The 72,089-nt window shown below is 37.5% G+C and overlaps 5 protein-coding genes across 5 annotated transcripts in view; all 5 read right to left on the bottom strand.

The window, feature by feature from the left end:
* LOC110907119 (glutamate receptor 1.2) overlaps positions 1 to 351 on the bottom strand; it is a 5,995-nt gene extending 5,644 nt beyond the window's left edge. Inside the window, exon 1 of the mRNA XM_035986729.1 lies at positions 50 to 351. Coding sequence (XP_035842622.1) covers positions 50 to 347 — 298 coding nt within the window. The 5' untranslated portion in view covers positions 348 to 351. The remainder of the gene's footprint in view (positions 1 to 49) is intronic.
* A 27,300-nt stretch (positions 352 to 27,651) lies between these two features.
* Positions 27,652 to 28,855, bottom strand: LOC110870644 (glutamate receptor 1.4). The gene is made up of 3 exons (XM_035986565.1): positions 28,757 to 28,855; positions 28,263 to 28,661; positions 27,652 to 28,065 (listed from the first exon to the last, which is right to left on the bottom strand). The coding sequence occupies exons 1-3, from the start codon at positions 28,832 to 28,834 to the stop codon at positions 27,730 to 27,732; spliced, it is 813 nt and encodes a 270-aa protein (XP_035842458.1). The 5' UTR covers positions 28,835 to 28,855; the 3' UTR covers positions 27,652 to 27,729.
* Positions 28,856 to 35,953: 7,098 nt separating this feature from the next.
* On the bottom strand, positions 35,954 to 41,327 carry LOC118490522. Its single transcript, XM_035988209.1, has 6 exons — positions 41,142 to 41,327; positions 40,642 to 40,942; positions 40,475 to 40,530; positions 40,145 to 40,414; positions 39,767 to 40,015; positions 35,954 to 38,677 (listed from the first exon to the last, which is right to left on the bottom strand). Exons 1-6 carry the CDS (start codon positions 41,325 to 41,327, stop codon positions 35,954 to 35,956), a joined length of 3,786 nt encoding a protein of 1,261 aa, XP_035844102.1.
* A 2,719-nt stretch (positions 41,328 to 44,046) lies between these two features.
* LOC110921358 (glutamate receptor 1.3) lies at positions 44,047 to 45,422 on the bottom strand. The gene is made up of 2 exons (XM_022165702.1): positions 45,220 to 45,422; positions 44,047 to 44,893 (listed from the first exon to the last, which is right to left on the bottom strand). The coding sequence occupies exons 1-2, from the start codon at positions 45,420 to 45,422 to the stop codon at positions 44,047 to 44,049; spliced, it is 1,050 nt and encodes a 349-aa protein (XP_022021394.1).
* A 22,059-nt stretch (positions 45,423 to 67,481) lies between these two features.
* Positions 67,482 to 71,623, bottom strand: LOC110870650 (FRIGIDA-like protein 3). The gene is made up of 4 exons (XM_022119832.2): positions 71,468 to 71,623; positions 69,363 to 70,430; positions 68,218 to 68,390; positions 67,482 to 68,117 (listed from the first exon to the last, which is right to left on the bottom strand). The coding sequence occupies exons 2-4, from the start codon at positions 70,408 to 70,410 to the stop codon at positions 67,704 to 67,706; spliced, it is 1,635 nt and encodes a 544-aa protein (XP_021975524.1). The 5' UTR covers positions 70,411 to 70,430; positions 71,468 to 71,623; the 3' UTR covers positions 67,482 to 67,703.
* Between the last annotated feature and the right edge of the window lie 466 nt (positions 71,624 to 72,089).

The raw sequence follows: 72,089 nt of genomic DNA, 5'->3' as shown, positions 1-72,089 counted from the left end.
ATGCTCACTCTAACATAAGAAAACACAGGACAATAAAAAGAGATCATACCAGCTGACAATGCTTGTAAAGGGTCACCTTTGGAGTCCCTTATGTGGAGAACGATCCTTGTTCTGTAATTACTATTACGTGTATAAAAATCAGAGATTGCAAAGTTTATGAAACTGTGAATTGACTTCCCAGTCCATGCCTCCATGTCAAGAATGATTCCAACTCGTATTATAACTTTGTCAAACAAAAAGGTGCTACTGTTTTGGGGTAAAAGTGAGTGTGTACATAATCCATGATATAAAAGACTTACGAATATTAAAACCAAACTGATTATTTTGCTAAGATTCTGAAGCTTCATCTTTGCAAGAACTCAAAAGCTGTTCTTAAGGCTCAAATAAACTCTTTTGTAGCTAACACTTCCTTCTTCCACCTAGAAAACTTCAACATTTACTTCTTTGGGAAGCAAGTAAACTTAGAAAATGTCAACCATTCTAGTTTTTACCGAAGAAACAAGCAATCCTAAGACTTTATACTTTTCAATCCACAAAGTACAAAAGAACGGGACTAAATGATGTGAGGTTCGTTAATTAATAGAAAGTTTTACAATAGTATAAAATTAATTAGTATGACCTGTCAATAAAAGATTCCAAATTGTATGACTTGGTCAGTTGTCCATATACTCGTATCCATAAAACTTATCCTTTGGAGAAGTATCCCAAACTAGCAATCTTGAGTAGAAACTAAGACATACTTGAAAACATGCATTCAAATTGATGTTCTTGATCGTAGTCATGGATGTATCACTAAGCTCTTGCGAGTTCAAAAATTGTTTCCACTAGAACTAGCTAGCTATCTTCACTGCAACTTAAAACGATCTCAGCATCCAAGAGTCCTATTTGGATGATTAACAAAGTTTTGGGCTATTGTAAGGACCCAAACCAGAAAGCCTCACTATTGAATTCAAGCATTAAAACATTGCTTTTAAACTCATAAATGTTATGAGTAGAAACATCAAATGTCAAGTAGACATCAAGTTTAAACAAAACATGTCATCTAGGGTCGATAGGATGCCAGTCTTTTGAGTAGGGTACATTTCAATCCATGTTATGGATCTCCAATCAAGCATCAACACCTGTTTAAAGACACAAGCATGCTAAAAAGTCAGCTATGTTGAGTGAGTCCAATTTTAAGTTAAAAAAAGACTTAACATTTTGAGCAAAACATTTTAGCAATCCTCATCAAGTTACACTTTTAACATCAATCATGCACGTCAACTTCAAACGTAAGTAAATGCTAATTAGTGAAGTGAGCATCACCATGTCATTTAGCCAAGCAGGATTAAATACCGGCATAAGACTCCATCAATCATCCTTAATTGTTGCGTCGTAGCATAAACAGAGTTCCATCAATAATCACTAGCAACAAATGCTAACCATCAATCATCTAACACCAATCATAAAAAAAATTAATGTCAATTATCAATATAATTAAACTACATTAAATATATAACATCATTCGATTCGATCGATGACACATCCTAGCTAGCAACAGTCACTTTAGAAAGTATTGTTGGTGCAGTTTTTGTGTCCGATGTTGTTCGAATAGATTAGATTAGTTTTATACTAATTATGTAATAGTTAGTGAAACGGTCAAACGAACGTGTATAGACTCACTTGTTTGAAGTGGTCAAACGAAAGGGTTATTCTTTTGACCGTGTGTGTTTGCAAGTGACTGTGGGGTGGCTATAAATACCACCACTTGGTCATTTGCAACACTTGAAGGTTTTAGACTTTGGGGGAGAGATCACCACTTGGTCTCTCCCCGGATGTATACTCTGGTATGGTTCGGCTAGCTTGTAATCGGGCCGGTTTGTAATGTTATGCTACCGAATTTATACAAGAAAGTTGTTTTATCCGTCTCTAATCTTTACGTCTTTGAACATAATCACACATTAATCACGGGTCACGGTCCGAATCATGAACTTACAAGTATAAATGTTTATAAAGGTAACATGCACATAGGCCCAAAATAGTAAAAAGAAGGGCATCTAAAACCCACCTAAAAGTGTAACAACATTTACCATAAGCTTGTTGTGTTAACTTTCCTTGGACCTCGGACAATCAAGTCAAACTAGGTTATGGTTCACATGAGAAAAAGCGAAACATACATTTATGAATACTAGCCAGGTGAGGTGACTTTGAGAGATTCAGACATTCTATAAAAACTACTAGTATTCGCGAATACTTAGCCTTTTTGTGAGTACTACAGGTACTAGCATCATAGAGGATTTACGAGTCCTCAGTCCGCGCATACATAGCCATAAGCGAGTACTCAATTAAAAGCAAGTATTGTACCATGAGTGTGTAATGTGTCCATATATTAATGCATATTCAGTGTACCATGTGATATGTCCCTTGCAAGTACTCCTGATACTCATAGACTAAGGGTAGTAGATACTTCGATGATTACCTTAAGGGAGTGCGCGTACTCGTAGAATCTAGTTTTTGAGTTTTTATCTTAAAATCCTAACAATGGTGGTTCCTTCGCGTTTGAGTTTGTTTCACGTGAAGAACTAAACTTTATCATAAAAATTGTGTTAGAATTAGTCGGTAACATCATTCCGTTCATCAATTATAAATAACTTACAACTTTTTACGTAAAACACGCGCCTTAATCCTAAATACCCTAATACGACTTCAAGAGTCCTTGAATCCAACTCTAAACAGGCTCCACACGCCTTCAATGTTTGTGAGTGATGTTGATTTGAGCTCGTGAATACTTGTTACCTCAAAACTGTGAGCTTGGCTTTCTTTTCAATTCCTTCAGTCTGTTACCACTCCTAAGGATTTTGGAGATGTTTGAGAATACAAATGGAAAGAAGGCCCCCATGAACTTTTTCGTATTAGGATTTCTCGTGTAATTACCCATTTGCCCTTTATGGGGTTTTCACGCCTCTTTCCCAAAGTTAGGCTTTTAAGTCCCTAACCTTGTTCTTTTTAAAGTTTTAAGTATACCCCCAACATTTGTTTTATCCCCGAAGCCTACCATACATTAAATGATTATGGGTAAAACTCTTTTCATTTCACTCTCGGGTTCCCAAGTGTTCATCGAGCCTTAGCCTTTCTGGTGCTTCCACTAAAGTTTACCTGTGGTATAACTGTATTTCTCAATAGTTTTTCTTGCATGTCCAATATTGCTACTGATTCGTCAACATAATTAAGCTTTCAATCAACATTAATATCATTAAGCGGTACATGTGCTTTGTCATTAGCTTAACACTTCTTCAAATGCGATACATGGAAAGTTGGGTGGATTCCACTCAACTAATCAGGAAATTTCAATCTATAAGCTACCGCTCCTACACGTGCCACAATACTGAATGTTCAAGTTGTGGTTTGCTCTCTTGCAGAATCTAATGATTCCCTTCGATGGTGAAACCTTCAACATCACTTTATCCCCAACCATAAACTCGATAGATCTTCGTCTTTTGTCTGCATAGGACTTACCTCAAGTCTATGTTTTTCATATGCATTCTAATGTTCCCAACTTTTCAGTCGTAGCTATAATGACTTCCAAACTTCTCAATACTGTTTGTCCTTCTTGACTTTTTCTGGCGTGATCCGTTGCAATTTTGTAATAAGCATGGGCATGCTTAGGGAGGCACGATCGTGCTTAAACAGGTGTCTCGACAAGGCTTGAAAAGGTGGCATTCTGGTTGGTTCTTCAAGCTTTCGGCTTTTGTCTCTTCCTGAGCACGAGCGTGCCTATGTAGGCACGAGCATGCTTGCCTTTTGGTGGACTTCTGTTCACCATTTATTGGGATGATTTGTTGTCACACCCCCAAAAATCCACCTGCGGAGTACCACCGCTTGGGAGCGTGACATGACCAGGATCAAGCCACCAATCATATTGAACATGTAATCAAATAGTAAAAGTTATCCATGAATACGAAAGGTGTTTATCAAAACCAACATAAGTAAATGTAGCGGAAGCATTAATGTAGAAAACCCAAAAAAAGTATTAACGTTTGAAATGTCAATAGTGTTTAATAATTAACCACGATCCTTTGCCCACAACGACTCGCCCCTCCTTGTGCAAGCTCCAAAAGTACCTAAGGTCCTGCAAGGCATGTAGCAGAGAGTCAACAACTAGTTGAGCGAGTTCACAGGAAGTAAGAGCGTAATAGTAAGTTCATGAGTATCAGGTGGCTCTACTGGGCCGATATAGGTCTCTATTGGTGGGGGCTTCCCATGTCATTAATCCACTAGACTATGCGTTACCATAAGTGTTCTACATATCCCGAGAACAGTAATACGTACAAGTTTACGTAGGTTTTACGTAAGTATCCTTCACAACCGAGGATAGGGTACGCGGGGGTTTACGTAGGTTTTACGTAAGTGCCTGACACAACCGAGGCAGTAGTGAGTATCCGTTCACGTAGGTTTTACGTGAGTGTCCTTCGCAACTTGAGGACAGTGAGTAACTTAGGTATACGTAGGTTTTACGTATGTATCCTGCACAACCGAGGACGATGGTATGGTAGTCTAGTAATGGTACCCGTATGAATCTATGCAACCTTATCCTTTTCATCCCATTCCCAACACCTCGGGAATCCCATGCCTTGGTAAGAGTGTGAACTCACCTTGGGTTTGCTCGGCAGATACACAAAGTTCGGTTAAGCTATATAGTGATCAACCACGTCCTAGCATGGTTATCATACAAGTCAGGTTCGTATTCGAATATAGCACATAGGTTCTACACGTATTGTGGCAAATGTAATCATGGCATGCACAAGTATTCATAGCAGTCCAATAGCAGACACGTAAACAAGTTCAAGTATTCGGCCCAATCAATTGGGCTCGTGACAGTGCAAGTCCAAACAGTGTACATGTGTAGCTGGTCTCGAGTCGAGACTAGGAATCTCGAGTCGCAACAAAAGGAGGTCTCGACTTGTGTCTAAATCACTCGAGACTAGTAGGTCACGAGTCAGGTCTCGAGTCGCAACGGGACTCGCAAATGCAGGTCTCGGGTTGTCATGATCAGGTCGAGATCACACGGTCTCGAGTCGCAACCGGACCCGCAACCGTGGTCTCGGTTTGTGTTGTTTGTGTTGATAAGGTGGTCTCGAGTCGAGACTGAGGGTTCTCGACTCGCAACCCTGGTCGAGACAACGTGTAACAGATTTCCATCTTTTGCAGCTCAATCAATTCCTAAATATCAGCAACATCTTGGCAATTTCGAAAAACAGATCAATCAACACAATATCCAAACATACGGTTAACCTAATATCGATCAAACAGGCCATCACATCATGAACTCGTATGAACCCTAATCAAATCAACATGAACAATATTCACATGAACAATGATCTATCCATTTATATGAACATGCAACCGAGAAATCAACATAACCCGATGCACATATTTGAGCCGACTATCATGAACATCATCATTAACAATTAGAATTAGATAACATCACAGCAGTTTAACAAGCATCACCAAATTGGTTCTTGGTTATTCTCATGCAAATCCAATCTTACAAGATTATCAAAATTAGTTTACAACATCAATAATCGTATATCATCTAAGACATGTGAAATCACATAGCATAACCACTAATGACTAAAACACTAACCGGATGTAAGGGATTGGAACCAGTAGGGTCTCGGGTGAACAAGGGGGTTTTCCGCCGGCTTCAAGACTTCGAGAGAGAGGGAGAGAGATATTAGGGTTGATGTGTGTTTGTGGTTTTACCAATTATGAGAGTCAAAACCCACCTAATGGGTATGTGTATTCGCAAAAGGGTAAGTGGGCCGAACCCTTCACCCGGGTTGCCTTGGTCTCGAGTCATGCATAGTGGGCCGAATGGGTTTGTGAAATCGAGCAAATGTTGTGCGGTTCGAGTTCAAGTAACATACATACAATCATTTAATTCGTAACATACAAAAGAAACACATATCACGTAAACATGCATTTATTCAATTAGGGTAGCTCACACAAATACGTAACGTTACAAGATAGGTCTAAAGTACGAGCTGTCACATTATCCCCAACTTAAAAGAAATTTCGTCCCGAAATTTCGCATGCGTTTACTGAGGAAGCTAGGTAAGTTGTGTCGTTGACTGGTTTTCCTGGGGTGTCACATCCTCCCCCCGTTGATCTGGAATTTCGTCCCGAAATTCCGCAGTAGTAGCTTCAGCCTCAGTAGTGGTTGCATTGGTTCCGAATAACTGGGGGTACTTTTCTGTCATCTGGTCTTCGCGTTCCCAGGTGTACTCTGGGCCACGTTTGGAGTTCCAACGAACTCGAACAAGAGGGATTCTCTTGTTTTTGAGGACCTTCACATCCCGGTCCGTGATTTCAACTGGTTCCTCGACGAACTGCAACCGCTCGTCGATAGTGAGTTCCTTAAAAGGAATTATGAGGGTCTCATCTGACAGGCACTTCTTCAGATTCGACACGTGAAATACATTGTGAACTGCGCCGAGTTCAGCTGGTAAGTTTAGCTTGTAGGCCACCTTGCCTATTTTCTCAATGATCTCGAACGGTCCGACATACCGCGGATTTAGTTTGCCCCGTTTGCCAAAACGAACCACACCCTTCCAGGGTGAGACTTTAAGTAGAACCCGGTCCCCGACCTGAAATTCCAAAGGCTTTCTATGCTTGTCCGCGTAGGCTTTCTGACGGTCGCGTACTGCCGCCATGCGTTGTCGTATCTGCGCAATCTTTTTTCTGGCGTCCACTACAATCTCTGGACCCGTGATCTGACTATCCCCCACCTCTGCCCAACAGAGAGGTGACCGGCATGTACGCCCGTACAATGTCTCGAATGGAGCGGCTTGTATGCTGGTGTGATAACTATTATTGTACGAGAACTCCACCAAAGGAAGGTGCTTTTCCCAGCCGTTGCCGAAATCAATAACACATGCCCGAAGCATGTCTTCAAGAGTTTGGATCGTTCGCTCAGACTGCCCATCCTTCTGAGGGTGATAAGCTGTGCTCATGTCTAATCGTGAGCCGAAAGATTTGTGCATCGCTTGCCATAGCTCTGACGTGAATCGTGCATCCCGATCCGAAATGATGGAGGTGGGCACCCCGTGCCTTCAAACAACTTCTTTAAGATAAACGTCTGCGAGAGTGGAGAACTTATCCGTTTCCTTAATAGCCAGGAAGTGTGCAGACTTGGTGAGTCGATCCACGATCACCCATATGGTATCATTCCCATGCTGGGATCTAGGTAGGCCTGTAACAAAATCCATGGAAATTTCTTCCCATTTCCATTGCGGTATCTTGGGTTGCTGAAGTAGGCCCGCTGGTTTCTGATACTCCACTTTGACTCTTGCACATGTCAAACACTTTCCGACGTAAGTAGCGATGTGGGCCTTCATGCTAGGCCACCAATACGTGGTTCTGATGTCATGGTACATTTTATCCGAACCTGGATGTACCGAGTAGCGAGACTTGTGTGCTTCATCCATCACAAGTTCTCGTAAGCCGCCATAAAGTGGGACCCAAATACGCCCTGTTACATAGTAGGCGCCGTCTTCCTTTTGTTCCATTCGTTGCCTTGAGCCGCGTAAGGCTTCAGCCCTTACGTTTTCTGGTTTCAATGCTTCTACCTGAGCATCTCGTATCTGTGCAGGAGGACTAGACTGAATCGTAAGCTGTAGCGCTCGCACTCGCTTAGGTAGGGTGTCCTTTCGACTGAGGGCATCAGCCACAACATTGGCTTTGCCTGTATGGTACTTGATGGCGCATTCGTAATCGTTCAGTAGTTCAACCCATCGACGTTGACGCATGTTCAGTTCCTTCTGCTTGAAGATATGCTCGAGACTCCTGTGATCGGTGTAAATTGTGCACTTGGTACCGTACAGGTAGTGTCGCCATATCTTGAGCGCGAAAACAACAGCTCCCAGCTCTAAATCGTGCGTCGTATAATTTTGTTCATGTATCTTAAGTTGGCGCGAAGCGTAAGCAATGACCTTGTCGTGCTGCATCAACACACATCCAAGACCCTGGATGGATGCATCACAATAGACCACAAAATCGTCCGTGCCCTCTAGCAATGAGAGGATAGGTGCACTGCAAAGCCTATCCTTTAGGTGCTGAAAAGCAGTTTCCTGCGTGTTGCCCCAATGGTAGGTGACACCCTTCTGTGTCAGTAGTGTAAGCGGCTGAGCGACTTTTGAGAAATCCTTGATAAACCGTCTGTAGTACCCCGCCAAACCCAAAAATTGGCGTATTTCCATTGGTGTACGTGGTGCAGGCCAGTTCGTGATCGAATCTACTTTGGATGGATCGACATGAATCCCATCCCTGTTCACAACATGGCCTAAGAAGTGGACTTCACGAAGCCAGAAGTCGCATTTCGAAAATTTAGCGTACAGTTGTTCCTTCCGAAGGAGTTCCAAAATAAGTCGTAGATGCTGCTCGTGTTCCTCCTGACTCTTGGAGTAGATCAGAATGTCGTCGATGAAGACAATGACGAACTTGTCAAGATAGGGTTTGCACACCCTGTTCATAAGGTCCATAAATACGGCAGGCGCGTTCGTTAACCCGAACGGCATGACAAAAAAACTCGTAGTGGCCGTAGCGAGTTCTGAATGCAGTATTGGAGACGTCCTCATCCCGGACTCTCAGCTGATGATATCCAGACCTCAAGTCTATCTTGGTCGAATAAGTCATCTATGCGTGGAAGAGGATAACGGTTCTTCACCGTTACCTTGTTCAGTTCACGGTAGTCGATGCACATTCTGAACGTACCGTCTTTCTTTCTCACGAATAACACTGGAGCTCCCCAAGGCGAAGAGCTTGGACGAATGAAGCCCTTTTCCAAGAGCTCTTGTAGCTGCTTTGACAGTTCCTCCAATTCTGATGGAGCTAGACGATATGGTGCGCGAGCTATGGGTGTTGCTCCTGGAGCGAGCTCGATTTGAAATTCGACCTGACGGTGAGGCGGCAATCCAGGTAAATCTTCAGGAAACACCTGAGGGTAGTCGCGTACAACTGGAATATCCTCCAGTTTCTTTTCCTTCACTGATGCATCTGAAACGAGTGCCAAGATTGCGGTGTGACCCTTCCGTAGACATTTCTGAGCCTTCAAGAAAGAGATGATGCCAACCACAGCACCACTCTTGTCGCCTTGGACTTCGAGAGGTTCTTGACCAGTACGGGGAATGCGAATGATCTTCTCACTGCATAAGATTTCAGCCTGATGTTGGGATAACCAATCCATCCCAATAACGATATCAAAACTTCCCAAGGCTATGCGAATAAGGTCGATCGAGAATGTTTGACCGGCTAAGACGATACTACAGCCCCTGACTATTTGCGTGGCTTCTAAACTCTTACCATTAGCTAGTTCTACGACGTGTTTAGTGTTTAAAGGTGTTGATGTACGTTTTAATAATTTACCCATTTTCAAAGACATGTAACTTGTATCCGCACCCGAATCAAACAAAGCAGTAACATAAATGTTGTCGAGAAGAAACTTACCCATAACGACGTTGGGATCATTCCTGGCATCACCCTGCCCTAACACAAACGCGCGACCCCTTGCTTCATTGTCGTTGTTGTTGTTTCCCCCGTTGTTGTTGTTGCCATTGCCCAGATTGTTGTGATTGTTGTTGTTCTGGTTCCTGTTTAGCTGAGGGCAGTGCCTTTTGAAGTGACCTTCTGCCCCATAATGAAAACATCCTTTGTTGCCCTGCTGCTGATTCTGCTGTGCTGGTGGCTGCTGCTGATTCTGATTCGCAGGCCGAGGGCTTCTACAATCTTTGGCCTCATGACCCATCTTGAGGCATCTTTGACAGCGACTCTTGTTACACTGGCCACTGTGGTGTCTGTTGCAGTTGTGACACTTTGGGAGGTTCCCTCGATATCCGCCCTGCCTGTGACTACCTGAAGAGTGCTGGCTGGGACTCTGATAACTGTCAGTCTTTCGCTGCTGGGCCTGAGACTGAACTGAAGCTGATCCCTTGCTGGAATCCCCATCCCATTTTCTCTTGCTGTCACTGGGAGTAGTAGGAGTAGCTGAAGTAGTAACGGTAGCAGTAGCGCTGATACGTTTAGGCAGTCTGTTCTGATCCACTGCCTGGTCTGTGATGCGGTGAGCGAGGCGTTGAATAGCCTGGATGTTATCAAGATTAGCCGAAGTAACATGGCTCTGGATCTCTGGCGCCAACCCTTTGAGATACAACTCAATGCGCTTAACTGGAGGGTCCACCATAGTTGGACACAGCACGGCCAGTTCGTTTGACCTTTTGGTGTAAGCTTCAATTTCCGATCCAGCCATCTTCAGATGGTACAACTCATCTTCCAACTTGTGGATGTCTTCCCGAGTGCAGTACTCTCTCTTGATCAGTTCCTTGAAATCATTCCAGGGTGTGGCGTTAGCAGCTGCCAACCCTAAGATCTGAACTTGGGCGTTCCACCAAGTTAGTGCTATTCCTTCTAGCGTGCCAGTGGCGTATTTAACCCTGCGAGCCTCAGGGCATTCACACATCTCGAACACAGACTCGAGCTTTTCAAACCAGTGGAGGAGTCCAACCGCCCCTTCCGTGCCACTAAATGTACTTGGACGACAGTCCATGAAGTTCTTGAAAGTGCAGACTGGTTGTTGTGCTGGTTGACCTCCTGCCTGGGCGGCTGCAAGTGCCGCAACCACTTGTTCTTGGATGAGAGCCGCCAACTGGGCTTGAGTCATGTTCACACGTCCGGACATGATCTTCATAGTAAAGGTAGTGTAAGTAAGAATGGTTCGCGAGTAGGGCGATAACAGAAAAGTGTAAGCACGTAGGCATTCTCATGTAATAGTATCATGTGTATCTAAGTGTACTACGAGCAAAGTTCTATACGTTTCTAGCAAACAGGTAATAAACATAAACCTTATTACCTAGGATGTCGAGTCTTGCACGTGGAGCGAAGCGTCGTTGTGGATCGTTGAGAGCACTGTTCTGGTTATAGTCTGGTTTTAATAAAACGTTTCCCATATTAAAACCGAGTTCTCTATAACCAATGGCTCTGATACCAATCTGTCACACCCCCAAAAATCCACCTGCGGAGTACCACCGCTTGGGAGCGTGACATGACCAGGATCAAGCCACCAATCATATTGAACATGTAATCAAATAGTAAAAGTTATCCATCAATACGAAAGGTGTTTATCAAAACCAACATAAGTAAATGTAGCGGAAGCATTAATGTAGAAAACCCAACATAAGTATTTACGTTTGAAATGTCAATAGTGTTTAATAATTAACCACGATCCTTTGCCCACAACGACTCGCCCCTCCTTGTGCAAGCTCCAAAAGTACCTAAGGTCCTGCAAGGCATGCAGCAGAGTGTCAACAACTAGTTGAGCGAGTTCACAGGAAGTAAGAGCGTAATAGTAAGTTCATGAGTATCAGGTGGCTCTACTGGGCCGATATAGGTCTCTATTGGTGGGGGCTTCCCATGTCATTAATCCACTAGACTATGCGTTACCATAAGTGTTCTACATATCCCGAGAACAGTAATACGTACAAGTTTACGTAGGTTTTACGTAAGTATCCTTCACAACCGAGGATAGGGTACGCGGGGGTTTACGTAGGTTTTACGTAAGTGCCTGACACAACCGAGGCAGTAGTGAGTATCCGTTCACGTAGGTTTTACGTGAGTGTCCTTCGCAACTTGAGGACAGTGAGTAACTTAGGTATACGTAGGTTTTACGTATGTATCCTGCACAACCGAGGACGATGGTATGGTAGTCTAGTAATGGTACCCGTATGAATCTATGCAACCTTATCCTTTTCATCCCATTCCCAACACCCCGGGAATCCCATGCCTTGGTAAGAGTGTGAACTCACCTTGGGTTTGCTCGGCAGATACACAAAGTTCGGTTAAGCTATATAGTGATCAACCACGTCCTAGCATGGTTATCATACAAGTCAGGTTCGTATTCGAATATAGCACATAGGTTCTACACGTATTGTGGCAAATGTAATCATGGCATGCACAAGTATTCATAGCAGTCCAATAGCAGACACGTAAAGAAGTTCAAGTATTCGGCCCAATCAATTGGGCTCGTGACAGTGCAAGTCCAAACAGTATGCATGTGTAGCTGGTCTCGAGTCGAGACTAGGAATCTCGAGTCGCAACAAATGGAGGTCTCGACTTGTGTCTAAATCACTCGAGACTAGGTGGTCACGAGTCAGGTCTCGAGTCGCAACGGGACTCGCAAATGCAGGTCTCGGGTTGTCATGATCAGGTCGAGATCACACGGTCTCGAGTCGCAACCGGACCCGCAACCGTGGTCTCGGTTTGTGTTGTTTGTGTTGATAAGGTGGTCTCGAGTCGAGACTGAGGGTTCTCGACTCGCAACCCTGGTCGAGACAACGTGTAACAAATTTCCATCTTTTGCAGCTCAATCAATTCCTAAATATCAGCAACATCTTGGCAATTTCGAAAAACAGATCAATCAACACAATATCCAAACATACGGTTAACCTAATATCGATCAAACAGGCTATCACATCATGAACTCGTATGAACCCTAATCCAATCAACATGAACAATATTCACATGAACAATGATCTATCCATTTATATGAACATGCAACCGAGAAATCAACATAACCCGATGCACATATTTGAGCCGACTATCATGAACATCATCATTAACAATTAGAATTAGATAACATCACAGCAGTTTAACAAGCATCACCAAATTGGTTCTTGGTTATTCTCATGCAAATCCAATCTTACAAGATTATCAAAATTAGTTTACAACATCAATAATCGTATATGATCTAAGACATGTGAAATCACATAGCATAACCACTAATGACCAAAACACTAACCGGATGTAAGGGATTGGAACCAGTAGGGTCTCGGGTGAACAAGGGGGTTTTCCGTCGGCTTCAAGACTTCGAGAGAGAGGGAGAGAGATATTAGGGTTGATGTGTGTTTGTGGTTTTACCAATTATGAGAGTCAAAACCCACCTAATGGGTATGTGTATTCGCAAAAGGGTAAGTGGGCCGAACCCTTCACCCGGGTTGCCTTGGTATCGAGTCATGCATAATGGGCCGAATGGGTTTGTGAAATCGAGCAAATGTTGTGCGGTTCAAGTTCAAGTAACATACATACAATCATTTAATTCGTAACATACAAAAGAAACACATATCACGTAAACATGCATTTATTCAATTAGGGTAGCTCACACAAATACGTAACGTTACAAGATAGGTCTAAAGTACGAGTTGTCACATTTGTTGACTTTGTGCTTCTTGGTGTTGTGCACGGTCGTGCCCATAGCCTAGCACTGTTGTGCCTATCTGGCAACTTGTTGATTTGCTTAGAATCTTGGATTTTTACTTCATTTATGCTCGTTTTTTCACTTTTTTCAACTCAGGACCTTGGAAACCTACATTTGTCAGGTTTGTACAATTTAGGAAGTATTTCAACTAAAAAGTCATTAAGGACTTAGATTTAAGGGGTAATTATGTAGTAAAATATTGTAGGTCCCCCGGAGGTTGAGGTTAAACCTTATCCTTGTTATGTTTAACACACTAGCAAGTGCGGAATCCAAGCTAGAATGCAAACCAGTAATTTATATGAGAACACAAGCTACAAAGAGAAAGGTAGACACACGAGATATCAAAGTTTTCTCTTGTATTTCAGTGGACACGGTTACAGCCCTTGACCAAACTGAAAATACACTCTCTACAAGACTAAGTTCACTCACACACACACTCTCTTATGCTGAAATGAAGTGAACACATTACATGAGTATATATACCCATCACAGCTCGTCTGGTCGAAGGATCAGGTAGACTGATCGAAGGATCATCTATCGATCTGAAACCTATCGAAGGATCCACATATACCTTGAATGATGATATCCTTCGAGGTCCATCATCATCCATCGAAGGCTTATCCTTCGAGCTCATCGAAGGATCTAAACAATCCTTCGATGACTCATCCTTCGATGACTCATCCTTCGACAATCATCCTTCGACACAAACATATTACAGTCAGGTTCTAACTGTTTGGCCAAGTCAAACCAGGAGGATGGTTGACTTGGTCAAACTTACAAGACTAACAAAAGACATCGTTTTCTATCATGACAAAATACAGACAAAGTACAGACACAAGTGCACCAACAAACTCCCCCTTGGCTGTAGCTTTGTCTCGATCTTCGTGTCTTCAAGTCTCTGACGTCTTTTCAAGTCTTCAATGTCGGAGGATCTTCAAAGTCTTCACGTCTTGAAAGCAGAAAGTGTATCAACAAACTCCCTGTTTCATGTAGGAAGTGTGTTGACAAACTCCCCCTTAACATAAGCTCCCCCTTGAGTTATGCTCGTGAAAGACTTGATCCTTATAGCTTGAGATCCTTGTGGTGTTGATGATGATCAGCGGCAACTCGATCATTTTCATCTTTTGAGGGCCTTCACGTCGTGTCTTCATTCCGAAGCTTGTCATCGACCATGTTCTCCTTGCCTTTAGAATCTGCACATGCAAGAACTCTAAACGCGTAATGAGAACAACTGCTTGAAATATAGTTTATATAAACAAATAACACACGAATGACCATGTCACAATCAAACACCGTCCGACAGTTTGAAAGTTTAATAAATTTGTCAGTTTTAGTTTCTAACTTTCAAAACTTGCAAATTTCGACCGTTTATGAAGATTTAGTCAATTCGGTTTTCAGTCAGGTTTCAGGTAACGAAGACTCGAGATCCAACATCGTACGATCGAAAATAAAATAGAAATAAAATCTTTTTGGCTTTTATAAAGTTTATATTAAAACACACCTAAAATCTTTTTGGTATTTTTAATATTTCGAAATGCAAAGACTGAAAGCAGTAAATAAATATATACAGACATTCTTTTTGCGAGTTTCGAGGGTAAGAGAATCATATCAGTGTACGGTCATGCCAAAACGCTCTTGTTGTTCAGTTAGTTAACATTAAGATAAGCATCCTATAACAATTATCGGTATTGTTGTCCACTTAAGCTCAACTTATCAGACGTAATCATGGCGAGGGGATACGCTAAGGTATGATTTATACTTACCGACCGGTGTTCATCCACATCACGACACATTCCCGTATCAAGGTATGCACGAGGGTTCATCTTACCGGTGAGTATACCGATTATCATCTGTTTGACCGTATATGATGTGAGATTCTCACTTATTTTGATTTGAAAACAAGCCCTATGTGATATAATCACTTATTGATGAGGAACTTGATTTTCATATGCATAAGGGCACAGGAGCAAGTCCTTGAACAGGTCAGCACTTTCGTACAGCAGAGAGACGAACTTGACTCCCGGATAAATGTGATATATTATCACTTATTTTGATATGGACATGTGATTGTTGATCACTTATTGAGGTCGAATGCAGTATGTACACGTATGTATGGAATCATGGAAGATCTAGACTTGCGTCCCCGTTATTTTTCGGTAAAAGAAACAACCATGATACCCAGATGATAAGCAGCATAAAGACCGAATATCTCAGAACCTCGGCAATCTATCAAACGAAATTTCGGTACTAAGACCATATGCCAATGAATGGTTCCCACCTGGTCTTCAGTCGGTTTAAGTTTATATCACCCTGCACACTTTAAATGATTGTGAGCCTACCGATACATCTTAAATAGAGCTGCTTATCGTTTTTCATTTAAGGTTTAAAGAGGTTTGGATAGACCACTGATGTACTATCATTTTCTCTTTTGCTCGCCAGGAAACTCATTTTTGCTTTTCTATTGTTTTTGTGTTTTTAAATTTTTCGATGTTTTTGGATTTTCAAATTTTGATTTACTCCCCCTAAAATCAATAAACTAAGATAAATTTAAAAGACACAAAGATATTTACAAAAATGATTTTCCGATGTTGGTTTTACTCTTGCTTGACCTTAATGCCGTTTACCAATAATAAAAAGTCAAATCTTGATTTGTCAAATGCTTTGGTAAAAAGGTCGGCACGTTGGTCATCGGTGTGGACCTTAACAACATCGATTAGCCTTTTCTCAAAGCAATCACGTATGAAATGATACTTGATTTCGATGTGTTTGGTCTTTGAGTGCTGCACAGGATTTCTAGTGATCTGTAATTGTTGTTGGATCCAAAGAACTTGGGAGCAACAACTTGAGGCAGCAATGTATTCAGCTTCGCATGTTGAAGTAGCGACACAAGTCTGCTTCTTGCACTGCCATGTGACTAGGCGATTTCCCAAAAACTGACATCCAGCCGTTGTGGATTTGCCGTCGATTTTGCATCCGCCAAAATCAGAATCACTGAATGCGATCAAGTCAAAGTTATTATCCCTAGGGTACCATAGACCGGTGTCAGGGCAACACTTCAAATAACGAAAAATCCTTTTTACAGCTGCAAGATGTGAGGCCTTCGGGTTGACTTGATATCTGGCAAGCAGGCATGTTGGGTACATTATATCTGGTCTTGATGCTGTGAGGTACATAAGAGATCCGATCATTGCGCGGTAATATGAGGGGTTAACAGCTTCACCCTTCAAGTCTGGAGTAATTCCGTGATTTTGTGGCAGTGGGGTACCAATGGGCGTTGCATCAGACATCTGGAACCGGCTCAAGATGTCACCAACGTATTTAGTCTGATGGATGAATATCCCAGACTCAGTTTGTTGCACTTGTAGGCCCAAGAAGAAGGTCATTTCCCCCATAGCACTCATCTCGAATTTATCCTGCATAATGCGCTCGAAATTCCTACACAAGACATCATTAGTAGAACCAAAAATAATATCATCAACGTATACCTGTACCAGAAGAAGATCTCCATCTTGTACTTTGATGAAAAGAGTACAGTCAATAAGACCTCTTCGAAAACCGTTCTCCAGCAGATAGTTAGATAAGGTTTCATACCAAGCTCGCGGTGCTTGATGTAGACCATAGAGAGCTTTGTTGAGCAACCAAACCCGATCGGGATGGATAGGATCTTCAAAACCTGGAGGGTGTTCGACGTACACCTCTTCTTCAACCACACCATGTAAAAATGCACTTTTCACGTCCATCTGGTAAACCTTGAATCCTTTGAAAGACGCATAGGCTAGAAAGATCCGAATTGCTTCCAGACGTGCAACAGGTGCATAGACTTCATTGTAGTCGATTCCTTCTATCTGACGAAAACCTTGAACGACTAAACGTGCTTTGTTCCGGATAACAACTCCGCGGTCATCCTTTTTGCATTTAAACACCCAACGGGTACCAATCTTCTTGTAGCCAGCAGGTTTCTCTACGAGTTTCCAGACACCAAGCTTCTGGAATTGTTGCAGTTCTTCCTGCATTGCTTCAACCCAAGAGTTATCTTTCATGGCTTCTTTCCAAGTTCTTGGCTCTTCCTGTGAAGCATAACACGCGAAAGACCAATCGTTTTGTTGCCCGGATTCTCGAATAGCTGCATACAGGCCTGCATTGTTGTTGTTTCGCAACATGTTTCTTGTTTGAATGCCACTTTGCACATTTCCGATGATGTTTTGTTGAGGATGGGTATTATGAATCCTTGTTTCTGGATTATCTGGAACTGGAATATTTATACCCAGATTGTTGAAATTGAGATCAACAACTAAATCAATGCCCGGAATTGACGAAGAGGATGATGCAGTAGCTTCAGCTGTTCTATGGGCATCCACTGGAGGAGTACCCTCTGAAGTACCATGAACTGCTGTTGTTGGAGCTTCTTGATCTGCATCTAGAAATTCACCATCCTCTGAAGATTCGTTCAATTCGGTTGCATCATGAAAATCCTCATTGTCGAGAGTATTATTGTTCACCGAAGATGGTTCTTGATTGACAAGAATTGGACGCACCACCGGTGAAACTGTTGCATTGTCACTCTCGAAAAACATCCTTGCCGCAGCACTTTCTTCAACGGCTTCAACATTGATCGAATTGAAAAAGTCATCGTACTCAAACATCCAAGGCTGACCAGGACATTTGACTGGCAAAGTGTGCCTTTGTACTCTGACCTCAGACCATTCCTCGACCCTTTTAGTCTCTAGATTCCAGACTCGTAAGTTAGGGGTGGCATACCCAAGAAAGTATCCCTCAATTGCTTTTGCCCCAAACTTTCCATTAGGATCGATGATTGTACATGGAGCTCCAAACGGTTCAAGATAAGATAAATCTGGTTTCCGTTTGTGAAGAAGCTCAAAGCAGGTCTTGTTGTGCCTTTTTACTGTAAGGACTCGGTTCAATGTGTAACATGCAGAGGCCACAGCTTCAGTCCAGAATGGAATGGGCAACTGCGACTATACCAACATTGTCCTAGCAGTCTCGATCAGTGTGCGGTTCTTACGTTCAGCGACGCCATTCTGTTGAGGAGTATAAGCTGCACTAAACTCATGAAGAATACCCTTTGAAGTGCAAAACTCCGCCATGGCATGATTTTTAAATTCAGTACCATTGTCGCTACGTATCCGCCTAACCTTCAACTTATACAAATTCTCAATCTGAATGATCAAGTTTTTGATAATACCAAAGGTTTCACTCTTGTGTGCCATGAATGCCACCCAAGAAAATCTTGAATAGTCATCAGTAATCACGAGACAGTATTGATCATTCCGAATACTCTTGTGCTTGACAGGACCGAACAAATCCATGTGCAAACGTTCAAGAGGAACTGCCACCGTGTTGATCTTCTTAGTAGGATGTTGTTTCTTCGTTTGTTTTCCTTTCTGGCACGAAACACAGACGTCTTGAAGATGGAAGTTTTTAAGAGGAACACCATTCACCAATTCATTTGAAACCAAATGATTCATTTTGCGTAAGTGAATGTGACCCATTCGTCTGTGCCAAGAGATAGAGTCTTTTTCTGTGGCTTTGGAAACGAAACAAGTTGCTTGTGCAGACGTAGTAATAGCTTGGCTCATATCAAGGACGTACAAATCATTTATCCTTGGAGCTGACAAGAGAATCCATTCTTTTGGAATTTTGAAGCCGGGTTTCAGCACATAACATCCATTAGCATCAAAGTGTACTGAGAATTGCTTGTCACAAATTTGAGAAACACTAAGAAGATTGTGATCAAGTTGTTGCACAAAGTTGATCTTGTCAAAGCTGACAATCCCGTTGGATATCATTCCTTCACCCGTAATATAACCACCCTTATCTCCAGCAAATGCAACATAACCTCCTCTAATAGATTTGACGTCGTAGAGAAGCTTCATGTCGCCTGTCATGTGCCTGGATGCCCCACTATCAACAATCCAATGACTACTGATAGTTCCTCCTGGAACACCCTGCACATGAACTTAATTGATTAGTTGGAGATGGGGACCCAAGCCATTGTGGTCTTGGGTCTTCCATTTTCATCAATAACAATAACTTCTTGTCTTTGATGATTGGTAAATTTTGATGGTCCCCCTGATTCAGTAACCATTTTTGGTTTCCAGGTCTGTTTTGTTTTACCGGTGTTGTTATTTAAAATGTTAACTTCATGGTTGTCTGAAGTTTTTGAAATGTCTGGTTTGACAGAAACAGATGTTTTGTTAACCACATCGGTTTTGATTGCCCTTTCGATTTTCTTGACCTGTTGGCGTCTCTGTTTCATTTCCCTTTCTTTTACAAGACGGGGATCTTGTTTTACCGAAACAGTTTGCCTGCGGTCAGTTTGGTCACGGGGAACATCAACTTTTCCTTTTTGTTTATGAAGATATGGACAATTTCGAATTATATGTCCAATTGTTCCACACTCAAAACATAATCTTCGTTCAACAAACCCCGAAGTATCATGTGATTGTCTTGCCGATGATGATGAACTTTGTGATCCCGAGGTACTAGGTTTTGAACTACTTGGTTCATTTCTTTTCTGTACAGTTGCTTTCTTAACAAAATTTAAGTTAGATTTGTTTTCAAACGTTTCGATTTTGTCCGTTCCCGTCGATTTCACAAAGTTTACATTTTTGTTCTTCTTTTGATTCGGCTTCTTTTGTGCTTGAGCCGGTGATTTTCCTTTTGGCTTGGTGTGATTTTGCTGTTTTTGCACTGTTGGTAATTTCTTATTGCCATATTGTTTTCGAATTTCGGCCTTTGGAATAGGAGGACACTGTGTAACTGTAACACGTGGTCCTGTCTTTCCTAAAAACTTACTTGTCGAATTTTCAAAGACTTTACTTATTAAAGATTGATTAACATTCTTAATAGGAAAATCTTTGTCAGAGTAGATTTTATCATCACCAACAAGAGTGTACAGCAAGTTCACACTCTCCGACTCTTTTGCAAACGAGGACTTGATTGCAACAGTCTTAGCGGGTTTTGCAGGAGGATCACATAGAATGTAATTCTCGAGAGGTATGTCCTCATTTTTGACTACCGCATCAGACTTTGCTGGGACAGCATCATCAGATTCATCATCAGAAGAATCAGCATCCTCAGTAATGACTGGAGGATCCTGATTCAGTTCAGCAGAAGACACACATGTATCTGCTGATACATCTGAATCTGATGATACTTCTTTCTTGTATCCGAGCCCTGTAGCAAACTCCTTTACATCTAGAGGAACAGATGGTTCAAAGAACACTCTATCCTCCTCGTCAGGCATTGCATCATAATTGTGTCTCACTTGTGGTGGACATTTCTTGTAACCTATGCATGTGACATCCCGTTTCTCTTTCTGAACGTCAATGATGTGATCCAACACATAGCTAGAGCTCAAATAACTATCTAGCTTAAGTTGGATTGCCTCACTTTCGGTTTTCACACAAGCCATCTCTTTTTGCATAATCTCAAGGCGAGATATATACAAATTAATGTCAGTTTGTTTTCTGGAAACCATTTTAGTTAGCTCGGTTTTATCTTTCTTTAACTTTTCAATTACCGATTTAAACTCCTTTTCATGGTTTTCATAAAACATATTGGCTTCAGTGCATTTTGAAAGATCCACGGTCAACTTTTGATTGTGGATGAATGTCACATCATACTTCTCTTGCAAAGCCTCGTGTTTGCTTTGCAATTCACACCACTTGGCATTCAAAGAAACATGTTTGTCTTGCAAGTCAAACAAACTAGCTTGTAAAGCATCATGTTTGCCTTGCAACTCAGACATGTTTGCCTCTAAATCAGCACATTTAACATGCAAACTATCACAATTATCACAATTAATAGCAGTGGGTTCATCGACACATGCCTGACTTGATGAACTGTCGACATTAGCCATAAAGGCTGAATGGAGAGAAGACGAAGAATAAGCAGCTTGATCCACCAAGATAGATCTTCTTTGAGTTCCTGCTGCAGCTTCCTCCAAAAGCTCATCAATATCTGCATCGACTGGCGCATTTGATGTCTCACCCACATGATCATCGTCTGAACTTGAGGATTCTTCATCTGAACTCCTGCTATATTTCGAAGAGTCTTCATCCTCAGAAGATTCACCACCATTGGCGGAAGATTCTCCACCACTGGTGTGAACTAAATCCTTTACAACCTTAGCAAAACATGCTGTTCCATCTGGAGCATCACCACTCAGTTGTATTGACCAATCACAACCTTCATCAACTTGAACCACAAGTGCCTGGTTGGCATTTGATGGTCCCGCTTGGCTCTGGTTGTTAATAGGTACCAATGTACGCTCGTTGTTCCTCACTTGGTTCTGATTTTCCCTGTTGCCTTGACCTCTGAAGGGATTCTGGTTCCCATGCTGTGCTGGCCTTGTGCATTCCCTTTTAAAGTGACCCCGTTCACCACAATTGAAACACTTTACTGCCTGTTTATCGAACCCATACTTGGTGTCTTTCTTACTCTCCAAGCTGGTTCTGCCAGTTCTTTCCATGAAATCCTTTGCCCTTCTTACAGCACTAGCAAAAGCCCACTTGATGTCCATCAACTCCATCTCTTCCTTGTCAATCTGCTGATAGTCTTCTTGTGTCAGATTAATGTTGCCAATCTGACATTCCACTAACCCACAGTACGCGCTCACTAAAGTGTTAAGCAGCTCCATGTGTTCCCTTGCTACTTCTACACTGACCTTAGAGAAGCTTGAAGTGTCGAGCCGTACTGTATTTGGTTTTGATTGCTGACCAGCAGATGATGTCCCTCCATAACATGCTTGTTGTTGAGCAGGAGGAGGTGGTTGTAGTGGATTTCCATACATGTCTGTGGTGGGAGCCGGCTTAACAGGAACTTGTACTGGATTGCCATACATATCCGTGCTTGTGACAAACGCCGTTTGAAGTGGAGCATGTGGACCGGTTCTTGTAGACGAAGAACTGGAAGTTCCATAATACATCTCTGGGTTGCATGGCACTATGGATTTTGCAACAGATGTACTAGGAGTTCCATAATACATTTCTGGATTTTGTGGCACTGGAACTCTTTTTGCCTTTAAGGTTTCCTCCTGATCCTTGTTTTCTAAAAGCTGCACGAAGTCGTTGATGTTTGTAGTACCCAAAACTCCATTATACTTCAAGATCTCCAAGAAACTATTCCATTGGGGAGGCAATGCATCAGCAAACTTCTTCACCACCTCTGCTGTAGTTGTCACTACTCCAAAATTGTTCAACTCTGTAAGCAAGTGATAAAACCGGCTTGTCATGTCTCCCAAAGACTCCTTATCCATACACGTGAAACCGTCAAATTCTTTCTTGAGAAGATCATGACGCAATTGACGTGTTGCTTCATTCCCTACCCCTCCGGTCTTCAACGCGTCCCACAGTTTCTTCGTTGTCTTGAAACTGACAAATTGGTGGTAAATATCCTTGCTTAACGCCTGAGTGAGAATGGCGTATGCTTTCTTTTCCAAATCATACGTTTTCTTTTGATCTTCTGGAAGATCAGCAAACGTAGCAGTAGATGAAGCAGCAACCTCTATAGCTTGATCGAAATCTGTGGTGAAACGTATCCACAGTTCGGTGTTTTGACCAAGAACGTTTGTACGGAATCTGTCAACCCAACCCGGATACTCGTTTAAGTGCATCAACTTTGGAGGTCGATTCAAACTTCCGGTTTCGCTTTCGCTTAAGAGAATACTTTGAATACTTGGAGTTTGATTCGATATGAATGCCCATTGACCGGTTGATATGGCATTAGTTTGTGAAGATGTCGACACCGGAGATTCGGCCCATGATGGAGATAAACTTGTATTTGTGTACTTTCCACTATCTGGAGCCGGAGTTCCCCACCAACTTGGGTTCATCTTTGATGTGATAAAATGAATTCTATGTTAATATCTCAAATGATAACAACCAGCCGAAGGATCCCTGATCGAAAGACCTGAAAAACACAAACTTGTTAAACCTAAACAGACTAGGATCGAAGGATCAATACTTGTTCGAAGGATCAACAGTGTTCGAAAGATCACTGTTGAATTTCGAACAATGATTTCGAAAGATTCTCCAATCGAAAGATCCTTATCTTTCGAATAAGAACTGTAGATCGAAAGATATATCCTTCGAAAAGATTCCTTGGATCGAAGGATAAGTGACAGACTTCGAAGGATGTTCGAAGGATGATTATCTATCGAACTTCCTTTGATCGAAAGATGATCTTTCGACTTCGAAGGATATCTTTCGATCTGTACTGACACAGAGTGACAGGTTGGTGAAAAGGTGATTGGTTGGTAGAAAGCTTTCGGCAGAAAGGTATGTTCAGACCATACCTTTTTACCAAACCAGATTTGACCAATAAAATATACTTAAAAAAGAAGGTTCTTATCCAGAAAACCGGTCACTGGAGTAAGCCGGAATTTGGCCGGAAATTACCAAACTTCTTAAAAACAAGTTTTAAGTTACCCAACCCGTCCTTTAACACACCCGGTTAGTTTAGAACACGTTTTTACGTCAAGAGATGCGAGAAAAACACTAAAAACGGGTGCTAAACCATGTGAGTTTTTGTTCAAACACTCCAAAGTCTTGTATAAACTTAGTTTTTAACAAGGAAAAGAGCCACGGCTCTGATACCACTTGTAGGTCCCCCGGAGGTTGAGGTTAAACCTTATCCTTGTTATGTTTAACACACTAGCAAGTGCGGAATCCAAGCTAGAATGCAAACCGGTAGTTTATATGAGAACACAAGCTACAAAGAGAAAGGTAGACACACGAGATATCAAAGTTTTCTCTTGTATTTCAGTGGACACGGTTACAGCCCTTGACCAAACTGAAAATACACTCTCTACAAGACTAAGTTCACTCACACACACACTCTCTTATGCTGAAATGAAGTGAACACATTACATGAGTATATATACCCATCACAGCTCGTCTGGTCGAAGGATCAGGTAGACTGATCGAAGGATCATCTATCGATCTGAAACCTATCGAAGGATCCACATATACCTCGAATGATGATATCCTTCGAGGTCCATCATCATCCATCGAAGGCTTATCCTTCGAGCTCATCGAAGGATCTAAACAATCCTTCGATGACTCATCCTTCGACAACTCATCCTTCGACACAAACATATTACAATCAGGTTCTAACTGTTTGGCCAAGTCAAACCAGGAGGATGGTTGACTTGGTCAAACTTACAAGACTAACAAAAGACATCGTTTTATATCATGACAAAATACAGACAAAGTACAGACACAAGTGCACCAACAAATATGTATAATTGATGGCACAACATTCACATAAATCGTTTCATTCTCAACCACTAATAATTGATCTATATGTCATGATACATCTTAGTAGCATCAGGATGGACAGAAACTCATCCAGTACTCATTCCTAGAGTTCCATGTATTGAGAGATCTACATTTGACCAACCCTGGTCTTTACACCATGAGTGTTGTCCACCATTTTTGCTTTCTAGCCTACCTTTCTTTCCTTTTTTATCTTATTTGCTTTGGGAGCTACTTGAGTAACGCTTTAAAACGCCTTGTGTCACAATCAATTGATGAGTGTTTACTTGAAATGATGTGTATCTTTCTTTACAACTTAAGGTGCCTCGATTTAGAAACCCACCACTAAGATAAACGCCTTTATTAGTTTAAGCGAACACCTCTTCCTCATATTTAGAAACCCACCACTAAGATAAACCAAATTAAAAATCTACAAATTTTTAAATATACATGATAATTTTCAATTAAACACTAACTAATTACCAATATAATTTATATAACTAACTAACTAATTAAGCCCAATTTGGAGAATGTTCAATTAGGCCCAAGATGTCTAATTTTTAACCCTTTTTGGACCTAACTCTTAGTGATATTGAGATATATTATTGAGTTATTGACATTAATGAGAATGTTCAATTAGGCCCAACCGGAACCAGAACGAAAGAGTTATTATATAGCAATTCACAAACGACTCTTAAAAAAATTCTGGCCCCATGAAAAAATTTCTTGGGTACACAACTGTAGGTAGCAACTGCGTTTTCTTTTTTTTTTCTTTTGAAGCTAGGAAAGTATGTTAGGGAGAAAAACTCATTTTCATTATTTTCCAACAAAAGTTGATTTACTTCTAATCTAGATCGAGTAATGTTCTCCTGATTGGACCGGACATTAGGACGCATACCTGATTGGACCGGACATTAGGACGCATACCGAATATCCCAGATACCAGACCCACTTCCAGTTCAGTTCAGCAATGTGAGACTAATTTTCGTTTTTTTATCTTTTTATTTTAAAAAGGGTTTCTTTAGGTGACATGTCAGGATTTTGAACCAAGTTCTCTCATGAAAATGAGAGAGCACTGATCACACCAAGTTCTTCTCATTTGAACTCTCCACTACAAGGTTCATTTGAGAAGAAAATTTAGTTGAGAAGAAAAAGAACAAAGGGTATAATTGTAAAACATTAAATATTTTTTCACTTATCTCATTTATTATCATATTTGACTAATTAATTAGTTATAAAAACTATTATCTTTCATACTAATGTTTTTTGACTACACACATCAAAAGTTACCCTACACCTTTCGAAATTTACCCTACACATTTGAATCTTATCCGACACAACCCGTAATTTATCATATACACATTGTAATTTATCCTACACTCTAAATTATTTTATTTTATTCATTGAAAAAATATATATTTTGAAGATAAGTTATAAATTTTAATGTAGTTATCTATTAAAGAGGAATACTACTAATTAATGATCTTTGTAGGTTTACCATATTACCCTTATACTAACATTAAATACTTATATTAAATGAAGTAAAATGAAGCATTCTTATTGGTTGAAATTTCTTTTTTTTTCTTCTTACATAAAGTTTCTTCTCATTTGAACTCTCTACTATATATATATATATATATATATATATATATATATATATATATGTGTGTGTGTGTGTGTGTGTGTGTATGTGTGTATATACACATACACTTTGAATTCATTTAATCTCTTTAATTTTTTAATATGTTTCCTCTTTAGTTTTTATATTTTTTTCATTTAAGAAGACGATATTGTTCTTTATCTTTTAAAGAAAACTAACATAACAAATACTCATGTATATTAAGCTTTTATTTTAGTTTAAATTTATCTTTTATGTGATATTAAATATTTTCCATAAATATTTATGACTTTATTCATTTCTTGTGAGTCTGGTTCAACTTGTCGGACTAGTGAACCCATTAAGTAGTCGACGATGATTAATCTGTTAAAAAAAAAAATTTTGAAAACATGATCCAGAGAAATGTACGTTTATTCATACGAAATATGTAATATTCACCTTTATTATCTATTCTTATGTTCCCATTAAAGTCAAACCTCAATTAGATAAATATTAACCCTTAGATCAACCTGAGATAAAAGTTTCGTTATTTTAATAAATAAATAGTGCTAATGGAAAAGGAAAACCTGTTTTTTATCTCAAATCTATCCAATTTTGTAAATGATAGATGGAGAAGAAGGAAATTGATTCAAAAGACGAGGTGAGGTGATGAGGATGGAGAAAAAAGAGATTGCAAGCTGGGCACCAAGCAGTTGATCTCTTCAAGACTTTGTGCAAGAGATGTCTATACTTGAAACTCAAGAAGGCGGGTCTCTCTCTATCTCTCCAAGTCTCTCCATGTATATGTATACATGTATAGTTTTTTGTATACCTGTATGCATATATATGCCAAATAATAGTATTTTGTAATGAATTAATTGTGTATTTTGTTGTATAAAATGCTTAAACATTATGAAAGTTATATAAAGGTTGAAGCAAATTGAAGGTGTTTTTTATGCTTTTTAGTATGGTATATAGTACCTGAGACTTTGGTTTGGGAAACATGGGTTGCTGATATGAGAAAGGTTGGAGTTAAAATGGCTTTGTTTGTCAATTTCATTGTCTTTGCCTGAACCCATCCATCTTTAGAGGTGTAATGTAGCAGTTTACAAGCTTTCCCGTTATTATCAAATCCTGGGGCGGCAATTTCTAACACTTTTGTTTAGAATACAAACAATAAAATACTTATATTGTTATACCATTAGTATGCCCGTCCACCGGACGGGTATAGAACTAGTTTATAAAGTTGTCACAAACATGAACATCCATCATTTAACAAACAACTTAACTAAATGAAAGTAATTGATTATTCAGTCTATGGATTATGACATTTGCAAAACAAAACAAAGAGCTTGCATATATAAGTGCATCTAAGCTCTTAAGCTATTCATAATCCATGACAATGAAATGGCACCCATATAGGCTACATGGACGTTGTAGCCTGAAAGGAGTCCATCAAATGATCAGGGCAAATTACATCAATAATTTGATAGATTTCAATCAAAAAAAAAAGGATCCGTTACACTTAAAATTAAATAAATTGATCAATTGTTCCTCCTCCAAATAGGTCTCTACATCCTAATGACATTTCGAAATAAGAGATACCTCAAAGCAGCCATTAAATTTGGTTGCATCATGAAAGCAATGATCCGCTGGACCTCCAGTTTTGCTCGAAGTAAGTAAACGACGGATATCAGTAGGGCGAACGCTGAAGAGCTTCCACTAACAAGAAACAAACCTTTAAACCTACGAAAACTCAAGGCTTGTGGCGTTTGTGGAGGAGTTTGAGATGATAGAGACTGTTTCTCAAACCACTTCTTCTCCAGAATTCTCAAAGTTCCGTCTTCCCTTATTTTGGCAATTTGTCTCGACATATCTGTAACCAAAGGCGATCCTTTTTGGAAGATCTGGATGAGAAAGATATAGCAGAACAAATGACATTTTAGAAAGAAAAAGGATATTTTTATTTAACTGTTATAAAATTCAAACCAATGTTACTATAGAAAAATGAACTACTATAAGATTATGCAAGTATAAGAGAACTAAACTTTAGCTACTGTAACATTCCAAATGAATGGATTATGAGAAAGAAAAGGGTACTTATGAAAGCAAAACCAGAAGTAGAAGGTACAGATGAAATCATTGCGTAATCATCACTAGAGTACTTGGAAAGAAACATCTTGATATAAGGGATTTCATCAATAATAGCATCGGCACCACCATGCTTCCCACCTTTTGATAATGCTTCTGCATAATCTTCATACGAATAGAACGGTTTACGCCTATAATCCTCAAAATGCAAGTTGCTAACAGTCACTCCTGCAAGGCCAGCCTCAAAAGAGCCACCATGAAACCCCACGGTTCCACCCTTTGATGCTAACTCAAATTGTTCAACCGTTAAAAGTGAACTCAATGTTGCAGTGTAACTCGAGATCAGAATAAGTACCACAAGTAACCAAACAAACAACACAAATTTTGACAGATTACACAGCCTCTGATCTCCTACAATACAAAACAAATAAAATTAATGACCTGTACTTATTGTATTATATATGTGTCTATATAATAAAGATATTGTATCAGGATCGACCAATACCACAAAGCCCCAGGTAGTTTGAACTGAATATAAATTAGAATGGGAACACTTGAAGATGAGATTTTTGTGGGAAAGAACATATTCTTTTGTAGCAGATCTTTTCAAGCATAGAAAGAACATATTTTTTGTAGAAGATTTTCAAGCATATATAGAGGACATAATAATATAAAATATATAAAAAGAAACAAAGTGAAGGTGACATCTTTGGGTTATGTTTTTTTTTTTTCAGTAATAGATGAAATTAAAGTGGTAAAACTAAAAAAATAAAAACAAAAGGCTAGGTTATCTTTCACATCATATGGGCCATATGGGTCACACAAACTATATATATATGGGTGAAAGAAAGCTATATCAATGTCACATCAGTCATTTCTTTGTTACTTCGCAAATCACACGAGGCGAACACCCCTTTCATATGGGTCTTATAGACATATTAGACCTCTCATACGACACGTATGAGTGTTGGTGTAGTACATCAATGGTGTCTGTTTAACATGACCGCCCTACAATATGCCCAGTAAATCAAACACTAGTTAAATATATAGCTTTGTTACCGTACATAATTAAGTTGTTAGTAAATTGAAAATTTAGAACAATGTTTAGGTCAACAAACCGGACATTAAAAAGTGCTGCAACCCATTCACCAACCAGCCGGACACCTCTACACATAGCATGCATGCATCCTTATAAATTTATCTATCTAGGTAAATTGTTATATACTTTCTACCGTTTTTTTCTGAAAACAAAAGGATAAGATAAATCAAATAGATTATAAATGATGCTAGTTTTGGTCCTTTTACTTTCTATGAGAGAGGGAGAGAGAGAAAGAGAGAGAACTTTGAGCAAAAAAAAGGCTCATTAGAATGACCCAAAAGTTTGCTCCAATTTGTTGAGCAGCAGCTTGATCATTCATGAACTCAATTGCCGAAATGATGATGCCAGTGATCATGGCAAAACCAGCAATGCTTATCCAAAGCTTCCAATCAAGTGGCTTCAAGAAGATCCACATATCATTATTGTTGAGTTTTGCCAGTGTTCCTATACCCAAGTCAGTATAAGTCGCTGTAAAGTCGACATACTGAGATCTGTTCGCAAGAATGTTGAATCGCCCATGATAGCATCAATCTCCTGATATACCACAAGTTACATCATGAATTTCTACACACTCATTCATGAATACATATATGCAATGCCATTATTTAAACATTTAGTTACCTTAACATAAACCTTCTTTATTAGATCATCATAACTTCCAGTGGCAAATGGTATTAACTCATATTGCACTTCATATGGTAACGCATGAATACAAGTATGGAACACATCTACCGAGAATCCGGTGGCAGTTGTAACATTTTTCTGGTTGTCATGAGCTGCATCTATGAAGTACTTAAACTTTCTTCTTGTTAGAGCGCCAACTTTAAGCTTTTTACAAAATACCTGCAGGCTTAATAAGATTAATATTAGAAGCAGAAGGACAATCTTGGTATGCTTGTGGACCATCATTCTCTGAAGGCTCTCACTATTTGCACACCAAGTCAGGCTATCTGCACAATTAGGGTTTGCATACGCTGCGTATTGACCAATACGCAGCGTCTAGGGTTACCACAATACGTTGTGTAGAGGCCTATACGCAGCGTATGTAAGAGGTAGGTACACGACCAGACAGTCAAACCTAGTACCATGTCAAATCAGTCTGACATAGGGTGCGTATTGATCAATACGCACCGTATAGAGGTAAAACTATACGCTGCGTAGTGATCAATACGCAGCGTATGTCAGACTGATTTGACACCGATACGATGTTGTCCAGGCACGTGAATAAAGTAATACGGTGAGTAGAGAGCAATACGCTGCGTATTGAAGTGTCACATGAAAGTCTATTTATCCATCCATTCATATCTGTTACCCATCGAATTCAATTCAATATCCCCTGCTTTCTTTTTCATCTTCTTCTTCAGTAAACAATTGTTAGTTTTTTGTTCAATCTTGTTAAAATGTCATCATTTTGGAACGATAATTATTTCGGTAATCGCTATTCTAACGACACATGGGGAGCAGATGCTGCCAATGAGGACGAGGAGGTTGTGTCTGGAGTTCCTGTTGATCAAAAAACACAGTTGCCAGACTTGAACAAGACTCCCACTCCACCTGTTGATGAACCAAATTACCCGGCGCATCAAGTGTATCCAGATTACGGATACGGGTATGAATCTCCGTACGTGCAACAAAGTGGATACGATGCTGAGAATGCACCTGTTGATGAACCATATTATCCGACGCAGCAATCGTATCCGGGTTACGGGGTATACGGGGATGAAGGTGGATACGGAAGTTACAGTGGATACGGTGGTGAAGGTGGTTACAGTGGATACGGGGGTGAAGGAGGTTACAGTGGATACGGGGGTGAAGGTGGATACAGTGGATACGATAGATATGGCCGGGGGTGAATGTGGTTACAGTGGATACGGGGGTGAAGGTGGATACAGTGGATACGATAGATCTGGGGGTGGAGGTGGATACGGAGGCTACGGTGGATACGAAGAACATGGTGGATATGGTTATGAGCCCCGTAACACATCACTTTATGAACCATCTACCCCGGGCAATCCGTTTCAAATAAATGAGGTATCACATTAAAATAATAATTATTGTTGTTATTATTATTATTGTTAAAATACTCTAATTATAATTATTATTATTATTAGTGTTATTATTGTTAAAATACTATAGTTATAATTATTATTATTATTATTGTTATTATTAAAAATATTATAATTATAATAGTTATTATTATTATTATTATTATTATTATTATTATTATTATTATTATTATTGTTAAAAATATTATAATTATAATTATTATTATTATTATTATTATTATTATTATTATTATTATTATTATATTACTATAACCTTAAAATTAATGGTCGGTTGCCATCCAACAATTTTATCCTCCAACTATAGTACAGTATAAAAACTAACCTTTTACTTTGTAAACGACTTATTTTACCTCCAACTTTGGTATAATGTCAAAGTTAACCCTCTACTTTGTAAAGTAATTTCTTATGTTTTATTTCTATGTATGTGTTAGTATAAATTCGAGTTCGTCTACGCCTTTAACGTGATAATCATTTGAAAACGAGTCGGGTTAATTATAAAATGTTTTATTTTTATGTATGTTTTGAGTTTTACTACGTTTTGACGTAGATTTTTTGGCAACAAATCAAGTCAAACATAATACGTTGTTATTTAACGGTATAAATTTGAGTTACAATACGTTTCGACATAAATTTAGTTCGGAAACGAGTCGGGTCAATTGTAGCCTATGTTTTATCACTCCGCGTAAGGTGTTGCCACACATGTTTATTTATGTACGTTTTGAGTTGGTCTATATTTTGACGTAAATTGTGATTGAAAACAAGTCGGGTCAAATATAACACATTTCCATTCAACGGTTTTAATTTGGATTACTCTACGTTTCAACGTAAATTTAATTCGAAAACGAGTCGGTTTGTAGTCCATAATTTATTACGTCGCGAATGGCGCCACCGCCGCAACGCGCGACTGGTAAAAGAACTAGTTACTATTGTTAAAAAAACTATAATTATAATTATAATTATAATTATTATTATTATTATTATTATTATTATTATTATTATTATTATTATTATTATTATTATTATTATTATTATTGTTAAAAATATTATAATTATAATTATTATTATTATTGTTTAAATACTATAATTATAATTATTATTATTATTATTATTGTTATTATTAAAAATATTATAATTATAATTGTTATTGTTATTATTATTATTGTTATTATTATTATTATTATTATTATTAAAAATATTATAATTATAATTATTATTATTATTTGTTAAAAAACTATATTTCAATTTAATTATTTAACTTGAATATCACTGATTTAAAATAATTATTATGGCCTTGGAATCATTTTAAATAAATTATTATGACCCCAATTTTGCAGATGTTTTATATACGCTCCGTATTGACTAATACGCAGCGTATTGATTAACTAGTGTATATAATCTTTTAAGTTTCCAATACTAACAGCTCCTAGTAGGAGGATAAACTCGTTAAGGCGTTGCGGTTCTAAACGAGAGGTCATGAGTTCGATCCTTGCAAGGGCCGGTTCTTTAAAGAAGACCCCTTTTTACCCATTTTTGATATATTTACACTTTGGTCCCTGCAGTTTCAGTTTTTACAAAAATAGTCCCTCAGTTTCAGTTTTTACAAAAATAGTCCCTCAGTTTTAGTTTTTACAAAAATAGTCCCTGACAGGGACCATTTGTGCCAATTTATGAAACATCAGGGACCTATTTTGTAAAAAATTGAAACATCAGGGACCAAATTGTAAATATATCAAAAAAAGGGACCATTTGTGTCAATTTTTAAAACCGCAGGGACCATTTGTGTAAAAGTCAATACGCTGCATATTGATCAATACGCATCGTAGACACACCTTGTTTTCTGTGCAATGATTGGTTATCAGGCACTGAGATCTATGGTTTATCTACGCTGCTGCGTATTGACCAATACGCAGCGTAGATAAACCCTAATTTTGCGAATAGAAAGTTTCGAAGTAAAAATGACCAATTTAAATTCCATTATCGTTGCCATTGCTAGAAATAAAAGACCCGACGACCAGTCAAAAGTTAACTTTCATTTTTGGGTATTTTATGAGTTGGCAAGATTCGTGGTGTTTGACTTTGCTTAATTTAAAATACACAAGGAAAACACCAAGATTCTTCTGTAGTAAACTACTGCCCCGGCAGGAGGAGACAGGCGAGTTCGTATTAGGGGAGGCTCAAAATTTGTTTAAAAGGACTCGAGTCGTATCCTTAGGCAAAGCTAATGGTTTAGTTTACTCCCTTCTTACATGAAGCCAAAGATTCTAGGTGTAAGCATAAAACCGAATTAATTAACCGAATCAAAGCAATAACCGATGGTTCGGTTATTGGTTTTTGAATAACCAAACTTTCGATTTCACTTAATCATATATCTAAAACCGAAATAACCGAACCGAACCGATTAGCTAAACATATGTATATACCGAACTCTCTTAATGTAATATTATTTATAAGTTCACGGCCCACTAGATTTTTTTAACATTTTAGTCCAATTGAGGGTCCATTAGTGTTTGTTTATTAAGTACATAGGGCCCATTACAATTATGCGTATCTATATAATTTTGCAAATTTTATATGCATGAGTTTATATTTTACCAGTTTTATATACATTGGATAATTATCATAAACTGATCCATAACCAATGGTTAACTGAACAACGGTTAACCAACCATCGATTATGGTTATGATAATACTTTTCAATCAACCGAACCCTCGGTTAACCGACTATCGTTAACCGAATCTATAGTTAACCGACTTTACACACCCCTAGATTCTAAAAAAAAAGCTATTGTAAAAAGACTTCGTTTTGAATTAATTTACGTTTATTTAATATTTATTTTACATTTCTTTAATTCGTTTTGTAAACCCCATGAATTAATATTGTATCTTTATTTATTATTTTAATCAAAAAAATACTCATTTGCCTGAGAGTTCCTAACCGGAGGAGTAAAGATTGGTATTAAAATATCCCAAATTATTATGACTTAGTATTAGCAACAGAAAAATGTCAAATTGTACAGAGCAAATGCTATGGAAGGGACCCAACCACAACAGGAGGCACAAACAAGAGGCGACCAAGCACCATTTTTTTTCTTCAAGTTGCCAGGATAGTGCACGGGTGGAAGTTGGAACTCAAAAATATATCATTTATGTAATTCTAAATATCAATAAGATATCAATCCTGTGGTCATGGAATATGATTAAACCCAAATGTAGCTTTCGTATATTTTCTGTATGTTTATTATGTTGTCATGTTGTGTTTGAGAGATCATTTACATGTACGATGAGTGTTTAAGTGTGTCTGAGCGCCGTTTTATGGACAATTAGCATTATAGCCTAGGGACATTAAAAGAAACTGAAGACAACAGAAAAGGTAAACATCAAGAATTCCGTTACATGCAACTATAACAAGTAAATGTCATCGTGAATTAAATCAAGATGGCATGAATAAAAGAGAATTACCAAAATAGTCATATTTGATCACAATTTTTCCAAAATAGACATGGAGTTTTAGTCTTCTCCAAAGTAATCAACCTCGTTTTCTCCAATTAGAAGCCGTCACATCAGGTCTGCTAGCTGAAATGGCTAGGACTTAACCTACACTTTTTTTTGTAATTAGCGTCAGCTAAACCTACACGTTTGGTGAAAAGTGTCGGCTGAACCCGCTATTTTGATAAATTTTGCCAGCTCATTGCCCGGGAAAATTTTTTATCAAAGATGACTATTTTGGTAATTTTCCATGAATATATCAGTTAATGTCTAAGACATATTTTTTAACAACAAATTTCTTTTTATTCTCTGCTGTCTGTAAGACTTGAACCCAAGACCTCCCTTCACAAAGTATTTAAAGGTTTTGTCTTTACCAATGGATCACCACCCATTGGGATGTTATTTCTATAGTACTTAACCAAAAATGATCTTATCAAAATTATGATGATAAAGTATTTTAGCTACTTGTAACATGCTTCCAATGTTTTCTGGATAATGACTTTCTCTATGTAGTCTTGTCAAACTATTAGGGGAGGGGGGTGGTCACTAGTGACCATTTTTCCATCACTCACAATATCCAATCATGTTCCGCCATGTCAGCAACCATTTTTCCATCACTCACAACCTTTTTTAGTGGGGGTGGTCATCACTCACCACCACACCCAACAATTTCCCCCCAACCAACAATTACACTCACAATTAAACACCATCACGCGTTAAAAAAATAACGAAAATTGCTTTCCGTGATAAAATAACGCGTTATACTTTGTTGTGGGGGTGGGAAAAATAAAATATCACGCGTTATACTTTGCCATCACTCGTTATACATGCTTCTGCCCCGTGTACCCTTATCAAGATTAGTATTATAATGATAGTTTATTATAAAGCTCAATACAAAGAACAATAAACTTGCCAGAATCTAGTATTAATTAGCATAGTTTTTTTTTTTTTTTTTAACGGCCAACAAAACTTTATTCAAAAGCTAGCAAGGAGCTAGCAAAAAACCGAGGTACAAATCCGAAACAAACCAAAAACGAACTACAAAGATGAAAACTATCCCATTCTATTCGAATCAAATCTACCCCAAGCATCCCACGACATACCCGACATCCTACCCCGATTCGTTATCCAAAGATAGCTCATAACTTTTATCTCGTCTATTATTCTTCGTGTCAAAACCTCTTTTTGGTTGAAAATAAAATCGTTCCTCGCCTTCCAAATACTCCAGAAGGTCGTCAAAATAACCCCATAAAAAGCCTTCCGAACCCGAGCACCGTTCCATGACGTCAAGTGGAAACGTAGTAAGTCTCGAACATGAAAAGCAAAAACAGAAGGCACATGACACCAAGCGAAAATAACCTGCCAAACCTCCATAAAACCTGGGCACCCGGTGAATAAGTGATCTACCGACTCCACGTTCATCTCACAAATGGTACATACTTGAGACGCCGTCTGAATATGCCGCCGCAATAACGCATCCGCAGTTGGGAGCCGATCAAGAAACGCTCTCCAAGCCACAACAACAACCTTTTTTGGGACCCAGTTGCACCACTCAAAAGATGTCACCGGTAATTCATTTGCCGCTTCAAAGATACAAGTCTTCACATTACGGACTGAAAACTCTCGTGACCCGCCCACTGTCCAAGACCAAACATCTTCACCTGAAAGTATGAAAACACCATCTAATAAAATTAATAGCTCCTCAAACTCTTGCTGCTCTTCATTATTAAAGTTGTTCCTTTTCCACTCCCAAGAATAGTGCAGAACCTGAGCAACCGATTCTAATCGATCCGCTACTACACAACTTTTATTCTTCTCCAAGGAAAACAATAAAGGGAATTTGACCTGCAAAATATCATCTGAAATCCACCAATCGCGCCAAAACATAATAGAAGTCCCACTTTTAAGTGTCCCTTTCAAACACTTGGTCGACCCAAGTTGATGCCTATCCAACAAGCGCGGAACCGAAGCGACCTGTTTCCAAGCACTTCCAATCGAATTCTTTACCGGTAAACAACTCCAACCCCTTCCATTCCCATGAATAGCCCACACGACATTCCGCCAAAGAGCACCTTGGTTTGTTTTAAAGCGCCACCACCACTTGGATAGTAAGCTTAAGCTTGCGTCTCGTAAGGAACCCAACCCAATACCACCATACTTAGTCGGAGCCACAACTTTATCCCATGCGTACCAACTCATTTTATCAACCTCATTTGTCCCACCCCAAAAGAAATTGCGCCGTAGCTTCTCTAGATTATCGACCACCTGCAAAGGAGCTCGAAAAAGAGAAAAATAGTAAAGCGGGATTGAGCTCAAAACCGACTTGAGTAGTGTAATACGCCCCCCATATGAAAGACATTTAGACTTCCATGTGGATAAACGTTTTTGGACTTTCTGTATAACCGGATCCCAACTCCTTACTAGATTCATATTGGACGCTATTGGAACCCCAAGATGAATAAATGGAAATCGACCTGAGGAGACATGTATTACCGAAGCCAAATCAGCGATTTCATTATCATCGACTCCTACACCATAAACACAACTCTTTTGGGAACTAATCTTCAAACCCGAAACCAAATAGAATCCACGCAATAGACGTCGCAAATTCAAAGCATTAGTTTCCGACCACTCACCACAAAACACCACATCATCCGCATAAATAAAATGAGAGAGCAATGGTCCCGAACCCCCCACCCGAATACCATGAAACGCACCCAATAGACAAGCCTGTCTCATGATCCGAGTGAGGCCCTCCATAGCGAGAATATATAAAAAAGGGGACAAAGGGTCCCCTTGCCGTAGACCCCTCTGACAAGAAAATTCATATGTTGGAGAACCATTAACCAAAACAGAGGCTCTAGAATTCCGGACAATGGACAAAACCCAACCTCGCCACTTTTGAGAGAAGTTCATTTGCGCCAAGATGTCCTCCAAAAAATCCCACCTCAATGAATCGTATGCTTTCTCAATATCCACCTTCAAAAAGAAACCTTTCAACTTCGACTTCTTCAACCATGCGATTGTTTCGTTAAGAATCAAAGGACCATCAAGTATATTACGATCACTAAGAAACGCCGTTTGCTTCTCCGATACAAGACGTGGCATAAATTGTTTCAATCGTAGAACAAGGACTTTTGATAATACCTTATTTACAACTCCCACAAGACTAATAGGTCGATAATCCGCCAAAGTCGCTTGACCACGACCTTTTGGAATTAAAGCAATGAAAGCCAAAAAACAACCCTCTCTAATATATCCATTTGCATGAAACTCCACAAACAAATTCAGAAAATCCTGCTTCAATAACGACCAGAACTTTCTAATAAAAGTGAAGTTAAACCCATCAGGACCCGGCGCCTTGCCACCATCACATTCAAAGACAGCAGTTGTGATTTCTTCCATGGTAAACGGGGCATCCAGACAAGAAACATCATCAGCTGAAAGTTTATTAACATCTGGACAAATGAAAGTCGGCCTTGCACCTCCTTTAGCGCTAAACTTGTCTGCAAAAAAAGAGGCAATATTATCTTTTATTTGAACCGGATTAAAAATACAATTCCCATCACATCTCACGCCATGTATACGGTTATTTGCCGTATTCAGCTTAATAATTCCATGGTAGTACTTGGAATTCTCATCACCATCAAGCGCCCATTTAGTTCTAGACTTTTGTTGAGCATCCATAGCCTTCAAACGTTCTTCCTCAAATATTATCTTCTTTGCTTCACAACGAGACTCCATCTCAACTTCAAGCAACGGTCTAGAATCCGCCACCTTTTCCAACTCAAATATTAATTAGCATAGTTGAATTAGCAATGCAACTTGATTCAAGAATTTATTTAGTGTCTTCCTATATGTATTCTTGTTTAAGAAAATGGACCAGATTCGTTGGATACTTTCTTAAATTCCTTATTACATTACAACATGGTATTAAAAATGGTATCCTAAACTAGCTTGACTTAGTCTTACAAGTAAAGAAATATTTGCAAAATGTCAAGAGTGAGACCTGCAAAATTGTTTTCACCATGAGTTGCATCATGCATGACACTATCGTCATAACCATGATAATATGATGTTCTTCTTGTTAGTCTATATTAATTACCATATTTATTCTAGAAATAATAATTCAGGAAACCTGCAACTTACAATCCCATCTCAGTTTCCATCTTGTTCCAATGTGGGACAGCTTTACGAACAAGAACTCTGTTATCCAGAGTTAACCCAAAATACATTTTTTTTTTTATTTTGTCTTTGTAAAAATATCCGAACCTAAATCAAGTAATTCAGTGCTTCTGTGTCATAAGTCTAACATATTTTCATCCTGAACAAGAACTAAATGCAGGTTTTGAAGCAAAACATTAAGGTGTCCTAGTTTACCGGGTTATACATTACATAATTTACATTCAACACAGAAGCATAAATACTAGCAGTTTATTAAATATAAGTTGGATTTGACTTCTTTGTGGAGAAAGGATGCCTAGCTCATGGTCATGCTTATTGCTATTAAGTTATTACATACAACTAGAGATGAGCTAGCTGTCTGTCAAAATTGCGTGTGTGTCACAATCCGAACACATATGAGTCAGTCTCCTATGTGTTTGATAATCTGTGATGGAGAAATGAGATTATAAGATGTATGAAAGTGTATATCTTGTAACTAACCCGTCAAATGACCCGAACTACATCCACAAATACTTTGAAAAAGTTCTAAGAGGATCAATTACATATTTAAATAATCAAAGCTGATCAGTGAGTTTAAACTCTTCTAGTAATTTGTTATATCCTAATGGCATTTCTGTACAATAGATGCCTCAAATTAGACACCAAATTTGGATTCAGGATGAAGGAAATGATACTATGGACCTCTAGTTTTGCACGAAGTAAGAAAATCACAGACATCATGAGGGCTAAAGCTGAAGACATCCCACTAATAAGAAACAAGCCTCGAAACCTACTTAAGTTTAAGGTTTTCGGCTTTGATGGAGAATCTTGGGATGATGATGACTGTTTCTCAAACCACTTCTTTTCTAAAATTCTCAGAGTTCCATCTTCTCTTATTTTAGCAATTTGTGTTGACATCTCTGTTGCCAAAGGTGATCCCTTTTGAAAGATCTAATAGAAATAAATACATCAGATCCATTGCCAAAATTTTGTTACTTCCTTATTTTTAGTTAAGAATTTCATTATTTATTCATTACGTTTACTAGAACTATCTAAAAGGGAAAAGAAAAGGATACTTACAAAGCCCAAACCAGAAGTGGTAGGTTCAGATGAAATCATTGCATAATCAGCTGAGTACAAGCCAAGAAACATCTTGATGTAAGGGATTTCATCAATGATAGCATCAGCACCACCATGCTTTCCACCTTTCGATAACGCTTCGGCGTAATCTTCATACGAATAGTATGGTCTATGCCTATAATCCTCAAAATGCAAGTTGTTAACAGTCCTTCCTCCCACAAAAGAGCCACCATGAAACCCCACTGTTACGCCATTTGATGCTAGCTCAAACTATTCTACAGTTAGTAATGAAGTCAATATTGCTGTGTAACTCGATATCAGAATAAGTACGACAAGTAACCAAACAAACACCACGAATTTTGACAGATTACTTGACAGCTTCTCTCCTACATTACAAGTTTAGAGTAAATTAGTATATGCGATTGCGATCCCAGTTACTTTACAAGAGAGCGAGATACACAAACATATTTATAAAGAGAGAGGGAGAGAGAGAGCACTTTGAGCAAAAAATAACGTCATCAGGATGAACCAAAAGGTTGCTCCAATATGCAGAGAAGGCGTTTTTTGGGACCCTTGATCCATGGACTCAATTGCCCAAACGACGAAGCCAGTGAGGATAGCGAAAGTAGCAGTGATTAGCCATAGATCCGCATCAAGTGGCTTCATGAAGATCCACATGTCATTATGGTTAATTCTGGCAAGTGTTCCTATGCCCATGTCAGTGTAAGTCGCTGTAAAGTCAACAAAATGAGATCTGTTGGCAAGAATCGTTGGATCACCTAAGATAGCATCAATCTCCTGAAATACACAAAGTACATAAAGTTCTATGCATGAAAGCAATGGATTTTTTATCCAGAGAAGTAATTACATACATGAGCATAAACTTTCTTCATAAGTTTCATTGGTAAATGGAATTAACTCATATGGTACTTCATATGGCAATGCACTAACGCAAGTGTTAAACACATCCACAGAGAAACCGGTGGCAGTCCGTTACATTTTTCTGACCATCATAAACTGCATCTATGAAATACTTGAACTTTCTTCGTGTTAGAACACCAACTTTCAGCTTTTTATAATCAGTCGTTTGCAACATCTGACGCTTTCGAGTTGTTGGTATCATCGTCATCGGAAACCCAGGACCAATCGGAACGGATGGACTTGTGACCACAAACACAATCATTCACGTACAAACCACAACACTCACACGAATTCATGATAATGAATTGAAACGAGAATGACTTGCAGAAACAGTAAACTAACCGAATGAATATAACTAGATTGACTGAAACTTGAATATGATAAACTTGATAAACACACGTTTGTAATACACTTGATAACTGCCGCATAACATGGAAGTTTGGCAGCGGATTTATAGGAACGAAAGGGTGCGTCTAATGCAGTCACGACGTTTCAAACAAACGGTTGTGACGTTTCCATAATAACCGCCCAGCGGTTGTAACTAGAGACGTGACCCTTCATGATATCCGGCCCCAAACTTCATGTGTTATCGGACTAAACACAAACTGACTTCGTTCGACCCATACAATACATGGCCTACGGCCCAAATGACAATAAACATAATAATCTAATGTTTGACCCATAACTAAATAATATAAACAAATAAACATAAGACAGGCCCGAGGCCCATGTTCTTGACTCGGATGTTTCTTGTTTACCGAAACAAACTTCATTCTCCCCCTTAAGCAAGAAATATCCGAGCTCTTCGATCCGTTTACTCCTTGCGGTTGTTGGTGACTTCGATCTTCACCACCACGTCATCATCACTTGAATCTTCGATCCATCCGCAATTGCTCGAGCTCTCGGCCATTCCAACTTTCTCTCTTGCACGCTCCTTCTTGATGTAATCAAAGTACCATTCGGCCAACTCTAGATAGTAAACGTATGCAACCTTCATTTCATAGGCGTCGTCCTTGTCGTAACCATACTTCACCGATATCTCGCCCCATTTGTCTTTTGCCATTATCTCATCAAACCCACCGTTGTGCTTCACGATGCGGTGTAGTAGTATGAGGCTAACATCACGACCATCAATTAACTCCGGTGGCATTGCCTTCTCACAAACAATTCCAAGAAAGTTAGTGATGAACCAAACTAAGATTTCTTCAAACGGTGTGTCAAAGAATCTTGGGTGCTTCTTGATTTCTTCGTGTAGTGTGATAAGATCCCCTGGTTCAATGCAACTTTCCATGATTAACCCCCTTTCAACTACATCCTCCTCGAGTTGAGAGAGAGTTATTGCCCGTTCCCGAAGCATTTGCCTTGATTGGCGTGGATTATCCTTCTCGCCTTCGAGATAAATCATTAAAGCTTTCTTTGCCTTTTTCGAGTACACGACTTTCCTTGCACTTGGGCGTTCGTCATACACTTTCTTTTTATTTTTTGACTTTTCAAATTCCCGCTCATAGTAATCGCCTAAACATTCTTGAAACTTTTCTTTTTCTTCCTTGTACCCATTGTCGACCCCAAGATTATCATAAAAAACGTCAAGATAATCTTGTTCCAAGTCGGTTTCCGACTTGTCTTCGTAAATATCAAAACCCTTTGATCGACAACCGAACATCTTCTTCAATACGCACTTTTCACCCATAGTAACCGTCTTGATTCCTTGAAACAGGAGTTGTTCCAAACTTAGAACATTCCTGTCAAGTTTTGGTGCGTAACTAACACACGGAATTATCCTATCCTTGCCGTCCACCGGCACCTTTACTTCACCAATTCCATGAACAAATGAAACATCCTTCTTGCTTTCATTCGTTATAACCCCGAAGTGTCTTTTAAAACACTTGAACAAACTACGATTTCCCGTCATGTGCGTCTTAAACGTGGGATCCACAACCCAGATTGAATCCCATTTACCCCCGCAAGTATCCTTTACAATATAATCATTCTCGACTGGTAAAGGTGATAGTATAATATACTTACTAGGGCAAATTGACGCGATGTGGCCAAACTTCTTACACTTGAAACACCGAACCCCCGGTTTTCTTGGCCTACCCACTGATGCGTTGGGTTTCTTCCCGTTCTTCTTCGTGAAACCCCCTCTGAATACTTTCTTTGGAAACTTTTTCATTGGTGAAACCCCGGTCCGCATGGTTGGCTTCCCCTGCGCGTACTCATCCACTTCCGCCGCCCGGCCGCACTCTCCACTACGAACAAACACATCATCACCAAAATCGGTCATAACCGATTTCCCCTTGTTTCCTCCGATTCGGTTCTCTCCTTGATCACAATTCCTTCCGGTTCCTGTTAAACCTTTGGCTCTGATACCAATGTTGGTATCATCGTCATCGGAAACCCAGGACCAATCGGAACGGATGGACTTGTGACCACAAACACAATCATTCACGTACAAACCACAACACTCACACGAATTCATGATAATGAATTGAAACGAGAATGACTTGCAGAAACAGTAAACTAACCGAATGAATATAACTAGATTGACTGAAACTTGAATATGATAAACTTGATAAACACACGTTTGTAATACACTTGATAACTGCCGCATAACATGGAAGTTTGGCAGCGGATTTATAGGAACGAAAGGGTGCGTCTAATGCAGTCACGACGTTTCAAACAAACGGTTGTGACGTTTCCATAATAACCGCCCAGCGGTTGTAACTAGAGACGTGACCCTTCATGATATCCGGCCCCAAACTTCATGTGTTATCGGACTAAACACAAACTGACTTCGTTCGACCCATACAATACATGGCCTACGGCCCAAATGACAATAAACATAATAATCTAATGTTTGACCCATAACTAAATAATATAAACAAATAAACATAAGACAGGCCCGAGGCCCATGTTCTTGACTCGGATGTTTCTTGTTTACCGAAACAAACTTCACGAGTAACTGCAGACCCACTTCTCTCTCAATTGTGTATCACATTCACAATCTTGAATCCATTGGAGACTAGCTTTCCAACATTAAATTGAAAATCGCCACTCACACCCCTAAATCTTGTTTTTGAAACCTCATATTGAAGCATCAAATCGATTTGAGTGACAACAAATGAAAACTGAAACCCCAGCCTTTGGACTGACTCTGCTAGTGCCCAAATGGTGTCGAACGCCCATATGGAAAGCACACTTACCTCTGGTGATGCTAAACTAGGGTACTTAATACAACATTCATTGTACCATTTTGTGGTTAAGTTAAACAGCTTGCCTGATGCTGGTATATAAGACCTTATTCCTATCACTCCTGGATATGACTCGATAACTTCATTATCGACAGCTGGCTGCAGGATGTCAATGGTTTTGTAAGTCACAATCCAAGCATATTCTTCACCCACCATTCCCAACCTTTTTGCTATTAAGATAACTCTTGATGCTAGTAAAGATGACATATGTACAACAATTACCGTTGTGTGACTAATCTTAATCTTTTGCAACTCTTGAGTGATTTGATCATCCGCGGACAAGGCAGAAATTGCACTTCCCTGACTGACTCGGATGCTTTTGTCTTGAAACGATTCAAGAAAATATGATAAGGTTTCCCGTCCATAATCAAGGTCCTCGTATAAAAATATAACATCCCTCAAACCGAAAGAATCCACTACGGTAGCAATACTTTTTGACATAACTAATTCATCTTCCTTAATTAGAAACAAGAAAGGATATTTCATGGAAGGGGAACCCGCAAAGGAAAATATAGGGACTTTAGCTTTATCAGCAATTGGGACCAACAGCTTAGCTTCAAGATATATGTATCTGGGCCTATAATTGCGTGCACCTTAATGTTATTCAGAAGATCATGCACTGCCCAGGAAAAGCTATAAGAAACCAATTTCATGAATTCAAGAAAAAGCAATAAATTACGCCAAGTTATGGAGCATCATTAACACTATAGAGGAATTGTACTTGGCTAGAGCATATCATGAGGAGAAGTTTTTCATGTTTAACATGTTTAAAAAGTCCAAATGAAATCAGATATAGTTCCTTTTTCATAAATAATTAGCATGAGTTAAAGCGATTTCAGTTATATCTTATTTTCTATTTTATTTTTGTATAAATTGAAAAGAAGTAACACAATGAATTCTCACTGTACCATCTGGCAATATGATAAGAATACATCAGAAAACAATGAAAACGAGATCATACCAGCTGACAGAGCTTGTGAGGGGTCACCTTTGGAGTCCCTTGTGTGGAGAACGATCCGCGTTCTATAATTGTTGTTACGAGCATAAAAATCAGTGATTGCAAAAGTCATGAAGTAGTCAATTGACTTCCCAATCCATGACTCCATGTCAAGAACGACTCCAACACGTATGATAACTTGGTCGTGCAAAACGATGCCACTCCTTTCGGGTAAAAATGAGTGTGTACATGATCCATGGTTTATAATACACAAGAAAATGAGAAGCACATGGATAATTTTGCTAAGATTTTGAAGCTTCATCGTTAGAACCAACAAAACAAGTTCTAATTCTCAAATAAACTCTTCATAACTAACACTTCATTTGTCCTAGAAAACTGCAACATTTACTTCTATCTGAAGCAAGTCAAAACTAAGACTTGTTGGACTCCGGTTGAGTTTGCAGCGGATAAACAAGAATTAGGCACATCAGTTGACATATTCATGAATGAATGAATGATTTTAGGAGTGCAGAAAGTTTACAATCGAATTTGAATGATCAAGAACAAGTAAATGGACAGAAAGATTGATGAATAATCTGTCTTAGTACCAGATATAGTTACCGGACATACCATATATATACATGAGATTATGGCGGTTAATCTTGGCGGTAAAACTGTCGTTTGGCAGTTTTAAACTTACCCGCTCATGATCTTGACCCGCACTTATTACATAATATCCGATTGTAACATATTACTTATTACATAACCATATAAGTAACATAATAATAATAAAGTTTAATTATCTTAACTAACACCCTCCCGTAAACTTGATTATGGCTTCATCATTACACTCTTGTTGGCTTCATCGACTGCTTTGCGTGCTTCACTGAAGTTGAATCGGCGTCGTTTTTTGTGAAGATTCCACGAGCCATCCCAGCTATTTCCTGCATACAAAGCATAATGCTCTATTGCACCATCTTCCTGTATTAAATCAGCATCAGCACTCTTACTTCTTCTTGTTCGATCATTTCCAGCCATGGAGCTTCCTTCTTGTTCCACCATTTCTTTATCCTGCACTTTTTCCTGTACTGATTTAAACTTGTAATAGAATACAAGAACGTCCAAATACATCGCATAGATGATTCTAATAAAGTCTCCATCTTGATACTCGAAACCGAGATCTTTCGCTATTGCCGGCCATAAATTGTCAACAGTGACACTTTGATAGCCTCCATCCTTTTCGACCATTATGTACAAACTGAGTAAATTTATCTTTCTTCCATCATCCAACAGTGGGGGTATTGCCCGTGATGTTATTCCCATTTTTTCTTTCAGAAACCAACCCACCATAATTTCGAATTTCATTTCCAGATCATGTTTGTATTTGAACACGAAGTCTCGATCATGTCTAACAGGGCTTTGCAGTCGGTGAATTCATTGAATTCTAATGCCCTTATGATCATACGACTCCAGTCAAATTCATGTTCATTCGAAACATTTAACGTTTCGAAGTATGAATTTAAATAATCATGCTTATACTTTTCATTCACATCATTCAAGTTCAAAACTTTCTGTATTTCTTTCAGCCCTAATTTCTCTTCTTTTGACAAACCAGAAACTTCATTTATAGTGTTTAATGCGGGTGAAGAAAACATCGGGTAGATCCTACAAGTATCACCACTTTTCCTGACGGTGAAACCTTGTAACGTCGTCAACTGATTCATGCTTAGAACATTTCTGTCCAATTTAGGGGTATAAAAGACACTTTGTATCTTTAATTTTTCGTTGTTAGACTTAACTTCAACGTTCCCTATACCCCGGATGAACAAAAAATCGTTTTAGCCAGTTTTCGTATCAACACCAACCAAATGCTTAATTCTTTTAAAAACATTTATATTACCGGCGTAGTGATGAGAGAACGAGTAACTGACATACCATATGTCATTCCACTGGCCGCCGTCCGTGCCAGTAACGATCATTTCACCCCGATCTCCTGCATCCATCCTTTGTGTCTGGATTCCGCTATTAACCGCTTGGTTAACTAGTTGTGTTGCCTCGTCATTTTCTTTTGATTTGCATGAATAAATTTGATGCCCTGGTCGGTGACAGTAGAAACATAATTTCACCCTTCGTTTGTTTTTCTCCCTTTCATGTTGTTCGTCACAGCAGTGTTGGCATGGTAGTGTTGTAGATGTGATTCTGATTTCTGCAGGGGTTCTTGATGTGGCTCTGATACCACATTGTTGGACTCCGGTTGAGTTTGCAGCGGATAAACAAGAATTAGGCACATCAGTTAACATATTCATGAATGAATGAATGATTTTAGAGTGCAGAAAGTTTACAATCGAATTTGAATGATCAAGAACAAGTAAATGGACAGAAAGATTGATGAATAATCTGTCTTAGTACCGGATATAGTTACCGGATATACCATATATATACATGAGATTATGGCGGTTAATCTTGGCGGTAAAACTGTCGTTTGGCAGTTTTAAACTTACCCGCTCATGATCTTGACCCGCACTTATTACATAATATCCGATTGTAACATATTACTTATTACATAACCATATAAGTAACATAATAATAATAATAAAATTTAATTATCTTAACTACCAAGACTTTCAAAAGGTAATCCATAAAAATACTTAAGTAATGGAAGTACGTAAAAGGAAATGCTCAGATTTCAAACAAGTCAAGCACAAGAAACTTCCCAGAAATCTGTTAATTAGCATAGCTAAATTGTCAATATTTGGTTGGGGAACTTCTTTGACTATCTTCAAAAAGTCTTCTTAAAAAAATTGGATTGTAATGTACTGGCTCGGAACAGTTTAATCTTTCTATACTAATAAACAAAAATCTTTTTGTACACGTGTCACTCTCTGGTGCCTCCACCCTTTTAATAATAGTATTACATATTAATTTTTATACACAAAATATAATATAATATTAATTAATATAGTTAGAGATAAACGTATAAATTTAATTAACAATTATCTATAACAAATATAAATGTATCAAATAATATAATAAGTATAATATTATTTAATATATTTAGAAATCAAACATATAATTTCAAATTTAATTAATAGTAAATTACTTTTTAAGTACCTATGTTTTAGTGGTTTTAACCATTTGAATCCAAAATCAAAAAGTTTAACGTCCTGAGTCTCTAACCGCTCATTCACACCCCTTGTAAAAAAAATGAACAAACCTTTTGTAAGGCCAAGTTCTCTAAGTTCTCACAACTTGTCGAAATTTTTATTTTACCCTAACCATATATATTTGTTAAGATAAAATATATTATTTGGATATAAACAATAATTACTAATAAAGTATCAAATCACATGTACAAGTACTTATAGTATATAACTTAGAAGACTAAAATTACAAGCGAATTATCTAAATAAAGTACCAAATTATCTTTAAAGCGAACACTAAATGGTTTTTAAAAGACATATTTTTTTTTGCGTATATAACATTATATTTACTTAAGCCGTGTAATACACGTGTTCAATATTTTTTTCCAATTTTAAATTTATGTTACTATCAATATGTTTTTATCTTAAAAAATGGTCCAACTTCCTAATAACATTGAGTTTTAAATATTAAACTTAATTTCAATCATATTATGCAATTAAAGACATTATCATCATGCTAAATAAAGACATTATTCCGATGCGTAAAAAGCACTTACAATTTGTTATATTATTTTTATTATTTGTTATATATATGACATATATATGTTGTTTTTAAAATTGCATCTTTATCATAAAATGTTGAAGGATTCAAATTTCGTTATACAATATTATAAAAATTTTAATTTGAATATTTAAATGTCAACTACTAATTAAAAAAGTTGTTGTAGACGCTCAAATTTATAGTTTAAAAAACTTTAGTCCTACTTTTTTAAACGTATACTTTATTTTTAGTATGATTTTTTTTAATATGTAATATTTTCTATATAATGATGATATTCGTATCTTGTCTCATGATATCTAAATGTAGTATTTATATCAAAGTATTTATTATATCATTAATAAAAATCTAACTGGGTTTGGCCTAAAGGACATAACGTGCAAGATTTTAGAAGATTAAGGACACCGCCTGTAAACTTTTAGAAAAAAGGACAGCGCCTGCAATTTTGTGTAAACATAAAGGACAAAACTTGTAATTTACTCAGAATTTAATTACAATTCATTTACCATAACCTCATAACTATAACTTATGATTATTTTTAAAAATACTTTAATTATATGATCATTATTTTTTTTAGTGTTACTTCTTTTGAAGACATAATAAAACGGATTGTAGTATCTCAAAAGAGAAGTGAAAACTTAGAAAATTATTTTGAATAGAGAATATATAGCTGTTCTTTTGTTTTACTATTTTATCTAAATAAGTCATTTCATTAATAAAGATTATATACAAGTTTATAATTTACATTTTTTCGTCATTTAACCCGTGTGATACACGGGGTTGTAAGCTAGTACCTTGTATATAAGATTCACTAATTATAATACAAATATCCCAAGCAAGCATGACTTGGTCGTATTAATAAGACTAATCCTTTGGAAAACTATCCCAAACTAGCTAGTATGACTTGGTCATGAGTAAAAATTAATTAAGAGACAATGATGTTCTTGATCAAAGTCATGGATGTATCACTAAGCTTCAGTAATATTAAAAAGGGTCTACATATTCACACACCCTTTTGCCTATATGGACACCCTTTGAGACGCCTGTACGAGGCGTCTAGGGTTCCTTTCACCCTTTGAGACGTCTCGTACAGACATGTACGAGATGTATAGGGTTCATGTCCCGACCAAGCGGTCAACCTCGTAAAACGTCAAATCAATCACATGTGCGCCAAGTATGTGCCCATACATTGCGCTTATACGATGGCCCTATACGCAGCATACAGGCCTGTACGCAGCGTACCAGCAGACTGATATGACTATGATACGATGTTGTCTGGGCACGTGATAAAGCATATACTCAACATACAGGGTTATACGCAGCGTATATTTTTAATTTTAAAGTGTATAAAGAGTGCTCGACAAACTTATACTCATCTTCTTTGTATTTTATGTTGCTTGTTTCACTAATTGCTGAACGAGAGATTATTGATTCAACACATTACAAATGTCATCATTCTGGATGGCAATTTTTTCTTTGGGCAGTGTTCTAACGACTCATGGGTGCCTGAAACCGATCTAGTAACATTTATTAAGTTAAATTCCATGTTTTTTGGTTATTTACTATTTGTCATACCGTTTCTTTAGGAGAAGCCTGGCATTCCCGATTCTAACAATGAAGAGGAGGTTGTGTCTGGTGTACAGGCCCATCAAAACATAGTACAGGCCCATCAAAACATACCATTTATAGATTTGAATGAGTCTCCCCCTGTTGATGAACCATACTATCCCACAACAAGGGTACCCGGATTACGAAGTTGGTGTGAATCTTTCTACATGCAAGAAGACTATCTAGATGGATACAGAGGATACGATGGTGAGCCTCCATTCACCAGACCGTATGGTAATGATCAATTAAGTAACCAGAGCAATCCTTACGGAAGTTACAATGCATCACATTCTTATTACATTCAAGATGACTATTCAGAAAGATACAGAGGATACGGTAGTGAGCCTCTGTAACATCCTAGATATTTTTAACAAATGATGAAGTGACATGCGTCCGAACTCTTTGTATAATCCAGATATGTTGGAGAAGATGGACAAAATTCATAAAAATAACGGTTGAATCAAGTCGAGGGGTTAAATGTGAAAAATTCCATTTTTTCTGTTTCTAGAGGTCCCTTACGGTCCGCAATGGGTTTGAAAGAATTATGCGTCAGAGGTCCTTACGGACCGCTAGGCAGGTCCGTAAGGGTGTCGTTGACAACGTGTTCTTTGTTGTCAGCTGCAAATTCAATATAAAGGCCACCTAGTCGCAATCCTTTTCACTCTTTTCCTCAATTGAACATCTGGAAGGACACTAATCTTCCTCCTATCACTCCTAAACACACTTATCATGATTTGGGAGCTCCAAGCTTAGTATAAATAGGTAATCTTGATGAACATTTCATCACACCTCATTCATTCTCTTCACATCTTTCTTTTTTACTTGGAGCTTCTCTGGACTTAGGAGCTACTTTCTAAGAGTTCTCAATAATCATCAAGTCTAGTTAGTACTTCCTTCTTAGTCAATTTCAGTTATTTAGTTAGTTATCAATCAAAAGTCAAACAGTTTGACTTTTACTTTGACTTTCGGTTCTGACCAATACGGTCAAGTCATAGTTCAAATTGAACTTTCCTACATGATCGTAATAATGAGGATCGTTTCTTCGCAACCAGTGAGTAGATCTATCCTTTTCGTGCAGTAACAATACGGTCAAATCATAGTTCAAATTGAACTTTCCTGCGATTATCCTTTTCGTGCAGTGCAAGCTCGTGGATCGTTTCTTCGCAACCAGTGAGTAGATCTATCCCCCCCCCTATAGTCATTAAATATTTTTGGGGTGTATCATGTGTCATGTTTTCTATTGTTTTATATTTGATTAAATAACATGCAAAGTCAATGTGTCACTACGTGTATCGCGTTCATTGTTTCTATTATTTCTAGTATCTATCGTTGCATATACGTGTATCTATGTGTTTACTCGCTTTGTGTCACAGGTTTCACGTGGATCCACCTGGCTTACAGGTTCCCCCTTACAGGTTCCCCACTGGCATGGGTTGTAGCCTAGTATCACGACTTGTATTAGACTCGCTCTTTGGGGCTTGAGACTAATGCATGTTATAGTCTTTGAGTCTTATTGTTTCTATTGTATCTTGATGACTATCGAACGGGTCATGAAAAAACCTAATTAACCTAGGTAGCTAGGGTAAGAAGGGTATCGAATCCGGAGGAGTCCGATAGAAAGTGTTATGGATTAAGTAATGATTAACTAATTGCAAAAATATAAAATTTGGTTGTTTGAGAGTTTGATTAAACTACAAATTACTAAAATGAGTTGTAAACAATGGGAGAAAACAATGGATCCTACGATTTTTGGATTCAAAGAAACGTCAATTATATGTTTAATCGTGACAATCACATAGACATTTGTTTAATTCAACTAATTGGTTGTGATTACCTAAAGACTACTTACTTCGATTGTGAAATAACGGAAGGTTATCAAATAAGTAATCAACTGAAATTACCAACCATAATCCCTATCAAATCTATCCCAATTACTAGAACTCTTGGGAATTGAATGAATTGGAAATAAAGTTTAAATAAAATCAATCCATTACAACTAATCAATCAAATCCAAAGGTAAAAAGCATTGAATGCTTAGATTACCGTGTTCAAGAATAAATTTAAACACATAAAATCCGTCACTTACAAGAATTCTCCACCCGGAGGAAACCACTAGATGATTAGCCGCTCATCTCTGATGATCGTTCTTCGCAAGTTTGAATAGTAATTAAAATTATCATCTTGATTATAATATAATAGTTAGAATGATGACAAAATTGATGAAAACCAAGCCTCCAATTCGTCCCAAGGTCTGCGTGTGTCTCTTTTTTGTCCGAATATTCACGTGTGTTGCTACCTCCAAAATTCGTGGATGGAATTAATGGTTATTCAAAGTGAAAGATAGTCCAATCATGAGTACTTCCTGCCCAATCTCGTTCCCCCATGTATGTATCAAGTTTTAGGGTTTTAAACCCTTTCAAAATACCTTGATCAAATAATCCACATGCTTCCATTTAAGTCTGTCATAACCTACGGGTTAAGACCGTAGGCTACGGTCCAAATGCGCTGGAAACATCAATTTGCAGGTCGTAGACTACGCATGCAGACCATATGTTACGCTCAATAGCTGTTGATACCTTTTTGTTTATCCTGCCTGGACCGTAGGCTATGGTTATTATACCGTAGCTTACGTCGCATCCTTCAACTCCCCATATAACTTCAATGCAACTTTCAATAAATGACTATAAGACCCCTGAACTTTGTTGTTTAGCGTTCTTTAGGCTTCAAAGCTATCTCTTGGCCCGAATCAAGTCCCGGTTAATATAATATGCCTTGGTAATCATCCTTGGTAATTCCATTTCATCATTAAGCCCTCCAACTTTACCAATTTAGATGGTTAACCTGTAAAACCACAAAAACTCGTAGTTATCACATTTGAAATACATAACCGCCTTAAATGCACTAAAACACATAATTTAAACACTTTAACACTCGGGTTTCACCCTCTTCATCATATCTATATTGTGATTGTGGTGATTTGTTGATTGTTGTTGTGGTTGTGGTGATTATGGATGTTTTACAACACATGGAATTGCATGTTAAATATATTTTAAAAAGATTTCTAAGTAAAATAAATCAATTAATAAAGAAAAACATTTTATTTAAAATTTAGATCTATTCACCAACATTTTGTTGATCCAGAACCTTTTTACACATGATGCAGGTACCCAAGTAGGAGATAGAGTTGAAGGCAAAGACAAGTAGGACATGCCTTAGTAATAAATTGGACCTTTGTTCATGAGTATTTATCTTTTGAATAATGTATGAATTATGTTAAATGTTTTCTATGATTATGTGTGAAGAAATTAATTTGGTGACTTTAAATATCTAAACTTACAATAGTGTCATAAGCTATGGATAATCATCATGCCCCGTATCATATCTGCTGCGAGTTGGTTTGTGACATAGAACGCCCATTTGTTGGGAAGAAATTGGAGAAAGCAAGTTGTCAGGACCTGAGTATAACGCTCCGCATTTTTGTGCTTTCCTTATTTAGAATGTATATTCGTATTTTCTATTTTTGGAAACTTGTAATCACATCGTATTCATATTTTTCCACCTTGTAATCCAAGACTTTGGTCATAATAAAATGTCATACTTTTTACATGCGTGTTATACGTGCAATGAATTATTAATTACATGTTTAATTGCAAACTAATACTTGTTATACATTCAAAATGACATCCACGCATTCATGATATGCCACATATACATACATATGTGTTCCGTACTTGAAAACATGCTAAATTGTGAAGTTATAGCATAAAATGATAAACAGAACAAAGTTTAGGGACTAAATTGCAATAAAAAAACTGTCTTGTTCAAACATAGCGCAGCGTCACGCGAAGCCTCCCCCCCCCCCCATTAGCTTCGCGCGACGCCAAGTCCCATAATCCGCAGAAAATGGTTTCAGCTCCAAGAATTGGCCATTTTCACCCACCTTTCTTCTTCCCCAATCACCATACAACCTCGTTTAACCATAAACCTTACTTCACCATTATAGAACCAAGCCTCCATCACTTCATTTGCACTTTTCCAACTCTCTAAACACTCCCAAAACACTCTTAATCTACTGAAATTACAAGTTCTTGGCAGATTACATTCAAGTTATAAAGTGAATTCAAACTCACCTTTCTTTCTTTCTTTTCTTCATAAATTCTTGCTTTAAACTTGTTTGGAACACCTCTAGGATTGTTTCCACAAGTTTACCATGGTAAATTAAGGTGGAACATTACCATTTTAAGGTCCAAACTTCATGTTTTGAAGTTATATATATATTACAATTCTTTAATAAACTTAACTTTCTTGTAAGAATCTTGCACCTATCTTGCTCCTAACCAAACCTATGGTTATGGTGCTTGAATAAAGTCAATTCTCATGAGTTTAGAGGTCCAAGAACCTCCTAAACTTTTTGTTTTGATAAGGTTCCAAGCAACCTTCAAGTGTGTGACCATCCAAGCTCACCATTGTTCATATGGTGAGTCTTGTATTTGTCTAAATGTGTGAGCCATGGAAGCTTAGGCTTTCCAAACTTGTTTCACTACCTCATTTGCTTGTTTTCTTTGTGTTCATCTAAGTAGCTTCCAAGACCTAAAGTAAGTTAACCTCGCCTCGCCTCTAGCATTTGCCATGTTTGGTATGACACGCCCGGATTGTTCTTATTTGGCTACTTAGTACCTTAGTACCTTAGTAGGTTAGATATCTTGCATTTTATTTTTATTCATGACCAACCGGTTTATCAACTACGTTGATAAACTTGTGCTTTGGTGAATCATACAAAGAGGTTTAACGGATGGAATCGTCCCACCTCCATGCTTAACTTACATGATTTATATGATTATACATGATGGACTATACTATATGATATAAAATATATATACTTAACCGAATTCTTGATGCTAATAGGATTATGGTTAGATGTCATGAACTTAGGTTATATTATCTTAGTTCTAAACTCCGCGTTTGTGATTCTAATGGGCAAGTTAGGACCCATGAAAACATATGAAAACGTAGTGTCCAAACGAGTATTTAGACAATATATATTTTCGTGTACATATACTTTCATACTTAATTTCGAATCCGAACTCTCCACACACTCCGAATACCCATACACCTTCATTTCCCCAATGTAGGGTAACTCTGATGCTCCACTCTCATCAACTCGTCAACTCGCGTTTAAATCGGAAAGCTTAGCAAAACCGTGAGTGTACATGACCCCTTTTACTTTTCGACACTTTTTGGGTGCAATACTTATTGCTTATTAAAAACGCACATATACACTTACAAACATGCTTACAAACAAACAATCCAATATACATGCTTGACATGTGATACTAGAACTCATACATGCTAGAATACTTATTTGCTTCATACTTGTCATTAACTCTGAACAAGCCTCCCTTAACATTTATAGTGCTATAGGATTAAAGCATCGCCCATATTCTTGAGGTCATGTTAAGTTAAACAAAACGGTCTTGTCGTTGCTACGACAAGATTACGCTAGCGGGAAACTTTGGGTTGACAGTTCTAAATTGCATGCTAGTATGGTTATGTTAAGTCTTAGTTTGCAATTATGCCATGTTGATTTGTTTAAAATGTTTATACTTATGGTAATACTCAAACTTTTATGCTCGCTAAATACTTTATGTGTTGACATGTACTTTAATACGTATTGCAGGAAATTGATGATGATGACGATGAACGGACTCTAGTAGAATGACTAGAAACCCACTTTAATTTAGTATTTGTTGTTGTATTTGGTTTCTTTGTTCAACTTGTTGTATTTGTTTCAAAACAATGTATTTTGCCTTAGCAATGAAATTAAATCTTGTTTATTAAATACTTGTCACAAATAGTCGTTATGAAGTCTCTTACAATCTCATTTTCGTCTCACTCCGATGTTTCCGCCATCGGTTGGGGGTGTGACCTTAAGATAGTTCTGGAAACTACGAGTAAGATCATTCAGATCCGTGATAGACTCAAAGCAACTCGTGACAGACAAAAGAGCTATGCTGATAAGAGGATGAAGCCGCTTGAATTTCAAATCGGAGATAAAATTATGTTAAAGGTATCACCTTAGAAAGGTGTAATGAGATTTGGGAAGAAGGGCAAGTTAAGCCCAAGATATATAGGGCCGTTTGAGATAATCGAACGAGTCGGTTCCGTGGCCTATAAGCTTAAGCTACCCGAGGAACTAAGTGGGATACATGATGTATTCCACATATCAAATCTAAAGAAATGTCTAGCCGATGAGTCGCTGGCAATGCCACATCATGATGTTCAGATAGATAAATATCTAAGGTTCATTGAGAAACCTTTGTCTGTCGAGGATCGACAAATCATAAAGCTCTGAAAGAAAAAGATCCCCATCGTGAAAGTTAAATGGGATTCTCGTCGTGGCCCAGAGTACACATGAGAGGTTGAGGCAAAGATGAAACAAAAGTACCCTTATATGTTCAAAAAAAATCTCAAGGACGAGATTTCTTTTAAGAAGGAGAGGATGTAACATCCCAGATATTTTTGACAAATGATGAAGCGACACCCGTCCGAACTCTTCGTATAATCCAGATATTGCAGGATGGTGATGTGAACAATTTGTAACGTGACTCCCCGACGATTCAGCTGCGGGTTGTATTACGCAATCAAAACATGTTAATGCTCAGGTTTGGTAAGTTTTTTCCTTTACGCAGTGTTAGTACCAAAGTGTAAAGGAGTTGGTTTTTATGAAAAGTAACTACCTTAGAGGAATTGCAACTCATCAAAGTACCAAAGATTTTTGGGTTATCATGTTTCACCAAATTTAAAGCGGGTTGTGTCCAATAGACCTGTTTTATTAGTCATATTCTTGTTTCCCTCTTGAACTCACAAGAACCTGTTTAACCCATTTTGTAATTTAACCCGCCAACCTCATGCCCGATACCCCTAAAAAATGGGCGTCCGAACTTGTTTGTACTTTGTAGGTAGGGTATAAATTCATATAGCCTGTTTTCCATTCCCTCCTTATTCTTCTCATCTTCTTTGAGGATGAATAGTGGACTCTTAAGATTTTGTTAAACAATCTTATTTTTAAATAATGCAACAAGTTATTACACAAAAATAACTCTGATAACAAGTTTTCTTTTACACATTTTAGTAAAATATGTACCATATAAAAACCAAAAGAATATGAGGTCACTTAACTCGATTCTCATAAGGTGACTTCACCCCCTGAACGCGGCAACCTCAAATCCAAACTCCATAACCTCAAATCTGAACTTCATCATCAACATCCAAGTTTCGTACTTGGTGGTTTTCTCATGTTTTAGCAATTTTGATTTATATTCTATTTTTGTTAAAAAAAAATACATGTGTGATTATTTTATTTGTGTTCCTAAGCTGGCTTATTATATATTTACCCAATCATAAAATATAATTAGATATTTCTCCTCCTTAACTCATATATATTACATATTTCTCCTTTTTCATTAAAATTCACTTACTGAATTACTATTTTACTCTTAATGAACTAATTTAATGAGTATATACATATTTCCTCTTCCTAATCTTAATAATTATATATTTTTTCAATTCATTTCTAGTACCAAAAATTATATATTTTTTCAATTCATTTGTTTCTACAATTCGTATAGTATTTTCTTAATTCCTTCCATGACTGTTATTCCAAAAAAAAGTATATATCATATATCAAACATTTTGAAAATTTTAATTTACAATAATTCACTAGTATTTTGCCCGTCGCGTGTTGCTGCGGCGCGTGGCGGATGGAAACGTGTAATAAGACAATACACGATTCATAAAACGCAGTGTGTAAAAGACAATTACAACACGAAGTGTAAAACACAATACTTAAGATATTTCGTAAAACACCATGAAATGACATTTTCAAAAGTAGGAGTAGTAGTCTAGGGGTTACAATTGTAATTTTTTAAAGTTGGTCGGATGTAAAAATGGAGTAATAGTGCAAGGGGTAAAAAGGCAAAGTTGACGGGTGGTCCATAGGACAACCCTTTATGATGTTAAAAGATGTGTTAATCCGGCATTTGATCGCGTAATTATCTTGAATTAGATGACTACAGTTGCTTATGTTTCAGGTGCATTTTAGAGCTTAAAATGGGAAAAACGCTGCTTCGGATGGAATGGAGTGGAACGGGGCATGCAATGATGGAAAGAAGAAACAAAACAAAAGATTCAGGGGTCCACCGTAATTTACGGTGGCTACTGTAATTTATGGTAGCCCCTGCTCCAGATTTCCACCGTACCACAGTAGTGAACCAGCGTAACAAGTTGAAGGCTACCGTAATTTACGGTAGGTACCGTAAATTACGGTAGAGGCTGCGAGGAAAAACGTAACTGCCTCATTAAAACCGTTTTCAAGTGTATTTTCACATTATTCATGATTGGAGACGTTTCTCTGCACTTTGGGGGCGAATTTTGGCTTTGGATAGGGTTTGTGAACAATTTCTAACATTCCAGTTTATCTTTCGATTCGTATGAACTTTAATCTTGATGTTATGATGATCCACCGAAGAATGTCCGACTAAATTTGTGGTGATCATCTTAGGTGAAGGTTTTCTAAGACTCTTGTGTGTTTTTCCTTTATTTCTAGAATGATAACTTGGTGTGTTTGCTATGCTTATCATGGTGTATGAATATATTTGATTGTAGCTTGTTAATTGATGTATCAATTCTAGTCTAAACCGTACGTTCTTTGTGTCGTTGACAATCGAGATATCACGGGAAGTGTTAGGGTTGGATATTGATTGATTGATCATCGGGAAACAACCTCGCGTTAATATAATCCGAGTACTTTATTCCCTTTTATCACAACAAATGTTTATGCATGAGTTATGTCTCTGTAACTCTTTCTAGTTGGAATTTTGCACAAGGGTTAAAAGAAACCGAAACCTAAGATGGTCATTTTCTCATAATCTGAATTACAATCCAATCTTGATTAGCAATTAGTTGATAACTTAGTTTTTAAATCAAACAATCCAAACTCTTGATCTTTAATTTCTACACATTAGGTTAATTGTAGTTAATTTACAAGACTATAGAATAAACACATTTTCCACAAACTCCCTGTGTTCGATACCCACTTACCGCTATCTATTTAGTAGTAATTGGATTAAATTTGTGTGTACCTACGATAACACGTCAAAAGTCTAAAAAAGGCAAATTGTAAAAGCAGATGGATAGTGGCGAAAATGTGTAAAAGATGAGGGAGTGGTGGTGAAAATGTAAAAGTAGATGAGTGGTGGCGAAAATGTGTAAAAGTTGAAGGGGGAATTGGGAAAAGCAAAGTAGACGGGTGGTGCTGACAAAGTTTGAAAGATGAAGGTGTGATTATGGAATTTCAAAGTAAAAGGGGTTATGGTGTCAAAGTCTGAAAGTTAAGGTATCAGTAGCGTAAAAACCATCGACTTTGTCTTTTAAAAGTATAAATAATGTGTCACCGACATTGACACTGAGATGAGATATGTTTGTTTTTTATAACTAGCTTTAACGTAAAACATTACGACTTAGTTCTTGCCTTTAAAAAAAACTTACGACTTTATTTATACAATTAAAATCAATTATTAGTTTTTTTATGTTTGTAAAAATAATTGTCTGCTTTAATAGATATACCGGCTACGAAATTCACATTCTTTTGAAATATGTACGAGTACTTTTCTGCATATAATTATAATCAACTAGTATTAAGGGCCCCCGCGTTGCGGCGGGGGCATAAACCGTGCCAAGTAGCACTACTGCTACATAACTACAAGCGACCAACAATACTGGAAAAGCTCGTAAAAACAAAACAAATAAAAAGGAAAAAACAACACCGAACGAAAAGCGTACGTAAAATCATTGAACCACGTATGCCAGTTGCGACATGTTAATGCGAAGAAATTAGACTGAAATGTAAAAATAGAAAAGAGTAGCTAAGTCGATCTAAGACCACGCGCGTTGTGACGAACCTGTCAAATAGGGAAAATAAACGCGTTGTAACGGTCTTGTCAAATGGAAAAAAATAGGCAAAAAAAACTTTTAAACCCACATGTACGTTGATATTTACTCGCAAAATTAAAACGAAACGTAAAACAAAAAATTTGCAAAAGATGAAATATATGTGGATCAAAGTTGAAAATAAAAATGTGTTGGGGTTAAATTGCAAAATATGAAAAGTTTTGTGGTAAAAGTAAAAAAAAAACAAAAAGCTTAAAATGCAAAAAATATAAACCATTGGGTTAGAAGTGAAAATTAGAATTTTTTTTTTTTTTTTTTGAAAGCCTCCCTATGCATGGAGTACATTCCATTATGCATCAACATCTTCGTAATTTATAGTATGGTAATAGTTGAATACCCTGTATATAAAATATAATGTTTTGGTTAAATTAGATTAGTCGACAAAATTCTAATGTTTGTAAAAAAAATTAGATTTTTCAGTCTGACATATATCATATATAATCAAATGATTGCATACATTGTTTAATAACATTTAGAAAACAAGTTGCCGCCGTTTGCAAAGGGGAAGCAGGGAAAACATGTTTTAGATTAATTTTTAAGAAAGGGACTAGGAAAAAGGGTAAATGGGTAATTTACTTATAGTTGGAGAAATATATAATTAATTTTATGAGTTGGATAAATATATAATAAAGGGATACATGTAATTTTAGCCGCTCATCTCTGATGATCGTTCTTCGCAAGTTTGAATAATAACTAAAATTATCATCTTGATTATAATACAATAGTTAGAATGATGACAAAATTGACAAAATTGTCCGGATATTCACGTGTGTTGCTACCTCCAAAATTCGTGGATGGAATTAATGGTTATTCAAAGTGAAAGATAATCCAATCATGAGTACTTCCTGCCCAATCTCGTTCCCCCATGTATGTATCAAGTTTTAGGCTACACGGTATGTAGACGGGATGAAGATGGAGGACGGAGCTCGACGGGGGTGGGCGGCATGGTGTTGGCTCCGGCGACGGACCGGGGGCCCACCTGGAGGATCGTCCTGAACGGCGAAGAATGGACGTTGAAGACGGGGACGGAGCTCAGGACGCAGGGGGCGGCACGGTGTGCCCAGCGGCGCCGGACCGCGACGAACCGGGGCCGAACCCCATACCGACTAGCCTTAGGGTTTTAAACCCTTTCAAAATGCCTTGATCAAATAATCCACGTGCTTCCATTTAAGTCTGTCATAACCTACGGGTTAAGACCGAAGGCTACGGTCCAAATGCGCTGGAAACATCAATTTGCAGGTCGTAGACTACGCATGCAGACCATATGTTACGCTCAATAGTTGTTGATACCTTTTTGTTTATCCTGCCTGGACCGTAGGCTATGGCTATTATACCGTAGCTTACGTCGCATCCTTCAACTCCCCATATAACTTCATTGCAACTTTCAATAAATGCCTATAAGACCCCTGAACTTTGTTATTTAGCGTTCTTTAGGCTTCAAAGCTATCTCTTGGCCCGAATCAAGTCCCGGTTAATATAATATGCCTTGGTAATCATCCTTGGTAATTCCATTTCATCATTAAGCCCTCCAACTTTACCAATTTAGATGGTTAACCTGTAAAACCACAAAAACTCGTAGTTATCACATTTGAAATACATAACCGCCTTAAATGCGCTGGAAACATCAATTTGCAGCGGTAAGTGGGTATCGGGATACATGTAAAAATCCCATTTAAAATATAGTTTGATGATTATGAATATTATTTCAGCTATAAAAATTCGCTAGCCCCCTCAAATTTAGCTTTACTCTATAAAAGATGATTTGAAGAATTGTTTATGCCTTTAATATTATTTCATATTATCATTTTTTTTCTCAAAAGTGGGCCTGTAAACGAATCGAACGTTTATGAACTGTTCATGAACTTGTTCGACGGGAAGTTCGTTTATTTCGTTTATTTTATAAACGAACGAACACGAACAAAAAAAAATTGTTCGTTTAATTAAATGAACGAACATGAACACACCTTGTGTTCATTCATTTATGTTCGTGAACGTTCTTTTATGTTCGTTCATTTATGTCCGTGAACGTTCGTTTAAATTTTAGTAAATATATAAATAGTTAGATTTATATAAATATTAGGTTTTCTAACTACTTATATTAATATGACTAATTAATATATTTATGAACTCTAATTTAGTTGTGTTTTCGGATGAATTGTAATATATTAGACTTGTTTGTTTAATCATGTTTGTGTTTGTTTATGTTTATTCAAATATGTTCAATTTTTTTTTTTTATATTCGTTTGTGTTCGTTGACATTCGTGAACTGTTCGTTTAGGCTTTAAACGAACGAACACGAACATGCTCGATATCTTAATGAACGAACACGAACAAAAAAATATGTTCGATTATATGTTCGTATTCGTGTACATGTTCAGTTAAAGTTAAATAAACGGACAGGAACATGCCTATGTTCGTGCTTGTTCGGTTCATTAACAGACCTACTCAAAAAAGTTTTCTCTCTTATTATTTGTACATCATTCCTCTCTCTATCATTACTATTACTAAATATAACAATTATGGTAGGTCTTGTCTACAGTGTAGTAAATGGACTACAATGTGATGTTAATTACCATTATGCCACTAAGACTTTTTTACCAACAATCCATGATCATCTACCTAGCTGAGAAGTTTATTTTTTTTTTGTTAAAGTTTAATTTGCTTCTCTTAAGTTTTAAAGTTTTCACTTTTATCTCTCATTTTATAAAAACTTTTTGAGCCCTCAATTTTCTAATAGTGTTAGTATAATTGTCAGTTCATCTACGTTTTACACCACGTGATTTATTTGGTGTTATAAATTTATGATTTTCTTTTACGTTTTTCCCCGTTTTGGTCATTGTTCACTTGCTACTTAGTACGATTCTACCCCGCCCCCCAGGGGCGGATCTATAGGGTTGCGAGGGGTTGCCCGGGATACCCCTCAACTTTCTTCGCGAGGTGCAATTTTTCTTTTGTTATCCGTTTTATTTATCTGGGATACCCCTAAGCAAATATCAGGATACCCCTAAGTATAAATGAAAAAAAAGAAATGAAAATTTAGATTTGACGTAAAGGAAAATTTCCGGTACGGGACTTGCAGGCGGCTTCTTGAAAAAGATGAAGTTTTATTATTAATATAATAATAAAATAATATGGCATTGGGAATGAATACGGATGGTTCGGGTTAAAAGAACGGTTATGATGATGCATTTTTTCATTTTGTAGAAGGAGAATTGAAGATGATTATAGAAGATGTGGTTGAATGTGGTAAAAAATGGAAGAAAAATGTGAGTTTTATAGTGGAAAAATAATTTTTTTTTAAAGATAGCCGTTGGCCAACGGCTAGCCCAACGGTTACTTTGGTTTGTCCACTGAGAGCCCGTCATGTCAGCTTGGCCAGACCACCCCACGCCCGGCTTGAAACCCAAGCCCCAAGGGCCACGCCCCAACCCAAGCCCACCCGGGGTGGTGGCTTGGGCGTTTTCCCCCAACCCACGCCAAAACCCCCGCCCCATACCCCACGGTCTTAATATCATTTAGTTTATTTAATTGATTGTAAACTACTTTTTTTTGTTGTTTATTTATTACTAGTATTAAACCCCTGCGTTGCAGCGGTTGTTGTAAAACTGTGTCAAGTAGTACCAATGTTATACCACTGTCAGCGACCACCAACACTGGAAAAGCTCGTAAAAACAAATTAAATAAAAACGAAAAAAAATAACGTCGAGCGAAAAGCAGACATGAAATCTTTGAATCACAAACGGTCGTTGCAGGGAAATTAAACCGGAACGTAAAACATAGAAAAAAAATAACTAAGTCAATTCAGGACCCGCGTGTTGGTCGAACTTGTTAAACGGAGAAAAATAGATGTGCTGCGACGGGCCAGTCAAACGGGAAAAAATATACGAAAAAAATGTTGAACCCCGCACGCACGTTGCGGTGCATTAACTCACAAATTTTAGAACGAAACGAAAAACCTGGGAAAGATGATAAGTATGGTGGACCAAAATTGAAAATAAAAAAGTGTTGGGATTAAATTGCAAAACATGAAAAACTTTGGGTTAAAAGTAAAAAAAAACAAATGGTCTAAATTGCAAAATTGAAGTTATTTATTAATCTTAGATAAAGATAAGGATAAAAATAAATGATATCTATATATTAGTTATTAATATTAATATTAATTTTAAAAGAAATTTATTAAATAATTATAAATAAAATTTATGAGGTTGAAAGAAAAAATGAAATGTGACATTATTTGTAGTCTTTTATTATAAGATAGATTTTACATGTTCATTAATAATTTTGTTTTTTTAAAAGTTTTACTATACACACGTATTTATACTTAAATAATACATAATTTTAACTATATCTTATCTTAAAACATCATATTATAATTTATAAATATTATTACTAACTATTTAATATTTTTATTCAACTCGTTTAATACACAGATCTATAACCTAGTAATTATATATATAGGGAAAGGGTAAAATTTAAGTTGTGAGAACTATTAGAACTAAGCTTTCCAAAAGGTTTTTTGACAAAAAAAAATTCTCAAAAATCTTAAAAAAATCACTTCTTCCAACAAAAAAAATGTCGCATGCGAAAATTTACATTAGGTGTATAACAAATTTCATCGCCGTAACAAAGTTTACATTAGGCATAAACAAAACTTACATCAGACGTAACTACTAACTCGACAATTTTTTTTGTTTTTGTTTGTTTTTTTTTTTTTTTTTTTTTTTTGCTTTACAGATGTGTTTTTAATATTTTCATATACGTTTGTGCAAAAAAATTGTGACCCAACTCACACGGGAAGTGGAGTTCTCATGATTCTTACAACTCGTGGTGGTTCTTAATTGAACCGAAGCCTATATATATATATATATAATCTAAGGGCCCAATTTTATTAGCCGCACAGGCCCCTTTAGGGGCCATCAAATTCTTAGCAATGGGTCTAGATAAAAAGAATTGGGATACCCTTAGATATTTCTTCTAGTTCCGCCACTGCCGCCCCCCACCCACAACGCTGGTAGCATGTTTTTACGCCCCGCAACGCAGGGAGCTTCCAACTAGTTTTGAAATATTTTCCATTAGACTTGTTTGCATCTCACTGGTTATAACAAACTGCTTTACCTCTCCTTGTTTGAAAACGTAAAAAAAAAAAAAAAAAAAAAAAAAAAAAAAAAATTTAAATGTAATTGTGCATAATGAATAACAATTAAATTTACGTTTTGAAAATGTTAATAAATACAAAAATAAATAGCATACAACATATTAGGGTATAAATTTATATGGCTTGTTAATATTTTGTTAGTATTGAAAAACATTTTTGTCCTTTTACACATTTCTTGTTCAGGCTTGAGTCAAGATGAATACTCAATCTAGCAAGGGTTGCAACTGCTTGTTCTTTATCATTTGCCTTCTTGTTATAGTTACCAATGTTTCCGCCAGTTTAAGTATGAAATCTTCTCAATCGACTCACGTTCTCTTGTGAAAACACGCATATTTTATTCAACAAATTCCCATTATTTGAAAATGCTGGCGAAATCAAAACTTCTTTAACGGGGTCACCATAAGGCTATTTTCTCTACCAATTACAATTAAAGAGTCGAGATTTTTTTACAAGAAAAATCTCAGATTTTATATATATAAATCCAACAAATTCCGTAGCGGGGGTCAGCGGATTCTCTTGACCCCCCCCCCCCTTCTGGTTCCGCTCTGAATACGCAGACCCGTGGTTCCGTGATGTTTCGAATCATGAATGAAGTTTTATCATTATGTTCATTCCTTATAATGTTATGATATTGTATACATCTAGAATTCATTGCTTTAATACATTTTTTGTTTTTTTTTTTTTTTTCAGTCTGGGTACCAAATCCTGATAATCCTCTCATGCCATGTATCGAAAAAATCCGAATCGGTGACACGCGTGCCAAAATAGACTGCACAAATAAGTGTCTCGGGTGCACACCTTGCACCTCCTTACTCATGTCTTCACTAGACGGGACTGGTTGTTGGTTTTGTACGTGTAACGGGAAAATATATATTCCTCATTAATTGTTTTAGTTGATGTATAGAGAAAAATTCATAATACAGGATTGTAATATACAAGCATGCTTCAAAATGAACTATATATAATAAAGTTTGATCTGAAAAATATGTGATATGTTTGTCAAAAAGATACTACAAACCATATGCTTCCCATTGTCATTTGAATGTTTGTTTAACATGAAAGCATGGAACTCATGCAAACATCATTTCTAACACAAAATAAAAGTATGACCACCCTAACCCCCCCACCCCCCCCCCCCCCCCCAAAAAAAAATAAAAAAATAAAAAAAAACACCTTAGTAGTGTGAAAGCTAAGGTGAAAAAAAATATGCTTATGTGACATCTACGTTACAAACTTTTTTTTCCACATAAGTCCCTAATAAAGGCCCCCATAACATATCTAAGACGTCATATTGCACACAAGGTTAGCATATAAACAAGCTGAGCTGCTCGTGAACAACTTGATATCAATTTGCTAAGAACGGTCGTTAAGCCGAGTTTAAACGAGCACAGGCTCGAGCTTAAGTTGAAGGCTCGTTTGATAAACATGAGCTTTATATACAGTGTTCGAATATGCCCGCGAGTATGAATAAATTCATTATGTATAAATACGAATATATGATTATAAATTATTAGTCATATCGTAAATATTATCATATGTATAATTGTGAGAACAATACAATAAAATATATTATGTTATGTATCTAGCTAGACAAATATACATATAGTTAGTAATATTAAGGGAGCTGAGACCGAGTTAAGCCTGAGCCTAAACATTTACAAACGAGTCAAGCTCAAGCATTAGTCGAACTCACTCTTTAAGTTAAAAGGTTTTAACCTAAGCACATATGATTCGCAAAGCTCAATATTAAAGGACAAAAACAAACAAAGCTAACAACATTGACAACACATGTATTAAAGAATTACAACATCAACTTATACAAACAAATTACACAATAACCAAGGCTAACATACTGTTTTTTTTTTCCTTAGATTTTCCACGGTTTTTCCAAATCAAGTTCATCATACGAGTAACTCAAAGGGTTAAAGACCTAGAAGTTAAACAAGATCATGATCAAACTTTCTTATCACGACTCGAAACTTAGTGCAGATACGGAGCTTGGTACTGAAACCCATTCCCAAAGTACGGTCCATGGTTAGGAGCCATGTTGTAAGTAGTTGTTCCTATAAATGAGTGAACATGGTTCTCGGGTGGTCCAGGGTAATACATGTATTGAGTCGGTGGTGTATACCTAGCGGCATAGAAGTTTTGGTCGGCAGTGGGAGTGACGGTGGTGTTGCGGGGCCCGTATCCTGCTACTACACCATTGGCTCGGGGTCTCTTGGATTGAGGCTTGACAACTTCTGTTGCTTGTTTTTTCTCTGCCTTGGCTTTCTCCAGCTGGAGGATCCGTTTTTGAAGCAGGTCTAATGGGTACTCGTTTTCAAGCTTGTGTTCTTCAATGCATTTGGTGACGGCTTTTAGGGCAGATAGTTCTTTATCGCTGACGTCATTCTGGAATAAAATAATTATGTAAATAGAATTATGCTTGCACCTTGCTCAAAATTAAGTATTTTTATGGGATTAAAGGAACATAAAATTTGAAAAGGGTAACCTGAGTAGCTGGAGAAGAATTTCCGGCTTTGACGGTGGAAGGAACTTTAACTGCTTCTGCCAAGTAGGATTTCAGTAACGTAACCGGAGAAAATTGCTCGGTGAGTTCGAACGCAAATGCTAGGTTAACAGCATCAATATGCCTTCCGTTGTTTACCAACACATCAATTACACCTGAGAAAACCAAGAGTAAAAACATTAAATAACAGTTGTTGGTTGCAAAGAGCAAAGTATGTGATTTTTTTCTGAAATATATATGTTAAACTCTAAACATAACATACTGCATCAGCGAAATATTATATGAAAGAGTCGCTATATAAAATAACACACTCCCACATAAGGGTGAGCTGAAAACCGAAAAAAACTGATTTAACCAAACCGAAAAAAAACGAACCGCGCAAAAACCGAACCGAAATTTATGGTTCGGCTACGGTTTTGCATTTTATAAAAACTGAAAAAAAAAAACCGAACCGAATAGCCTAAAAAGTCATTTTTTAAATGTTTTTTATATATTGATTTAGGAATTATTAGGTTTATTCTTGAATGTTAAGAACATTAACATGTTTAATTATCTTTAAAATGATATGTCCATTGCCTACAAGAAATAACCAAATTTTAACATAAAAATTAAATTATTTTCAAAGTATTATAAAAGAAAATGTCTTGATAAAAACTTTGGAGAAACATAAAAAACATATTAGAGGGTTAGGTTTATATAAACAATATCAATTAAAAAGGTTAAATATAATAACTTAAATGTAAACATCTAAGAAAGATTCTTAAATCTTGGTTTATTCTTTTTATTTTTGAATCTTACGTAATTTTGTTCCAAAAACCGAACCATTGCTAAAACCGAAAAAAAAAAAAACGAAACCGGACGGTTATCAAAAACCGAAAACCGAACATTTTGGTTTTACCATAAAACCGAAACCAAACCGAACTGTGCACACCCCTACTCCCACACATGAAAATCGCACGTTTATTTCCTATTAATCAATCAAAATACTTATTTGCACATTATCTACGAATAAACATACCCATCTGAACTGTTTTATACAAACACAATCCAGACGACCCCATCAAAAGTAAATGAGTCAATATTATGATGTCATATATAAAAAATTTAAAAAAGGAGCAAATAGCAACCTGGCATCTTGTCAGACAACCCAAGGAAGCGGCAAAGGTCAGCCGCCTGGTGACGCCTAGAGACCATCGGTATCAACTTAGACAAATCTTCATGAATGGAATCCGAATCAATACCGAAAGTAGCAACAAGTTGTAAGAACGCATGAGCCTCCAACGAGTTCCCATTGCTAGCATCCAAATCAAGATCATCCAATTTCGGTTTCCATTCTTGCGCAATACCCTTTGCTCTATTCTTCGCATCTTCCGTGATCACCTTAGTTACAGCACTCGCATCAAGGTTCGCAAGCAGAACGCTAAGACATTCCATTAACATTATACACGTTCGCCTCAAACCTAAAAGATTCGAATCCTTTTTCACATCCAAATTTGACCCTTCCGCAATATAGAAACCGTTCAGTGAATCCAAAACCAGACCACCGGGATCACGTGAAGCCTTCAACGCAATCGGCATTTCCTCTTTTATCGAAGCAAGATTCTTACGGTTATCCGATATGAACTTGTGAAGTCCACTTGCATCCATCTCCACACATAACTTTGCAAGCTGTGGATTCGTTAACGGTTTCACATCATCGTTTCCAACCAACGTTTTGTTCACAATAACCTCACTTTCCGAAGCCACTGCGTCAACCGGTTTCTCACCATTAACAGTTCCAGATTCAGATTCCGACACACATTCCACACGTACGTTCTTATTCTTCTTAAGCGCATTCGAGATAGCAATCACTGCAACGTCTCGTTTCTCCTGAAGTCTCGTCAAAGAAGCTTCTTCCTTAGCATTAACCGCAGCACGTCGTTTCTCAAGCACTTTTTGCGCTTGCACGGTTTTCATCTCGAACTCCTTTTCTTGATCTTCCAGCTCCGTAAACCGCCTCTTCAACGACTTCTCAAGCCCATGAAAATGCTCCTCGATTTGTTTCCATTTCAAGTTCAGCGTCACCGCGCGCTGACTCTCCAGCTCAGCAAATGCTTTCTGGAGTTGCTGTATTTTGGAAGTTGTCGACTCCAACAGCATAGCAACCGAATCCGAACCTGAATCCGAATCTTCCATTGCAACTATGCACTATAAACCTTCACACATAACCAAAATTATCCTCATCATTATTAGTATTATTATTATTGTAATAAAAATTGTTGTCTGATTTTAATTGGTACAGGAAATTTATTATTTTTTAAATCAAGTTAATATCATAGAGTGATAGTATTGCTTATTTTTAAGTTCTTATCTTAATGTCCGCTCTTACTTCAAATATATCTTTAATTTAAAATTTTTAACGATAACAATATTTTTGAATTAAACCTTACAAAAAACATATTTTTATGAAATGTATTTTTATATCACATTTGTAATGATAATGATATTTTGAATTACGTTACAAAAAAATGGCTCATACTTCAAATGTTAAACACTTTAGAACAGTGGCGGATCTTGCCCGTTGAACGTCCCAGGGCCGAAAGATACGGGCACTAAAAAATGCCCGGGCCGAACACAGTATATATAAAAAATTTTGATCGAAATGCGGAAAATTAACACTACGGTCGAAAAACTTGCCAGGGCCGTGGCGGGCCACGGCCCTTCTAAGAACCGCCCCTGCTTTAGAAGTGGATTCGATATTAATTACTACGAGCAAGGGATTGCAAAAGCTTGTGAGATAAACTTGCCTTATTTTGCTCTACAAACAAACAATTTTCATTATTCAACTCGTGTAATACACGGAGTATAACTAGTTATTATTAATATTTGATATTAATACCAAACAAATAAAATTGCATAAAACCTAAAAATAAGTTTGTTTTTATATTAAATATGAATATAATTCTTCAGATTAATATGCCAAAATAACCAATTATAAACAAGCGGCAAGTAAACGGGCAAAAAGCTGCGCCGCAAACATGTTTGGATTAAAGTGATCCGATCTAATTACATTAAACATAATTTATACAATAACAAATAGATCAATAAATTGAGGTTTAAATATGTGACAATTAGATTAAACAACAGACAATTGAGCTAATTCATAAGACAATAATAATAATAATAATAATAATAAACTTTATTTCAATGAAGTTTATGTAAAATTAAAGCTATTGTGAAGTAATATACTTACAGACGGTGGAGGAGGAGGAGGAGGTGGCGGCGGAGGAGAGGGTAGTGGACGGCGGCGGATTGAGGAGTCCGATCAAGCCATTTTGGGGGTGTGGAAGGATAAAGTAAGAAAGAGGAAAGTAAGGGTTTGTGTGTTGTGACAGAAATGTTGGTTTGTGTTTTTGCTATTGCCAGGTTAAAGTTGAGTTAATGCACGCCGCTTGGGTTAGGTTAGGTGGGTGGTTGGATTTTTCTCTTTAAAATAATAAAACTTTTTAATAAACTATTGAGTCGGACACTAGAAGAAACCTCTCTATTCCTAGGAATTAAAGATAAAACTGTCTACATCTTAAATTTCTCAGACTCTTTCTATGTGTTGTTATTGATGAGATTTACTAAGTATGATAATAATGATGATTCTGATTGAGTATGACAATTTGATTTTAACAACTCACTCGAATGAAAGTCGGATGGTGCGGTTTGGCGTCCCCTTTCACATAAACTTGTTAATGTCTGGCATACCGTCTCGGAGTACCAACCCATAACCTAACCTAACTTGAACATGATATGAGATTTACATGACTTGAATATGATATCTTTAACGAATTGGTATTATAGAATAGAATCATGAGAAAACATTTTCT

Source organism: Helianthus annuus, chromosome 1, assembly GCF_002127325.2.
Source record: "Helianthus annuus cultivar XRQ/B chromosome 1, HanXRQr2.0-SUNRISE, whole genome shotgun sequence".
NCBI lineage: Eukaryota > Viridiplantae > Streptophyta > Magnoliopsida > Asterales > Asteraceae > Helianthus > Helianthus annuus.
The sequence above is the reverse complement of the archived record's forward strand: the minus strand, read 5'-3'. Positions and strand labels throughout refer to the sequence as shown.

What these genes read in the sequence shown, in the direction of transcription:
- LOC110870644 (XM_035986565.1), bottom strand. Translation starts at nt 28,834, where the DNA reads ATGTTCTTTCCCACAAAAATCTCATCTTCAAGTGTTCCCATTCTAATT. An exon ending in TCAAACTACCTGGGGCTTTG is followed by an intron (nt 28,662 to 28,756) that starts TGGTATTGGTCG and finishes TTTTGTATTGTA; the next exon opens with GGAGATCAGAGGCTGTGTAA. An exon ending in CTACTTCTGGTTTTGCTTTC is followed by an intron (nt 28,066 to 28,262) that starts ATAAGTACCCTT and finishes TTTCTCATCCAG; the next exon opens with ATCTTCCAAAAAGGATCGCC.
- LOC118490522 (XM_035988209.1), bottom strand. Translation starts at nt 41,327, where the DNA reads ATGATTGTGTTTGTGGTCACAAGTCCATCCGTTCCGATTGGTCCTGGG. An exon ending in TGTTTGTTTGGTTACTTGTC is followed by an intron (nt 40,415 to 40,474) that starts GTACTTATTCTG and finishes ACTGTAGAATAG; the next exon opens with TTTGAGCTAGCATCAAATGG. An exon ending in CCACTTCTGGTTTGGGCTTT is followed by an intron (nt 40,016 to 40,144) that starts GTAAGTATCCTT and finishes TATTTCTATTAG; the next exon opens with ATCTTTCAAAAGGGATCACC.
- LOC110921358 (XM_022165702.1), bottom strand. Translation starts at nt 45,422, where the DNA reads ATGGAGTCATGGATTGGGAAGTCAATTGACTACTTCATGACTTTTGCA. An exon ending in TCATATTGCCAGATGGTACA is followed by an intron (nt 44,894 to 45,219) that starts GTGAGAATTCAT and finishes ACGCAATTATAG; the next exon opens with GCCCAGATACATATATCTTG.
- LOC110870650 (XM_022119832.2), bottom strand. Translation starts at nt 70,410, where the DNA reads ATGGAAGATTCGGATTCAGGTTCGGATTCGGTTGCTATGCTGTTGGAG. An exon ending in GTTGTCTGACAAGATGCCAG is followed by an intron (nt 68,391 to 69,362) that starts GTTGCTATTTGC and finishes TGGTTTTCTCAG; the next exon opens with GTGTAATTGATGTGTTGGTA. An exon ending in ATTCTTCTCCAGCTACTCAG is followed by an intron (nt 68,118 to 68,217) that starts GTTACCCTTTTC and finishes ATTTTATTCCAG; the next exon opens with AATGACGTCAGCGATAAAGA.